Source organism: Ochotona princeps, chromosome X (assembly GCF_030435755.1).
Source record: "Ochotona princeps isolate mOchPri1 chromosome X, mOchPri1.hap1, whole genome shotgun sequence".
In the NCBI taxonomy this organism is placed as follows: Eukaryota; Metazoa; Chordata; class Mammalia; order Lagomorpha; family Ochotonidae; genus Ochotona; species Ochotona princeps.
The window spans coordinates 60,631,947-60,704,035 of record NC_080865.1 but is presented as its reverse complement, the minus strand read 5'-3'; the positions used below and the strand labels follow the sequence as shown (position 1 = coordinate 60,704,035).

General features: G+C 40.2%; 2 protein-coding genes across 2 annotated transcripts; one reads left to right on the top strand and one right to left on the bottom strand.

Annotated features, from left to right (window-relative positions):
• The first annotated feature begins 15,849 nt into the window (after positions 1–15,849).
• LOC101522753 (DDB1- and CUL4-associated factor 12-like protein 2) lies at positions 15,850–17,366 on the top strand. The gene is made up of 2 exons (XM_058659135.1): positions 15,850–17,163; positions 17,248–17,366. The coding sequence occupies exon 1, from the start codon at positions 15,850–15,852 to the stop codon at positions 17,140–17,142; it is 1,293 nt and encodes a 430-aa protein (XP_058515118.1). The 3' UTR covers positions 17,143–17,163; positions 17,248–17,366.
• Positions 17,367–47,027: 29,661 nt separating this feature from the next.
• LOC101517603 (endophilin-B1-like) lies at positions 47,028–48,460 on the bottom strand. Its single transcript, XM_036497849.2, has one exon. It carries the CDS (start codon positions 48,301–48,303, stop codon positions 47,200–47,202), a length of 1,104 nt encoding a protein of 367 aa, XP_036353742.2. The 5' UTR covers positions 48,304–48,460; the 3' UTR covers positions 47,028–47,199.
• Positions 48,461–72,089: the final 23,629 nt, after the last annotated feature.

Genomic DNA, 72,089 nt, shown 5'->3' with positions numbered 1-72,089 from the left:
CATGTTTGAACGTATATCCAGGGCTGTTTGACTACAATGAACAGTGTTCCACCTAACAGATGATCAGTGACTTAAAGATTGATGGCAACTTGTAATGCTTTGCTTGTTTTGTTTTGTGAATACTAAAAGCTATGTAATGGCTACCATGAAGCAGTGTTTTGTATTTTTATACAGTACTGATCAAGTTTCAGGCAGAAACGTGGTGTAGTTTTTTAGTCAGCTCTTGGGATGCCTGTGCTCCCCTGGGACTGAGTTCCAGGTCTGTTTCTGATCCAAATGCCTGCTCATGAACACATTGAGAGGAATCGGGTGTTGGAACAAGCACCTGGGTCCCTGTCACATTCATGAAGAATCAGATTAAGTTCTAAAATGTTGACATTTGCTTGTCCAAGAGACATAGGCTCAAGGCATTTCAGGAGTGAAGCAACAGATGAACAATTTATATACGTGTGTTCGTTAACATTTTAATTTTAGTTTACATTTTTGTTTTTCTTCATGCAGTTCCTTTGCCTCATGGATTTCTACTTCCACCATCCCCATCTCCCTCAGCCCACCTCAAAATGATTTCAGTGATGCAGTTACATAACAGTGTAATCACTGGGGATGCTCTATTTTAAAAGAGTAAAGTTGTCTATATTTAGGTTGGATATGCTTTTGCAACCCGTTTCAGTTATAGGGTATCCTACAGTTGGCCAGAAGGAAGCTCAATATTAATGATGCCTTCCTTACCTATAACTTCTCTGTTCTTTGTTTTTCATGCATTGGTGCTATATTTAATCTTTCTAATGCCATTAGTATGACTTTTTTTCATTCTAAGGCATTCATGATTCCTATTGATTCGGAATAACATCTGAATTGCCCTTTTATGACACAAACTTGTGGCAAACTTCAGTTTTCAGCCAGAGCATTCCCAACTTAGGTTTCCTCTAGGATGAAAGAGGAAGGAAAAAAGGAAAGAAGGAAAGTAGGAAGGAAGGTATGGAGAGAGAAAACATTGCAGGACACAAATTCAATGTACAAAATCAGTAATACATCTACACTAATTATATAGTATCTGGGAAAGCGATTTCAAAATTCTCTTCCATAAAAACTAAGAAATTTTGTTATAGGGAACGAGATAAAAAATTATACATAAACTCTCTGTGGCACTGGTAGAAGTTACAGAATGGATGGTTGTTTAATGCAGAGTTAAGGACCCAGCTGTGACAGCAAAATTTAAAAGCAGATTACTTGGAAAAATGGCCCAACTCCATTTCTCAATCCATGTTCCGCTAAAGTTCAGTCAGTGACAGATCAAGTTTTTTTTTTTAATATTTATTTAATTTTGTTCCAAAGTCACAGAGGAAGAGAGACAGAAAACCTTCTGTCCACTGATTACTCCCCAAGCAGCTGTAAAGGTTGATGCTGTGCCAATCCGAAGCCAGGAGCCCCGAGCCTCTTCTGTGTCTCCTGTGTGGGTGCAGAGTCCCAAGACTTTGGGCCGTCCTCGACTGCTTTCCCAGGCCACAAGCAAGGAACTAGATGGGAAGTGGGGCGGTCAGGATTAGAACAGGTGTCCTTATAGACAAAGATATTAGTCACTAGGCTACTGCACTGGTCCCAACAGATCAAATTTTCACGTTCCTGCTACCCACATGGGAGATACGAAGAGACTTCCTGTCTCCTGGATTTTACCGGAGGCACTACAGACAGATGATCTTTCTTTATTTCTCTCTTTTATGTCATTCTGCATTTCAAATAACATGAAAATAGGTAGCAAATAAAAAGTACTTGAAAATAAAGAATAAAAATCGTTTAAAGTTCCTTATTTAATTTTTAGACATAGAAAATGACTCCTTTAATTTGTATGGAATCACAAAATTATCAGTGTAACCAAGACAAGCTTGAGCCAAAGTGCTGAACTGAAATAACATTCCCTGTTACTATCTTGTATTGCATTGTGTAACTAGCATAATAAAAAGGTATGTTTATCACATAGACAATAGCCAATATCAAATGATCCTGTATAATACAATTGGGTGGAAAGCTCAAAAATAAATAAATTTGCTTTACTCTAAAGATTTTCAACACAAGTATTAGCAATGGGGAAAAAAACCAATATTCCCTATAAAAACTGGCCCTGAAAGAATTTTATGTTCAAATGCAAAAGAATGATTTATATTCTATCTCAATTGATACACAAGTTTCAACCAAAATGAAGACTTAAACTTGAAACATGTAACTGGGGCCCGGCGTGATAGCATAGCGGCTAAAGTCCTCGCCTTGCACGTACCAGGATCCCATATGGGCGTTGGTTCTAATCCCAGCAGTCCCACTTCCCAGTCCCAGTTCCCATCCAGATCCCTGCTTGTGGGCTGGCAAAGCAGTTGAGGATGGCAAAAGCCTTGGGACCTTGCACCCGCGTGGGAGACCCGGAAGAAGTTCCTGGCTCCTGTCTTTGGATTGGCTCAGCTCCAGCCGTTATGGCCGTTTGACCACTTGGGGAGTGAACAATCGGACTGAAGACTTTCCTCAATCTCTCCTCCTCTCTGTTTATCTGCCTTTCCAACTAAACAAAACAAAACAAATCCTGAAACTGTTAAATCACTGCAGGAAAAAAATGTGCAATATTCAATTATGTTTGTCTGGGCTATGACTTACTGAAAAAGAACCTTAATGCAAAAAAACACAAGAAAAAGATACAAACAAGTGCATGGAACTAAAACACTGATAATGAAACAATTAACGGTCTGAAGAAATTTGTTGGAGTGGAAGGAAATGTTCATCAGGAATGTTCCCAAAATAAGTTAATATTCAAGTCATATAAACAACACATAGAAATAAACAGGAAAGAAAAATTAAAAAAAACTGTCATAGCTTGAAAACATTTTTCTTAGAAGAAGAAGAAATACAAGAAAACAGGAGGCAGAAAAAAGGAAAAACATGGTGAGGGCCCAGTGCAGAAGCCTAGTCTCTAATGCTCATACCTTGCACGTACCGGGATCCCATATGGTCACCAGTCTGTGTCCCGGGGACACTGTTTCCCATCCAGCTCCCTGCTTGTGGCCTGGGAAAGCAGTTGAGGATGATCCAAAGCCTTGGGACCCTGTACCCACATGGGAGACCAGAAAAAGCTCCTGGCTTTGGATCAACTCCTCTCTGGCCATTGCGGCCACTTGGGGAAGTGAATCATCCAAAGGAAGCTATTCCTCTCTGTATCTGACTTTGCAACTAAAAAATGATCTTAAAAATGCTGAATATCCATAATTATTTAGAAATATTAATTGCAACTCCAGTGAGATATCTTAAAATGATTAACAATGATTATCAACAAAAAGATGAAGGTTCATGGTTGAGAGCATGTGGAGAACAGAGAATCCTATAAACTTTGATGATAATCATTGTGCTAATTGTCATTCTTATCAGAAATAATAGGAAGATTCTTCAAATAATTAGAAACAGAGCTAAATGTGATGCGTTATTTCACATCTCAATATTAAACAATAATAATTTAAATCAAGTGAGTTGAGGAGATAAATGCAATTTTATGATCTTTTCAGTACTATTCACTGCAGCCATGACAAGTAGGTACAATCAAAATAAGCATCTATCAACTGTAAATGGCTTAAAAAATGAATACACAGAATGAAAGTGAAACTGTCAAAAAAGAAATTTGTTGTTTGTGACAATTTACATAAACCTGGAAGACATTAAAAAGTGACATAAATCTGACACAGAATGAGAAATATGTCATAATCACATTTGGAGATGGAATATAAATTGAGCTCATGTTATTAGGAAGTGTTGATCAAAAAATACAAAGTTTTAGTTTGAGAGGAGGACTAGGTTTTCTTACATCCGTTGTACTTGAATGTGACAGCCATGATTTATAAGATATATTTCAACATGAATAGGTAAACAAATGATGGCATATATACAATGTAATACAGACATTAAGAAATTTTAAAAAAATCTGCCACATTCTGCAAAAGGATGAACCATGAAATACCATGCAAATTAATTAGTCATGTAGTATAATGAATCCACAAAAGGTAAATACTGTGTGAGTGCACTGATACAGAGAAAGAAAATAGAATGATGTTTGGAATGGAATAGGTGGGGAAGTAAATAATGGAAATTTTGTTAAGAATTGTGGAGTTACAATTTTGCAAGAGTAAAAAGTTTTGAAAACGGTACAATTGTGTGTATATATGTATATATAGTAGCATTAAATATATATATATATAATCTGTACAATTATATAGATTACTGAACAATATACTAGGGACTGGTGACACAGCTCAGCAATCTAATCCTCCATGCTGTGAACAGAATCCCACAAGGACACCACTTTATGTTCCAGCTACTCCACTTCCATTCCAGATCCATTCTAATAGCCTGGGAAATCAGCACAACCTGGCTCAAGTCCTTGGGACCTTGTGTCCACATGCATTATCTGGAAGAAGCTCCTGATTGCCAGCTCTGAATCAGCTCAGCTCTCGCCATTTCAGCTATTTGGGGAGCAAACTAGAAGATGGAAGACCTTCCCTATAATAAATATAAAAAATAAAGTTAATATAATTAAAATTGTACAGTTTATGTATTGTGTAATTACCACAAGTGGAAAATAAAGAAAAATGAGGAGGAGAAGAAAAGGAGGAGGAGGAAGAAAGGAAGAAGGAGGAGGAGGAGGAGGAAGGGGAAGAAGAAGAAAAAGGAGTAGGGAGAGGAGAAAGAAGAGAAACAAGGATAGGAAGAAGAGGAAGAAGGAGGAAGAGGAAGAGGGGAAGCAGAAGGAGTAGGAGCAGAAGAATGAGGAGGAGGAGGACAAAGAAGTAGCCCTGAGGTCTCTTTTGGCACAGCTGCTAAGTCACTGCTTGTGGTAACAACATCCCATATTTCAATGCCGGTTTTATTTCAGATTACTCTTATTTCTGACCAATGACATGGATGACCCGCATGGCGTTCCAGGCTCCTGGCTTGGACCTGGACCAGCCCTTTGATACTGCTGTCATTTGCATGTATACCAACAAAAAGACCTCCAGCACTCTCTCGCATCTCTCTCCTTGGAAATTCAATAAATGATTCCTTTTCATTACCATCATCCTTAAGGAAAATCTGCACTTTCTCATTTAAACCCACAGTTTATTTAATATGTTGAGGCATAATAAACCCTTCTTAAAATTATTTCAAATACTCCACAACTTTAAAGTTGATAATAGTAAGGAAAAACAACACACTCCCTAGAAATCCCTGGAAGTATCCATAAGCCAAATGACTTTGCATAGGACAATCTTCACAAGCACTTGAGAGGGTGGGAAATAAAAGCATTTTCTCCTGTGTTAAAATTTTTATTTTATTATTTTATGATATAGCTCCATAGGATTTTTCCATGTCAACCCACAAATCCTGTCCACACTCAATGAGTTCTCCTACATTACCATAATAGTGTAGTTCTTCATAAACGGTTTAAGTCCATCTTTCCACTGTTAAAGCGTATTCTCACATTCTTGGTATGGACAATGGCAAAGAGTTCAAAATCCTGTTGTCAAACCATATGTAACAGTTTCACTGGGAGTCCATCTTTAATTTGGAAGCAGAGATTCAAAGTGCACTGTATCTTCACATTTGGATATGCTAGTTGCTGTTACTATATTAATACTATTACACAGTTATATTCATCCCCTTAAATACAAAAAAAATGCAGCAAAATCAACAGCAGAAAAAAAGTAGATTTACAACATGAATTACCGAATTACCAAAGTGTTGCTGAAGAAATGAGTAAAAAATTTAAAAAATTTTCTTAAAGAAAATGATGCTCCCGAATGTCAATGAAGAAATTACTGAGAAAAGAATTTGGAGGAAATGAAAATAAAGACAAACATATCAATATGCATGAAATGTAGCAATAACACAGTATTGAAAGGGATTTTTAAAAAAGATTTATTTATTTTTATTGCAAAGTCAGATATATAGAGAGAAGGAGAGACAGAGAGGAAGATCTTCCATGTGATGGTTCACTGCCCCAATGGCCACGGTTGGAGCTGAGCCAATCCGAAGCCAGGAGCCTCCTCAGGGTCTCCCACACGGGTGCAGGGTCCCAAAGCCTTGGGCCATCCTTGACTGCATTCCCAGGCCATAGGCAAGCAGCTGGATGAGAAGCCAGGTCGCTGGGATTAGAACCGGCGCCCGTATGGGATCCCGATACGTTCAAGGCAAGGACCTTAACCACTATGCTATTGTGCCGGGCCCGAAAGGGATATTTTTAACATCATGTGCTTGTAAACTCAGGAATATCCAAAATAATGTTTTAATAATGCATCAAAAGGACATATTAAAAAGGAAAAATGAACAGGAAGAAATGATTTTTATGTATTTATTGATTTATTTTTTGGCTTCTACCTCATTTTTTATAACATTTTTACAAATGACTAAATTCACTACCATGAACAAATCAGTCTTTGTTCACTCTTAAAGTGTTTTGAAATGGTACAGAAAATCAAAATAAATTAATAATGCATTATTATACACTTATTTGACAAAATAGGCATTATTATATACTTATTTGACAAAACAGGGCTTATGCAAATTTTGGCAAATATGAAAAAAAAAATCCCCCCAGTTTATTAAACACGTTTTGCTGTCTCAATTGTTTGAATAGATGATGGAGTCACTCACACACAAGGGGGTGGTTTTTTTAAGGGCTTAACAAACTGCACTTGACACAAAGGTAACTTCCGTGAAGGATAGACACTATTAGCATCACCATCACAGTCACTAAGTGGTTGTCCTCACCAGGATTCATCTCATGCAAGGATAGACATTGCCATCAGCAGTGAGCAGCAGGTGTGGGGGAGCGGGGCCCACAGGGAAACGGGAGAAGGAAAGCAGGGAAGAGATGAAGACACAGAGACATGATTTCAATAAGCTTTCAATCAACAGGCAAACACTTCCCAGTTACGACACTGACAGACCTTCCTCACTGCTTCATGGGCTTCTGTGAGAAGATACACAGCACCCCAAGTTGACCAAGTATTCAGCCAGAGAAAAACACATATAGGAAACAACAACAACTAAAACTTCACAGGTTTTGGTAGTCTTATTTTTGTCAAGAAGTACTCAGATTCACTTAAAATTTAGTATCACTTCATTTCCAAAGATAAATTTTGTTTTAATTGTTCTCACATGAAAACCTAGACCTGAACTTAGCTAAACTGGGCTCCTCTGAAGAATGTGCTAGGGGCAGGTATTCTGTAAAAGAGAACTTGACAAGAAATGCACCAAAGGCCTGGTCACCTATTCAGCAGCCAGTTCCACCCCTGGAAGCCAGCGGCTCCCACAAGAGAGCAGAACAAGTAAGTTGAATTGAAACCAAAAAACTACAGATTGCATCAACAAACAGCCTTTTTAAACTAGAAATGTTTAGCCATACTAGCAACGAAAAGTAATAGTCTAGGGACTAAAAAGTAAATACTCTAGGGACTAAAATCTTCACCTTGTACTACTCAGGATCCCATATGGGCGCAGATTCTAATCCCTGCAAACCTGCTTCCCATCCAGCTCCCTGTTTGTGGCCTGGGAAACCAGCTGAGGATGGCCCAATGCATTGGGATCCTGCAACCACTTAGTAGACCTGGAGGAAGTTCCTGGCTCCTGACTTCGGATAGACTCAGCTCCAACCATTGAGGTCACTTGGGCAGTGAGTCATTGGACAGAAGATCTTCCTCTCTGTCTCTCCTCCTCTCTGTATACATGACTTTGTAATAAAATAAATAAATCTTTAAAAAAAAGAAAATACGAAAAGCACAAAAGAAAAGCCAAGTAAAACTAGAGCTGAAAAAGAAAAAAAATCCAAACTAACAAGTAAAGTTGTCTATTCCTGTGGAATGGATCCATTGATTCTTACATGGTGTCCTTATTTCCTGACGCAGAACTTTCAAATGACACAGAAGATTTTTGAATTCACTCTGGGTTGTAATAAAAAAAATACAAAAACCAAATCAAGCTACAAGATGTTCATTTTAATAAATCCTGTTTTCTGTTCAGAGGGAATAAACCTTAATTATCACATTCTGTAAATATTCTGTATGATTAGTTGAAATCAAGGATTCCAGCACATCAGTTAGCTCTTGCTTTGAAGACTGAAACACGTGCCTTCAAGTGCAGACAGTGACAGTATTTTATAAGCAGCTGTCAACTGGAAAACAAGCTCCTAAAAAAATAACATTTCTGAAATCATAATATAAATCAGTGGGGGAATATTTGACTCCATTAAATAAAAGTCCTTTATATGCTAACATCAAAGAATGCATGGACCATGTAAAATCAGGTGCAGGGACTCAACTTTATCTCTGGGTAAGCAAAGACGAGCCAGCAAACTCTGTCATTTGTGAATCTCTGGGGGATTCTGTTTGATACATTAACCAGCAGTCTAGAGGAAACCTAAGATGGGAATGTTCTGGCTGAAAACTGAAGTTCACCACAGGTTTGTGTCATAAAACGGCAAGTTAGATGTTAAACCGAATCAACAGGAATCATGAATGCCTTAGACTGAAAAAAAGTCACACTTATGGCATTAGAAAGATTAAATATAGCACCAATGCATGAAAAACAAAGAACAGAGAAGTTATAGGTAAGGAAGGCATCATTAATATTGAGCTTCCTTCTGGCCAACTGTAGGATACCCTATAACTGAAACGGGTTGCAAAAGCATATCCAACCTAAATATAGACAACTTTACTCTTTTAAAATAGAGCATCCCCAGTGATTACACTGTTATGTAACTGCATCACTGAAATCATTTTGAGGTGGGCTGAGGGAGATGGGGATGGTGGAAGTAGAAATCCATGAGGCAAAGGAACTGCATGAAGAAAAACAAAAATGTAAACTAAAATTAAAATGTTAACGAACACACGTATATAAATTGTTCATCTGTTGCTTCACTCCTGAAATGCCTTGAGCCTATGTCTCTTGGACAAGCAAATGTCAACATTTTAGAACTTAATCTGATTCTTCATGAATGTGACAGGGACCCAGGTGCTTGTTCCAACACCCGATTCCTCTCAATGTGTTCATGAGCAGGCATTTGGATCAGAAACAGACCTGGAACTCAGTCCCAGGGGAGCACAGGCATCCCAAGAGCTGACTAAAAAACTACACCACGTTTCTGCCTGAAACTTGATCAGTACTGTATAAAAATACAAAACACTGCTTCATGGTAGCCATTACATAGCTTTTAGTATTCACAAAACAAAACAAGCAAAGCATTACAAGTTGCCATCAATCTTTAAGTCACTGATCATCTGTTAGGTGGAACACTGTTCATTGTAGTCAAACAGCCCTGGATATACGTTCAAACATGGGTATTCTAGACACTGACAATCAGGTTGGTATTTATGTGTTTGTTTTAATAAGAAGAGTTGGGTGTGCCTTCTCCAACTCAACCGGTTTTACTTTACAAATCTAGCACAAGCACTGCCTTGCTTGGGATCCATCTCTAAGCTCTCCAAGCACAAGTGATCACCAGTCTCTTCATACTGTCATCCAACTTAGTATATGTCCTTCACACTATGTTCACATCTTTATTATAAATGAGTCAGCTATCTTGCTCCTCTGCTGCATCATAAATCCCCATGGTTAATTATTTTTGTTGACTTTGTTTCAAATGTGCTGTTTGAGAGCACTGAAATATAAAGGCGTGAGAAAATTCTAGTACCTAGGATCTGACTAGAGACTGGAGTATCTATCACTTTTGTGATACATGCAAGCAGCTCAGAGGTGATCGCAAGTTGAAAAATTAGCTCATGAGGCATACTACTTGCACATACAGTTCCATTATACAGGACATTACATTTTAAGAACTTCTGAGATTTATGTATTTATTTAATCTCACAACCAGTCAAGATCATTCTGGTGATTTCTGGTGATGAGAATCATTTCCTAATCGGGCATGCAGTTGTGAATTTTTAGATGCATTCTACACTGTAAGCACCCTAAGTGTTAGATAAGAAGAAATATGGAGTCACTCTTTTAAAAAGTAAGGTACATCTTAAATTAAGGCAAACATGTGGTATCTGATCTTTTGGGATTGGCTCATTTCCCTTAGCATTATGGTTTCCAGTTTGGCCCATTTGGCCACAAAGAACTGCATTTTGGTTTTTTTTAATAGCTGAGTAGTATTCCATGGAGTAGATGAACCATAGCTTTCTTATCCAATCCTCTGCTGATGGGCATTTTGGCTGCTTCCATGTTTTTGCAATTACTGATTGTGCTGCTATGAACATAGGAGTGCATGTTGGTTTCTCATAAAACAAGTGTTCTGGATATATTCCTAGAAGTGCTATTGCTGGAAGTTATAATAAGTATTTTCAAGGGCTGGCATTGTGACAAACTGCAGTAAGACTGCACTTGCAGTTCTGGCATCCCATATCAGAGAGGCTATTTCAATCCCAGCCACTCTGCTTCCAAAACAGCATCTTGCTAATACACCTCAGAAGGCAGTGGATAACGGCTAAGGAACTAGGGCCCCTGCCATCCACTAGAAGACCTGTTGGACTTCCTGGGTTCTGGCTATTAAACTAGCAGGTGCAAGACATCTACATTGCAGTCTTTGTGTCTCTTCCTCTATCTCTCTCTTCCTGTCAAATAAATAAACAACAAAATTTTAGAAAAGAATTTTAGATTCAGTAGCAATATCATGTATACTTACCTATTAAATATTGTTCATCTTTGGTTGGTGGATTTTCAGTCATTCCCATAAACACATATATTGCTCTAATAATTATCATATACCAAAATGCATATATTTCCTTAGAAAAGTGAGTTATCGAGGAGCAGAACTAATACTAATGAGTATGTATTGTAGAGTCTGATACAAAAAGTAATAACATGAAGCATCTTCAGAAATTCATAAAATGCAGGTCTGTGTTTGGCTCAGTGGTTAAGGCACCATTTCAGATGTCCACATTCCACATCAGAGTTCCCAGCTCAACTCCAGTTCCAATTCCTAATTCCAGGTTCTGAGTATTTCACATAGGTCTCTTTGGCTGCTCATACAATTAGGTAGCTAAATAGTTGAAATTCAAGTAACTAAAAACTTCAAAGTAAAATTAAAGTATATGTCATGAAAAACTACATTTTAGTTTTTTGGACCAAAATAACTTTAATTTCATCTTTCCACCACAACTTTGAAGATCAAGTTTACAGAAAATATGCAAAATATTCATGATTACTTAGTAAGCAAATAGTACAACTAGGATTTAAATATAGCTATTTATTTCACATTAATATTTATTTCACATTACCTCGGTTCTCCAGATCCAATATGAGCCCAGAGCAAAGAAATCATGAATATATCTTCTGGCCAGCCCACATTATTCAATATTGTAAATCACCATCACCATGGATACAATCACCTATTGAAGAGACCTGTGGAGTACAGCTGCGGCCACAGTTTCTCTCTAGCTTCCTATTCATGTGATCTCTCCCTGTATAACGATTTGCCACCTTGTAACCTCCAACACGTGGCATAGACAAGGGATCTGAATCTACAATTGACCCAATTCTAGAGTGGTTGTGGAGTGAGAGAGAAATCACACTGGACACAAGTGCAGGATGTCAGGAGGAGTATTTGCTGCCCAAACGTGGCAGACAGCAGCTCCTACTGCACTCCAGGAGCTACTGCACCCAGTGGCAGAATTAGGGGTTTTAAGCACTCAACCTCCAAGCAGATTGAAAGCCATACAGAACAAAGCTGCCACACATTCAAGTAACTAATTCCAATAGGCAAGAAGGGAGCTGCCAAAGCCCAAAGTTTCCCTGTACTGAATTAAACTAACCTAGCACAATAGGAAGCAGGAAGGCCAGGTGTGCAGAGCTTCTGCAGTCATTTCCTCTCTGGCAATTAACTTGAATGGCACCAGAGGTGGGAGGGACTGGGAGCACCTGAGAAGACTCCAGAACCAGTTTCTTGCAATCATTTAACTTGAATGGCATGAAAGGAGGAAGGAAGGGCAGGGTGGTACGGTCAATCAACCTGATAAGTGGGTGCAAGCCCTCATCACAGATTCTTGCCATTAGATCCACAATTGACAGTTAAATGAACTTATTTTCTTTATGAAATACCCTTCCTCAGGGATTTCCTTACCATAACAAGTGTGGTTTAAAACAGCATAGGAAGGGAACAACATTTGCTGTGCAAAATGTACCTAGCAGTGTTAAGAGGCTAACTTCCCAAGACTGGACTGAACATTCATGGGAAACACCTGCAAACACAGTGCCCTTGCACTGATACACAATTCAGTTGCACAGTATTTGTGAGTTCACAGCTGGAAGTTAGCAGAAAATATCTCGAGGCACCCATTCAGTAGGCATTAAAATAACATCCCTCAGGAGTGCTCAGCTTTCCTATTGACTTCCACTTTGCTAAAGTACCTTCACCAGACACTTTCCCCAGAATATTGACCTCATTTTATTTCGCTGAGTAGCCAAGATTAGTAAATTCTTTATCATTTAAAATATACAAGTCCATTACTTTATATAACACCTTTCTTTTTTTTTTTAGATTTATATTTTATTACAAAGTCAGATATACACAGAGGAGGAGAGACAGAGAGGAAGATCCTCCATTCGATGATTCACTCCCCAAGTGAGCCACAATGGCCGGTGCTGTGCCGATCCGAAGCCGGGAACCAGGAACCTCCTCGAGGTCTCCCATACGGGTGCAGGGTCCCAAGGCTTTGGGCCATCCTCGACTGCCTTCCCAGGCCACAAGCCGGGAGCTCGATGGGAAGTGGAGCTGCTGGGATTAGAACCAGCGCCCATTTGGGATCCCGGGGCGTTGAAGACGAGGACTTTAGCCACTAGGCCATGCCGCCGGGCCCATATAACACTTTTCATTCAGAAATACAATTGATGCAATGTACGTGAGAAAGAGCCCTAATCTTCTGCCCATGAAAATATAATCTCGCATAACCATTAAGGATCTCAGTTTGGGGAATCATCAGGAATCTAAAAATAATTCTACCATTTAACCCGTCTCTACAAAACTTAAAAGTGAGCAAATCAAAATTTAATGCAGTAAAATCACCCTTCTAACCTCACTAACTCAGTACGAAAACAACTTTTGTGTCAAATACTGAGGGAATATTAATTACGGAATGCTGGAATGCAGGTGGTGCACTCAGGGTGTAGGCAGAAACCATGGCTTGTGCGTGGAAACTGTGCCTTGAGATGAACCTCCCAAAACAAAAAGATTGGGATATTTTTACATGGCATCAGGAAAAGTAAAGGGGGCCAGAGACAGAGATGAGCAACTATAACGCAGAGGAGGCCTACTCAATGACACAGGAAACAAGTAAATTCACTCTCTCCCCCCTACCAACTCAGCCAATAAACATGCTTTTGTACTGTAAACTGGGGGAGTGTGTAGCATTGGTAGCAGCTGTCCATTCTCAGAAGTGGGGTGGAGTTTATGTGTATCTCTCTGTAACGAAATTCCTAGAGATTGACTGGGAGAGCATGCTGGATCCAGGCTGAACATGGAAGATGAACTTTAGACCACACCAGAGTCTAAGCCCATTCTCTATTCTCTGAAACTACATTCTCGCTTGTGTGCCTATATGCTTGTCTCCTTCTGGAAAGTCCCTTATGGCTTCTGTGGAAATATTTCTGCGGAGCAAGATTCTGTCTCCTGGCAGCCACACATCTGGGAAGGAAAGGCTGCTACCCATGCCTTGGAGGGAGGTACTCCCCACCCTGGATTGCTCTACTCCACTTCCCCTGGGCTCTGGGAGTCAAGGACAGGCACAGCAGTTAAGGAAACCCTGCTTTCTATCCTCCCACTTCTGTCCATCATTGCAGCCCACCAGGTTGTAACGGCTACAGCCAATTAAGGCATCCTGGTAAGCACTGTAGGCAGTACTTGTTACCAAGCTCTGCATGTGGAATCTAGCCTTCCACGGGTTATGGCACAGGAGCTCAGAGACTTCAACTATTGGTTGGAAGGTCCTTAAGATGCAGAGAGAGGCAAAGCCAGGGTCCAGGCATTGTGGAACAGCACGTTAAGGCTTGGCTTGTAACACCAGAAAACCTTATGGGCACTGCTCTACTTGCAGCTGTTCCAAAGCTTCCAAAATGCCACGGAAAATTTCAGTGGGAGAACCAGCTGGCTTTGCAGGATCCTGCCTCCCTAAGGCCTCCAGCCATTTGAGCAGTGAACATCCGTGTCTCTATCAAATACATAATTAAAGAAAAAAATTAAGGTAAAATTGTCTGTGGCATTGAGGAAGAGGACTGAGTGGGGAGGAGTCTGCCGTGTGCCTGGGACCCTCCATCAGGTGGCCTCCACACAACCCACTGTGAACATGAACTTCGTTGTGTCCAGAAGTCAGCTGCACTGAGGTGGCCCCACCCACAGGAGCGACCTTCGGAAGTACTACATGGGGGGACACTTGAAAGCCTGGGGAAGGGGAACTGTGTGTCAAAGTGTCCGAAAGAGTACAGTGCTTCTTTCCAGAGGCTAACACGGGAAAAATGGAGGCCTCAGACTACCACCGCTTTTCACTGTCAAATTAGTTCCTCAAAAAGAAAAAAAAAAAAAAAAGGCGCCGGTTCTAATCCCGGCAGCTCCACTTCCCATCCAGCTACGTGCTTCTGGCCTGGGAAAAGCAGTTGAGGACGTCCCAATGCATTGGGACACTGCACCCGCTTGGGAGACCCGGAAGAGGTTCCAGGTTCCCGGCTTTGGATCGGCGCGCACCGGCCCGTTGCGGCTCACTTGGGGAGTGAATCATCGGATGGAAGATCTTCCTCTCTGTCTCTCCTCCTCTCTGTATATCTGACTTTGTAATATAAATAAATCTTAAAAAATAAAATGCACAATGTGGGAGGGGTTTGGGGTGAAGGGGGGAGAATCCCAGTACCTATGAAATTGTGTCATGTAATATAATGTAATTAATGAATAAATGAATAGAAAAAAAATGCACAAATGCATCATTCCCAGGTCCCTAGGTTCCTGTTGTCTGGAAACCAACTCCTGAGGCTCCATTCCCCACCCTGCACTCCAGGTTGGCTTGTGCTACACTCCACCAAAAAGAAGCAGGCTCTACCAGCCCATCCACTGGCCCCACCCACTGGCCCCTCCCAATGGCCCCTCCCAACGGCCCCTCCCACAGCCCCCTCCCAACGGCCCCACCCACTGGCCCCTCCCAACGGCCCCACCCACTGGCCCCTCCGAACGGCCACTCCCACTGACCCCCCAACGGCCTCACCCACTGGCCCCTCCCAAACGGCCCCTCCCACTGGCCCCTCCCAACGGCCCCACCCACTGGCCCCTCCCAACGGCCCCTCCCAACTGCCCCACCCACTGGCCCCTCCCAAAGGCCCCTCCCAACGGCCCCTCCCAACTGCCCCACCCACTGGCCCCACCCATAGCACAAGGGGCCCTCCTCACCTCTCACCCTGTGGGGTCCTCCCTTCCGGCTCCACAGCCACTCTGCCATTGGCTGAGATTTCAGCCATTCTCCACTTGGGCCACGTCACGCCTCTTCAGCTTTGGCGCCTCCAGTAGAGCCTGAGGCACCGGGCCGAGCCGCTTCTCAGCGAGCGCCGCCGCCATCTTGGAATCTCAACCAACGGTCGCTAAAGGTCCTTCAGCTTCCACGCTCTGGAAAACCCGCACTCCAGGCTAAGGCAGAGCAGCCACACGGCCCAACTCTACCCTGGGCAGGCAGCGAAGCCATCTCCTTCGCCACACCACCCAGGGCAACGCCAACGCGGACTCCCACACCTATACTGCTTCTTATTCGGTGCTGACCAAGGTACTGTACCAAACAAGTAGCTGCCACTAGGTCCTCTTTAAAGGATTTGGCCATGGAGACCAAAAAGGGACTGCCAGGGACTGGGCTAGCTACACGTCGCTCCCTGGTGCACTACCTGCAGGACCGCCAGGTGGGTGCACAGGGACGGCTGGCAGAAAGGGGTTTTGAAAGTCAGCTGAACAGCCTCGCAGCACGGAGCCTGCCCCAAATGTTGAGGGAACACCAACTGGACCTGGGCACCCTGGACAAAGTGTTTGCTTCACAATGGCTGAATAGCAGGGAGGTGGTGTGTGGCACCAAGTGCAACAAGCTGTTCAGGCTGGACGTGCACTCGGGCCAGATCACACACTGCCCCCTCATGGTGGACAGAGAGCCTCCTCGAGCCGGGAGCCTGCCTGGCTGTGGCATCCACGCCATTGAGCTGAATCCCTCCAAGACACTTCTGGCCACAGGAGGCAAGAACCCCAATAGCCTGGCCGTGTACCAGCTGCCCACCATGGACCCTGTGTGCCTGGGTGACATCCAAGGCCACAAAGACTGGATCTTTGCCATCGCCTGGGTGAGTGACACCGTGGTGGTGAGCGGTTCCCGTGATGGCACCCTGGCCTTGTGGCAGTTGGACCGTGAACTTTTCCAGGATGGCAATGTTCGGCCCAGTAGCAGTGGCATCCCTGTGTATGGCCACATCCGTCCAATGGATATGGTAGATGTCTCTGCAAACAGCCCTCTTCCCAGTCACCACGATGTACGTGCCCTGGCCTTCAGCAGCAGAAACCAGGAACTGGGATCAGTTTCTCTGGATGGCTACTTCCACCTCTGGAAAGCTCAGAGCAACCTGTCCAGGCTGCTCTCCATCAGGATGCCCTACTTTGGAGGGAATGTGTGCATGACTTACTGCGATGAGCTCTCTCTGTATGCTGTGGGCTCTAGTACCTATGTCTCTTTCCTGGATCCACGCCAGCCACAGAACAACTTCTGGGCCCTGCCCTGTAGGGAATATGGCACCAGTGTGTGCTCAATGAGCTACAACCAGGACATTATCACCTTGGGAACTGTGCATGGCTCCCTGTTCTTCTATGACGTCCGTGCTAAGAAGTTTCTAGAGGACAGCCGTGAGATTGGCCACGATTCTTCTGCAGGGTCCGGGAGGAGAATGCTGAAGCTCACCTGTAGCAGGGGCTGGATCAACCAGGAAACCATCTGGGCAGACCAGACTGTAAGTTTGAACCAACTGCCAAGTTGCCTGTACACCCACTGCTACAACTGGCCAGATATGAAGCTCTTTGTGGCTGGGGGGCCTCTCTTTTCTGATCTCCATGGAAACTACGCTGGCCTGTGGAGCTGAGGATGACTGCTATTGCTCAAGGTACACACAGCCACTCTACTCTTTTCTATCTTCCATTGCTGTGTTGTGTTCATGCTTTTTAATTCCCTAAATTTTGCTTTTCAGGAGGAATTGGCCAAATGTTACCCTCCCTCCTCCGTGCGGAGAAATAGAAAGATCCTCTCATCATTCAAAGTTTTGAACACTTTTGTCCCTCAACAGAAACTGACTTTTCAGATGTAAAACCCCCTGAACCTGACTATACCTCAGTTTATTTCTGTCACTGAATGATTCACATGTTCTGTTTCATTGTGGGAATTCAGTCTTGTTCTTAAAGTTGATGTCACTTTTTTTTTGGCTCAAACCTGGCATTTCATTATACCCTGTCAGTATTTTTCATTCCAAATACAGTCTATAATCAGGATATCTTCAAAGCAAAGGTCAGTGCCATTCTCTGGAGATCCATACTGTGATTTTATCACATCAAACCTTTCCAAAATGCACTGGATGTTCCAGATTACTTAGAATTGAAAACATTTCATTTGAAATTTCATTTGTAATTTGTGAACCTTAGGCATGTTTTTTTAAAATAGATTAGGTTATTATCTTGCATCTATATCAATAATCCTGCTCATGAGATCACTTCATACCTGCCGGGCTGTAGTTACCTGAATTAACCTGAATTTCAGATTGAGCATTGTATTGCGTATTCCCAGCATTATGCCAAGCTTCAGTCACTTGCTGTTCTAGATTACTGCCTATAGTTTAACGTGTGTGTAAGAATCCTGCCCAGCACTGAGTGCCACCCCTCAAAGCAGCGTTCCTAAGTGTGAGTGTGAAAGATGTGGTCAACTTTGGGAATGTGTGCAGGAAATTCATTCAGTGTATTTGATATGACTATTCCTGATATTGGATGTAATATTAGGACATGCTTTTCAAAATCCTGTTGTACCTAAAATAAAGTTGCAAAGAAGAAAATTGAGCTGTTCCTACTTATTTGAAAAGGAAAAAAATCTTGCAATAGAAATATCCAACTAGCAATAGTTTCATTTCAGGAATTTCTGAGACTTTGTTATTTTTAAATAGTTGAGCGTAGTTTAAGGGAAAATACTTTGGGACTCTGTTAAACGCAAAATGTGAACCGACGTACAATGTGTCTGAGTGACTGTATGCTGAATGACTGAATGAAAGAAGAAAAATTGGTTCTGCATGAAGCTGGCATGACTGTTCTTGCAATTGGTATTGTATTGTGTCTGTTTTTCCTTAATGTTTGTAAAGATTTATTCATTCATTGGAAAGAAAGCATTGGTGGTGGGAAGAAGCTTGAGAAACCTTTGTTCACTGGGTTTACTCCCCAAATGAGCACAACAGGCAGGTGACGCCAGGGTCTGGGTCTTCAACTCCTATGTGGGGTAACCAGGGGCCCATGCACTTGGACCATGTTCTGTTCCTTCTCAGGGCACGGGCAGGGAGCTGGGTGGGAATTGGAGCAGCTCGGAAGTGATTCAGCTGCCTCTGGGATGCCTGTATTCTAGGCAGCCCCTAAACAAGCTGAGCCACCAAATTTCCCCCATTGGCACTAAGCACATTATCCTTTAATGCTTTGGCACTGAAATGGTGCTCTGGTGTGGCATATCAGAATCAGAAGTGGAATGAATGGTGCTGTCTGTGGGTTCAGAAACTTAGGTACAAGTAAAGACGTTAGGACCCACACACTGCATCTTTTTTTTTTTTTAATCAGTTAAGCTCATTGTGTGCATGTAAGCTTTACAGACTCTGCTGTTAATGTCTTGAGAACAGAAAATGTGACTTTCATGTCTCCAACTCTCATACCTCCATCAAGGTCTAGTAACTGAAAGGCAGCCCCTGAGTATGCACCAAATGAAAGTACTTGACTCTGGGGACTTAAGGTTCAAGGTTTCCCACAAATATGTCTTTATATTTCAGATTGAATCGGGTTTTGTCTCAATTTCCCTTCAAATAGCCAGTTTGATTTGTTGCTTTTTGTTCGTTTGTTTGTCCTTGTCCAACATGAAGGGAAAGCTCTTCCAACCATGGGTTGCCTCCCCAAATCCCTAGAGTGTCCAGGCAGGACGTGACGAGGCTGAAACTGGGAGCAAAACATAATCCAGGTATCTCAAGTAGGTGTCAGGGACTCAGCTCCATGAGCCATGAAAATACTGAATATATTTATTTGAATGTGTTCATTAAATCTCCTCATGTTCACTTATTTCAGTTCATGGAAATTTTTATTGCAATTTTTCCAACTGACCTCTTTTTTTAGCAACTTCCTTTACATCTTCTTATCATGTTATTCTTGCATTTTTCTACCATTCTATCACTAATCATGACAAGCTTACTACCACAACATGATCATCCCCTTTGCTTTTGAATATACTGTTTTGCTGTGTGTGTTTCCTTCATATCCCTGTGTATGCAAATCCTAGAGTGAGAGCCTATGATCATGATGTTTTGCTTTTCACTTGTGGATCATGTTCTGCAAAATTCTTTCCATTCATGGACATCAGGTACACGTTTTCTGAGATCCACACTTTAATCTTGCTTATTTATCTTTCAAAGGTTATAATAGGAGCTGATGTGTTCTTTTATAAGTTTTAGAGTGTGCCTCTTTTGATTATGAGTCATTGCCTTTTAAATTTTCTGCTAAGTTACAGAAGGACTTTTCCCCATTTTTGGCTATGGGCATTCAATTTCAGTAACATAACTTTTGGATACAGATTTTTTTTCCCCACCTACAGGCTCACCATATCCAAGAGGAGGGACCTCATCCTCCATCTCCTTTATGAGTGGCAGAATCTGATACACTTCAAGTGTTTGCATTTTCTCTCACAAAGTATAGTCAGGAGCCAGAGCTGAGATTCAAACGCAGAAACTTAGGAGGAGGTTGGAAGTGAGGATGGGAGGTGGTGAGTGGGAGGTCAAATAAAACTAAATCTGGCCAAATATTGTCTGAATCACTTGGCAAACTACCTTCCCCTTATATTTTTTTGAAATGAAGATCCATAGTTTTTATTTGATTTTGGATTGATTTCCAATTTTGCAAACTATAAATGAAAACCTGACACAATTCCTTTGGGATCATTATTATAAGCAAAATTGACTTTTTAGCCTTAATATCCAGCTAATTTTCTGTATTCATTTAAAATGTGATTGCAGAGCTTTCTAAAAATTTCTCCAAAAATGCTTGTGACTGTATTCCTGACCATGACATATTTTTCTGGGCAAAAACATAACCTCTGTTATACTGCATGCTGGGATTTCTGCTGTATATTTTGTTGTTTCTGTTTGCTTGTTTTTGTGTTGATTATGGTCACCTAGGGTTAGCACCAATAATCTACTTGTATACAAAACTCATAGGATATGTCATGGTCATTTTAATTTATTTTTCAAAAGTGAAGTAAACGATTTTTCTTGAATTCTTAAAATGAGCCAAGCAGGGCCCAGCGCAATAGCCTAGTTGCTAAAGTCCTCAATTGCAGACTTCCCATCTGGGTACTGGTTCAAGGTCCAGTTAGTTGCTCTACTTCCCATCCAGCTCCCTGTTAGTGGCCTGGGAAAGCAATAGAGCCCAAAGCCCAAAGCCTTGGGACCCTGCACCCGTGTGGGAAACCCAGAAGAAATTCCAGCCTCCTGGCTGGATCGGCTCAGCTCTGGCGCTCTGGAACTTGGGGAGCGAACCAGAAGGTGGACAATTTTTCTATTTGGCTGTCCTAAGTTTAGATCTGCCTATCCAATAAAAATAAAACAAAACTTACAAGAAAGTACCAAGCAACTTCAATGTTCAGAAACTTCTCAAAATTGTGTTTTTCCATGCTAATTTTATCTTTTTTTTTTTTTCTAATAGTATCATTGTGTAAGCCAATTTTTGACCTGTATGGTCACCTTGCTTCTCCATTTTCCTTTTCATCAGAGGTCATCAAAATTTTTAAAATGCTACAGATCTCTCCACCCAAATGTTTGGTACATATTTTCTTCCTTTTTAAAAGATTTATTTATTTTTATTGAAATGGCAAATTATAGAGAGAAGGAGATACAGAAAGAGCTACCATCCCCTGGTTCACTCCCCAAGTGGCCACAGCGGCCAAAGCTGAGCTGATCCAGAGCCTGGAGCCTCTTCTGGGTCTCCAATGCAGGTGCAGGTTCCCAAGGTTTTGGGAAATCCTCTCCTGCCTTCCCAGGCCACCGGCAGGTTGCTGGATGGCAAATGGTTCTTCTATAGGGTCCAAGGGGAGGATTTAGCCACTGAGCCATCGTTCTCATTCCCAAGGTACATATTTTCTAGCAGTTGTTGAAATGATAGAATTGTTATTTCCTTAAAGTCAAACGGAATTTTCACAATGCCCAAAATTTCATGGGACTCTAAATTCATAATTCCCATAGTAGGGTCTATAATAAATTGAGACAGTTGATGCTACTCACAAAATCTATGTTTAAGTCCCTGCAATTTTACATTGTTTTAAAAGCTTTAAATGTTGGAATAGTTTTCAAAGATAATTATACACATATTTTTACTATGTTTATGATCATCATAAACGCAGTTCAAAATGCCTAACCCTGAAGGGGGTTATTCGTCAATATCTCCATTTGTAGATTAAAACGAATTTCTAAAATACAGTTGTTAAATATCGTCAGAATGTATTTGTTAATGCATACACTTTATTTTAACACACTGTATAAGAAGATCTAAATCCAGAATTAAAATGATTACAATGGTGTAATAAGAGGAATTTAAATTATATTTCAATATATTTACTACAATTTTAAATTGCTTAAACCTGTATTTATATGGATGATGAAGTTATTCATAGAAGTACATTGCAGTTTATTGCATACTTTGTTTACTATAATTGACTTTTGAAGATGGTATTATTATTTTAGTTTTATAATTAAGCTGTTTGTGGTTCAGGGGTGGGTTTGTAGTACAATGAGGAAGACTTCCCCCTACAAGGCTGGCATCTGGTATCAGAACACTGGTTTGAGTCCAGCCGGCTCCACTTCTGATGTGCCTGTGAAGGCAACAGAAGATTTATTAAGTGTTTGTGCCACTGCTCATGCTGTGGGAGACCCTGATGGCATTCAGTGCTCCTGGCTTCAAGCTGGAGCAGATCTGACAGTGTGGGACATGTCAGGAGTAAACCAGCAGATGGAAAACTTTCTCTTTGTGTTTCGTTCTTTATTTCTCTTTTCTATTTTGAAAGCACATAAATACATCTTTAAAAATAAAAGGTGATCATTTTCAAAATTTCCAAAGACAATTTATATGGAGATATTCTATACATATCTTTGCATGCTGTTTTTTTCCCCTGAAATCAGTATTATTAATATAATCAAAAGCGGGAATTAAGGCAATGATCTTAAAGTAGGGAAAGAAGGCACATCATAGAATGCCTGCAGAATGGGTTTTATTATGATTTGAATAAAATAATCCATACACAATATATCCATGATAACCGTATCATTTCCATTCAGCTGAATTTAATCAGCATAAGTGTGGTTTTACTCTGCAGTTTCATGAGCAGCAATTAGTGGCATAGATTTAGCAAAATATTGTGGGTGCACGCATTTCTCTCCTAGCTTCAGAGAAGAAAAAACATTTACTTTATGGAACAACATAAAATTGATTTCTTATGTATGTATATTTAAAATTTTATGTACATTTAAATTTTCTGTTATGCTTTACTGAAGTTGTAAAACTAAGTCTTTAACTTTTTCACTGTACTAGACAGCAGATCTCTCCTACGTACCATCCAAAGTACAGGTTTCCACTGCCACGTGAGTTTTTAAAGTGTAACATGGAAGACCTAGCAACAGATGAGACCAGAAATGTCATTACAAGCAGCTCCAAAAAACTGAAATAAAATACAAATTTGAACAGTGCAAGGACATAGTCAGGTGCAGCATGCTACATTACAGGAGATTCATTATAATTTATTTTTAGGAACTATGGTTTCAGACCCCTTTCGTTTGCCACCATGGTTGTTTTCTTAGAATTAAATGTGCATAATTAAAATGGGGCATTATTCGGGTTCTATGACTGGTTTTCCGTTGGAAGGCTGCTTTATCATACAGATTTTGGTGCAAAGCAGGTAGCTATGTTAGTGGAAGGATTACTTGAAAGTAAGATGTGCAAAACGGGGAAGCTCTAAATACCGAAAGAAAATAGCTTTCTTCACATTTTTATTAATTGTTCTTCAATGACCTGGTTGAGAAAGATAAGGAATGTGCCATAGAATTCTGTCTTGCTATAATCAAATATCTTGTCGCATAAAATTGTGCCTACAGAGTGTAGAAAATAGTATTAAGATCATGACAATTTATTATAAACAGTTTTATTTATATAACCATTCTAAATATATTCAAATTTTATGATGTTCTCTGCTACACATCTATGAGCTATGAATTATAATTTGTGCAGAATGATCAAAATCGAAGTTTTTGCTCTTTTCCTCAATTTTTCATTTTTTTCAAAAATTTTAATATAAGGGAAAAATTTCTTGTATTTCGTGGATTAAAATCTAAGAACATAATCATGATTTTCTCCCCTTCCTCCCTCAATCCCCACTTCCTCCTTCCTTACTTTTCTTCTAAGAATTTTTAATCACTGCTATAATCACAGGCGTAATGTATTAGTAACAAAAATATTGAAAACATAAATTAATATTGGTGCACATGTTAAATATCATTTTACAGGTTTATTATGTCTGGAAAGGCAGATGTACAGAGGAAACGGGAGAAAGAGAGAATGATTTTCCAGTCATTGGTTCCCTCCTCAAGGAGCTGACATGCTGGAGCTGAGGCAATCTGAAGTAAGGAGCCCTGAGCTGCTTTTGAGTCTTCCACATGGGAGCAGAGTCCCAAGGCTTCGGGCCATCCCCTACTGTCCTACCTTGCCCTCCAAGGCCACAAGCAGGGAGCTGGATGGGAAGTGGAGCTTCCGGGATTAGAACCGGCACCCATATGGGATCCCGGGGTGTTGAAGGCGAGGACTTTAGCTGCTAGGCCATGTTGCCGAGCCCAGTCTAGAGGTTTGTTTTTTTTTTTTTTTTTAAGATTTATGTATTATTATTGGAAAGCCAGATATACAGAGAGGAGGAGAGACAGAGAGGAAGATCTTCCATCAGATGATTCACTCCCCAAGTGAGCGCATTGGCCGGTGCTGCGCCAATCCGAAGCCGGGAACCAGGAACCTCTTCTAGGTCTCCCACTTGGGTGCAGTGTCCCAAAGCTTTGGGCCATCCTCGACTACTTTCCCAGGCCACAAGCAGGGAGATGGATGGGAAGTGGAGCTGCCGGGATTAGAACCGGTGGCCATATGGGATCCTGGTACACTGAAGGTGAGAATTTTAGCCGCTAGGCCATGCCGCCGGGCCCCAAGTCTAGATGTTTTTAATGCAAAGTTATTTAGAACAAAGAAAACAAATGTCAGAAAAGTTGAGTGAAAGTTGGCTTTATAACTTTATCTTCAACTTAGAAATTATTCAAACTGGGCCTGGCGCGATAGCGTAGCAGTTAAGGTCCTAGCCTTGAACACACCAGGATCCAATATGGGCCCCAGTTCTAATCCCGGCAGGCTGCTTCCCATCCAGCTGCCTGCCTGGGAAAGCAGTCGTGGACGGCCCAAGACTTTGGGACCCTGCACCCACGTGGGAGACACGGATAGGCTCAGCTCCAGCAGTTGCTGCCGCTTGGGGAGTGAACCATTGGAAGGAAGATTTTCCTCTTTGTCTCTCCTCTCTGTATATATATCTGCCTTTCCATTAAAAAATAAACAAATCTTTAAAAAAAAGAAATTATGCAACTTGACATTATCAATTTTGTTCCAGATAAGTGTTTATTAAGTCTTTACCCATATCTAAAATTCTACTGAATGAATTGAAAAAGATGATTTTAACATGACAAATGTATCAGTATAAAACTGTACAAGTAACCCCTAGCAAAAACTGTGTAACTTGGAAAGTCCTATTTCCATATTCCCATTTGTTGAATTAATGCATAAATTAAGTATGTTGAATAAATGTAGTTGTGCAAAGTGATAATAGTTTTAAATGCTATAGAATGGAAAACATAAATATGTTCATGAATAGTAAATAAATATAAGCACTTTGTAAAAGAATAAAAAATCTACAGCATTTCCAGATAATTAATAACTCAAGATGTTATAATATTTTCCTCCAGTATAATTTCAGGATACAGGTTACTTTGATTGAAAAAGGATGTAAATATAAATGAACGCAAGTTACTCATACTTACATCTACCATCCTCTGCCCGGTTATAGGCCTTCGTGATGAGCAACTACAAGCCAAAGAAAAATTTTGGGGTGTGCTGAGGCTAACAGTGGGACACCGAATACTGCTGTGCTATGTAGGTCTAACTTTGAAACTTGTCTTATTTCTAAATGTAGTGCTGAAGTTCTAGGCAAACATTCTGGACCCTCCAATGAAGTTAAAAGTCAGGAAGCATAGGAACCACAGGAAATTATATCTCAGGGCAGGCTCCTTAAAGCAGGATGAATGTAATGTCTCACTTCCTAAAGTTGTTTGCAAAGGAAGTCCTAGCAGAGTAGGGAAGAGAGACCTGGGTGCAGCCCATCACTCTTGTTGCATGTTCAGTGAATAGGCCATAGTGTGATCTGTTAGCCAAGGGCACAGTGCACCATGTGCCCATGGCCTCCCACAAGGGCTAGGCAGTTGGAGATCCAGGGACAATCTCCAAAATCTTTGTTCTCTTACATTCTTGTCACCAAACATTCAAATACTTTCACATTTCTCTAATCCCTCTCCTTAGAGTCTCATTTGTCACTTAGAGAAATGACGATTTTGAATTCTGTATTAGAGTTTGCAGCATTTTAACCCCTTCTCAGGTTCACTTTTAATTGTTGGCAACTATAGTTTCTCCTTACATTTGCATTCAATAACTGGGCATCACTGCTGAGCCTCCGCCTCACTGCACATATTCCACTCATGATAGTGTGCATTCCACCTTACATCCATCATCCTGGGCATTTTGCCATTAGGGCTAAACTGTTGTTGTTTGATGTGATGTAGACTTAAAATTCAGCTTCCTGAAGTGACTTGCAAATGATTTATCATCTATCAATCTGCTCATCTGTGATTTCTTTCTGAAGGTATTTTAAAGCAACCTTTGAACTGAAGTGATTGCAAAGGATAGCTTAATTTCCAATGCTTCAAAAATTCTACATTTCCTTCATTTTACTGGACCATCTTCATGTTCTAGTGTCATATTTATGAATTTGGCAAGTACAATGGTCAACTTAGACCTCAATTAGGGCAAACTATTAGAAAGCATGGTGAGAGGACTGGGATAATTGGTCCCATCATTAAGACACCACTCGGGGCATCCATCTCATATTAGAGTGAGTGGTTTACATCTCATGTCTGCTTATTATTCCAGCTTCCTAATAGTGCATACTCTGAGGGGCTGCAAGTGTTGGCTTGTGGAATAGAGCCCTGTCACCTATATGGGAATCCTGAAATGGGCCAGGTTCCCAGCTTCTGAATGGGTGCTGTAGGCATTATTAGAGGGAAGCAATGCATGGGAGTTGTTTTTTTGTTTTGTTTTGTTTTTTTGTTTGTTTGTTCTTCCAAACTTAATAAAAGTTTAAAAAAGTTATTTTAATCACTATTTGAGGGATGTATGTGCTAGTTTCTCACCGCAGCTACTCCAGTTTTAACTCAGCACTGTGCTAATGCATCCAAAGAAGGAGCAGAAGATGGCTTGACTTCTCCTGAAAAGGCTTTTCCATGTTGATTAAATTCACACTTTCCCACCCTGTGTGAATTATTTGCTATTCTGCTTAGTCTGACTTCAAGCAAAGGCTTTTCCACATTTATTATAATCATGTGTCTTCCTTGGGTGAATTTTCTTGAGTTTGATGATGTCAGACATGACAAGAATTGGAAATCTCCTCTGTGTGAATTGTCAGTTATCTAGGGAGGTGTGATTTCATGAAAAGGTTTTTCCACACATCATATCTTCAAGGCTTCTTGATTGTGTGAATTCTCAGATACGTAGCTGATTGTAGCATCCATTAAAAATTAGCTTCCCCACATTCATTAGATTTGTAGTTTCTCCACTGCATGATTATTCACATGCCCACTGGTAAAAGGCTTTTCCATGTTTATTAGCAATCAGGTTTGTCTCTTGTAATTCTTTCTTGTCTAATTATATCTGACCTCAAGAAAAATACTTTCTATATTTCTTGTACTTATAGGGTCTCTTCTGTGTTTGAACTGTCAGATATTTAGTGGGGTGTGACCAATAACATTGTGCTTAATGGAATATGTCAGTCCTACCAGGACAAAAACCATATGATTTCCCTGATTTGAGGTATTTAATGTACAGAGAAGAAACAAATATAATGTTTAGTATTAAAATTATCATTATGAGATTTGATGATTGTTTATATCCCAATATTGAGATTTATAGCCCAATTTGAGATCTGATTATATTTTTTTGAATTAATGGTAGTTTTACTTAATTCTTGTTGAATTATTTTCTTATTAAAGTAGTAAGAAAAATAAGAGAAGAGGGAGTAGTGAAGTTGGGAGTTAAGGAATGTAGAGGGGCAACTATTATTGTGCTCTTAGAATTATAAATGAATATATATATATATATATATGTGTGTGTGTGTATGTATATATGTGAAACATGTGGAAAACTCCAATCTAAGAAGAGTTGTTTTGCAAAGCACTCTTTCTGAATAAGCCATTGTTTAGGAGGCCATGTTGTTCAATTGATATTGTCTTGAGAAAGCAGTTAGTATTGCTTAGTTTATTTGTATTCATTTTATTCTCTCATTACTTACCTCAGCACCCTTAGGTTTATTTTTGTCATGTTTTTATCCAAATTTTATTTTATACCCAATTTTAATGTACATAGTGTGAAATTCTCCCATGTAGATGGTGATATTTATGTTTTGTTATTCCAATTTGGGGCCAGTGTTGTACAATTCATTTATCTAATTGAGTGTCTCACCATCTTTGATATATTTTATATTCTTAACTACGTTAATAGAGATATGAGTGACAGTTTTGCCCAAGGCCCACCTTTGAATATCTTGTACTTTCAGGTAGTAATGATGAACCCAAATTTCAGGGGAATATTCTTTTTTTAGCTTAACTATATTAGACGTGATTTTTAGCCATTTTAATCATTTTGTGCGTTGTACTCAAAATTTGATGAATTTGCAGCAGCATGAAATATATATGAAAAACTGAAATGCTGGGATTTTAAGCAATGGCACAGGTCATAACTTTTTAAATCTTTTTTCCATACATTACCTCATTCTATACATTTAATTAGGCATCCGTATATCTACTTCAATTGTGATTGTGCATGAATCAGATAAAGTATTATATTCTTAAACTTCTTTAGTCGTTCTCCAGGTTAGATTGTTTAGTGTAAATTTCTTTTACATTTTGCTTTAAATTACGTTTTAACACTGTATTTTTTACTGCAAGTACAGCTTGTGATGGACATAACTTTGCTTCCAGCACATTCTTCTGTGCTGTTAGTTCAGACAATACATTTTCTTCTGTCAGTTGATTTGTTGTCCCTTTATACCTAGCATTCCATTCGCTTCTTGTAATATTTAGATTTCTTGTTATTTAGCCACCAGAAATTTTGCAATGTGTCTCACTGTAAATTTGTTTGGATTTATACCGATTTTGTTCACTTAGGTTCTTGAATGTTTGTTTTCATAGATTTCCTTTAGTAATAAGTACTATATCTTCCTCCTACATTGAGTTTTTGCTGCTGGGTGGTCATGGAATATCAGATAATTACTCATAGCAGGAATGTGGAAGTGAATATTGACTTGATCCCATTTTCAAGACTTTGTGAAATGTCATTGATGGCTACTGAGCGTGGAAGCTCAGCCTCTCATTGAGTCATACTGACAGAGGTAAAGTAGGGGGACAGTGATTCATGGTGGTGACTAGACATTCTTGAGACTTTCGTCTCAAGACATAGCTCACACTGGAACACAGTAGCACTTCTCCCACTGAAGTACTTGGTGTAAGCCCTGCTTCTGCAAAAATGTAATTTGAAGAAAAGCTCCCAGTTAGGCCTTGCTGAAACAGACTCAAAGTGAAGGAAGATAATATTGTGTTGATTTTTTTTTTTTTTTGGTTGAAATGTGGTAGGTAGTGCTAGGAATATTTCCCAGTTGTTAACCTCAATCTCCTTTTCCTGATCTTTCCTTGGGATGAAAAGGCTTTTCTTGAAGCTTTTACTGTGGGTCGTACTGAAAATACTCTACTGCAAGCTTGTTCAGGATTCTGTCCAGAATTTATATGACAAAAGTAGGAAAATCCAGAGAACAGATTATATGGCATATCCCATATTTTGAGGTCCTTAGTAAATGAAGCATTTCCCTCCTCCTCTTCCTCTTCATATCCTTCCTCTTCTGCCTCTTCTTCTTCTTCTTCCTCTTTTTCTCCTGTCTCTCTTCCACCTTCTCCTCCTCCTCCCTCTCTTCCTTCTCCCTCTGCTTCTTTCCAATCAGCTACTTTCTCATTTTTCAGTGACTTTTTTAATGTGGTGATTGTACTATATGTGGTATGTTGTTATTGTTGATTTAAATGAATTAAGCTTAAAGAAATGGGCAACCACATGGCCTACTGTTTCACTCCACTGAGGAGGGTGAGAGATGAATGCTTAAAGGATGGACCAAATATGGATCCTTCAATAGATGAGAAGCCTAAACAAAACAACAGGTCGGGTCATCCCACAGTCTTAGAGGAGAAGTCTTAGATTTGGAGAGAAGAAGGAGAATCATTGCCTAAGATGGTTTGTGGGGGTTGTTTGTGGGGGTGGGTTTCTATCTACAGTGAGCTATCCAAAGAAACTCCCATCCCATATACTGCCTAGTGACAGAATTGTTTGTTTGTCTCCGTGACTGACTTGGCATCCCTCCACAGGTTGATACATAACACAGATTACCAAATTGGGATTGGTGGTATAGAGTACAACCTCCAGCTTGGAGAAGTTGGTGCTTTAGAAAGATGGACTTAGTATTAAATCTTAGGATAAATCATTGTGTACTATGATGGGAAGACATCTGAGAAACCTTGACATCATGATTCCTGTTTTTATGGATGAACATATGTTTTTAGTTTCAGAGAAAAGATTTGGAACCTTGCATGCATTTAATGTATTATGTCACTGGACATAGTGGAAAGGAGGCAAGCTGAATTCCTTCCATTCATGTTTAAATATGAGTAGTTCCACTGACAATTTTAGATGAGATTTAAATGAAAAATTGAATGATTAGAAAAGATGTTGCTTATAAAAAATATCTGCAAAAATGGGCCCAACATGGCAGCCGAGGTAGCTGATGTCCTCACCTTGCATGCTTGAGGATCCCATATGGGTGCCTGTTTGTCTCCCTGTAGCCACACTTCCCACCAAGCTCCGTGCATATGGCCTGGGATAGCAATCTAGGATAACCCCAATTAGTGAGACACTGTGTCTGCATGGGAGACCCAGAAAACTCCTGACTCCTGGCTTGGGATCGGCTCAGCTCTGGCCGTTGCAGCCACTTGCGGAGTGAATCAGCACACAGAAGGTCTTCCTCTGTCTCTCCTCCTCCCTTCTTATCTGTGTTTCTAATAATGATAATAATAATAATAACAAAAGTATCTGCAACAATGCTTGTTAGTATAATTATATCATATATGTTAATAAAAAATTTTAAATACTCTATACTTAACAAGGAAGCTGCTGTTGCCTGGGCCAAATCTCTGATCTGCATTTCAACTGATCATAAACTCTATACTTGCTAAGGCTGGAAGAATGACGCTCCCTCCTTTAGCCCAATGTTGAACTGTTTTGACGGTGTTAATCTCATATCTGAAACACATCATGCTGCCATGAGTGTGACAAAGGCATGGACCAATATTTAAAGATTTAAAGAGTGGGTTTTTATTTGTTTGTGTGTGTGTTTCTGAAAGATATGTTTGTTTTTATTGGAAAGAAAGTTTTACCTAGAGAAGGCGAAACAGAGAGCTGGTTCTTTGAGAAAATCAATGCAATGCTTTCCCCACTAGCCCAACTAATCAGAACAGGTAGGGCAAAGATAAGGGTCAATTAAATCAAAGATGTATAAAGAAATGTAACCTATTGACGATGGAAAGGGAAGTAATCTATAAAGCCAACAGCAACTTTATAAAAAAGCCAGATAGAGACACAACAGAGAAAGTGAAATACAGACTGATATCCCTGATGAACACAGAACTGAATTGTGTTCAAGGCAACTTGTGGGGGTCTAGCTTCTTACCTCTGCAGGTGGATATTCACTTGTCACAGAAGCATTTGTTGAAGAGACCAATCTTTTCCCCTGTGTTATTTTCAGTTTTCTTGTTAAAGATGAGGTCCATACTCATGTCTTGGGAAAGAAACAGAGGATGGACCATGTCCTGGGTCCCCTAAACCCAAGTGAAACATGGTGGAGAAGCACCCGGTTATTGTCTTTGCACAGGCCTAGCTCTGGACATTGTGACCATTTGGGGAGTGAACCAGCAGATAGAAGATCTCCCTGTGTGTATGTGTTTATATCTCCCTATCTCTATAACTCTTGGAAACACATCTTAAAGATGGCTTACCTTCCCCTTCCCACCGATACAGGAAGAAGAAAAGGAAAATTTGGAAACAATGGTCTCACTGACTTTCTCCTGACCCTCAATACTTTCTGCCCTGAACAACTAAACATCATCAAACATTAAAAATAAAAAAGATGGCTTATCTCGCAGCCCTCTCTCATTTTAATGTGGAGGAGGGGATCAAAGGCTTGGAGAAACTGGCATGTTATGCTGGATTGGTCATAAAAACTCAGCCACACTGAGAACCAACGTTAGTATTACTTTTCACCAGTTTCATGAGAACACGGTTTAGCAGTAGAGTCCAAGATTCATTAAAGAACTATGTGATTATTTTTTTGCATCATAGTTCACACTATGAATACAAGTCACTCTATGAGAATGGATAAATGAGGTGAGGACATGTGAACCCCAGTGTGTTGGAGGCCAAGAAATAACATCCACAAAGGAATGGTGATGAATTACCATAATGAGAAGTAGACCCATAGCAACAATCACAACAAACTGATTCAGAGTAACAGATGTCGAATTAACCATAATGCTCTTGGAGTTAAATATATAGAAAATTCCTTTCACTGATGTATGTGAAGAGAATTTTCAGTTTCAAGAAATGTTTGACTTCAACAATGGAAACAAGGGCCCAGTGCAGTAGCCTAGCTGCTAAAATCCACAATTTATAACACTTGGGTTTCCATATGGGCGCTGGTTCTCATCCTTGCAACCCCACTTTCCATCCAGTTCCCTGCTTGTGGCCTGGGAAAGCAGTGGAGGACGGCCCAAAGCCTTGGGTTCCTGCACCTGCATGGGAGACCTGGAAGAGGCTGTGGGCTGCTGGTTTGGGACCATCTTGTCTCTGGCTCTTGCAGCCACTTAGCGAGTGAATCAACAGATGGAGGATCTTCCTCTCTGACTCTCCTCCTCTCTGCATATTTGACTTTGCAATAGATAAATAAATAAATTTTTCTACATATATACAGTTATATTAATGGAAACAAAATATCAGTTCCTTCTAGCTGTAAATTCTTTATTCTCTTGCAGTACATGCTCTGCATCCTTCAGCAGACACTGAGCTTGACATTCTTGTGCCAAAGGAAAACCCAGGTTGTGTGACCAGGCTGTCACAGGTGTGCCTGTTACTGGGTTCACTAAGGAGTCTTACTTGTGAGTAGTGGATGAGGTCGGGAAGATCCACTTTTCATATGGGTGCACAGCATCCAGTTGGTTGATGCATAAGGTGAAAAATAAAGTAGTGTGATTAGATTGAGTTCCACTTCTCTCATGTGGATCTGGGATTCTCTCCTATTGAGCTCTTACACACCAAAACACCAGGCATTTTAATACTGCTCTAAGTCTTTTGCATTACAGTAAGAGTTAGAACAACAGTTCTTTCTTTTTTTAAATTATTATGATTTGGAAAGTGAGACACACAGAGAGGATGAGAGACAGAGTAGAACTTCTGTCTGATGATGCATTGCCCAAGGAGCTAAATGGTTAGAACTGTGCCAATCTGAAACCAGGAGCCAGGGGCCTCTTCCTGGTCTCCCACACTGGTGCAGGGTCCAAAGGCTTTGGGCGGTCCTCTAATGCTTTCCTAGGCTACAGACAGGGAGCTGGATGGGAAGCAGGGCTGCAGGATTAGAACTTGTGCCCATATAGGGTCCAGGTGCTTGTAAAGCGAGGACATTAACCAGGCCCCCAACAGTTAGATCCTTAACCTTGGATTGAGACATAATATCAAGCTATAGTTCTTCAGCTTGCAAACAGCCTCTAATGGAACTGCTCAGCTTCTGTAGCCATTGAAGTCAATTCTCTGAAATTCTTCTATCCAGATTATGACATTTATAAATAAATGAAGTGGGGCCCGGCGGCTTGGCCTAGCGGCTAAAGTCCTCGCCTTGAAAGCCCCGGGATCCCATATAGGCGCCGGTTCTAATCCCGGCAGCTCCACTTTCCATCCAGCTCCCTGCTTGTGGCCTGGGAAAGCAGTGGAGGATGGCCCAAAGCTTTGGGACCCTGCACCCGCGTTGGAGACCCGGAAGAGGTTCATGGTCCTGGCATCGGATTGGAGCATATCGGCCCGTTGCGGCTCACTTGGGGAGTGAATCATCGGATGGAAGATCTTCCTCTCTGTCTCTCCTCCGCTCTGTATATCTGACTCTGTAATAAAATAAAAAAATCTTAAAAAAAAAAAAAAGAAAGAAAGAAATGAAGTGTGGCCGGTGCGTTGTTATGTCTTCCTTTTCTCTCTCTCTCTCTATATATATATTTGATTTTGCAATAAAAATAAATTAAAAAATAAGAAAACAAGGTATGACTCAAAAAGATTAAGCAAAACCTTTAACTTGGTAAAAATTGCTTGAAGTAATGTATTTTATGTGATATTCAAATGCTTAATTGCACCACTTGGGACTGTGTATACAAAATACATAGAATCTGTCCACAGTCCAATATTTTAATCTAAAAATTACATACACACACACACAAACACACACACACACACTCATAGAACAGGAGGAAAAGAAAAGACAAGCAAGAATTATGTAAAAAAATACCAAGACAAGAAAGACGTTCACCTCAACTCAAAGAAAATAAAATTGAAACTAGCAATGCAATTATTACTGGTAATATATACTTTTAATACTTTTATTTCACTGATTCAGACAGCTTGACAAAATATTATGCTTGCAACACAATGAATACACAATGATAATGACCTTTTTTATTTCAGTTCACATGGATAAGGGAAAACATACAGTATTTTTGTGTTTCTACCTTATTTTAATAAGCTTTATATCCTAAAGAGGATCCTATTCTGAAGAAAAGACAGAAATCCATTTTTGATAGGTGAATATTCCATGTACACACCGATACACACACAGTGCAATTATGCATTCATCAGATGGCGGTCACCTGGAATGATTTCATATTATGGAAATTGCAAAAGGTGCTGTTGTGAACATGGTAAAGCAGATATTTCTTTAACAGAATAAATTCACACCTTTCCAGTCCATACTCAGTAGTGGCATTAATTGGCCGTAGAGCAAGTCTATTTCTATTTCTAGCTTTGAAGAAATCTTCATTCTCTTTTCCACAGTTACTGCAGGAACTGACATTCCTACACATGGCATTAAGTTTCCTCTTTCTCCTCATCCTTGCCAGCATTTGTTGATCTCTATTGGATAACCGTTTTCTGAGAGGAGTGTGGTGGGTTTCATGTGTGTTTCTCTGATGGCCTAATGATACCGAGCAACTTTTCATACATTTTCGGGTCTCTTTGTTTTGTTGGTGTGTGTGTGTGTGCAAGCCACATGTGCAAAGCAAGATTTATTTAAGAAATAAAAAATTATCTCCCACCATAGAGAAAGGAAGGGGCTCCCCTGGAAAAAAGACCAGAGGAAATGAAGGGAATGGTGTCTTGTATTCACCATCTCGTGGGTGGGAGGGACAAAATGAGACCCTGAGCAGCTGAAATCTCAGGCACCATCTCCCTGACAGTAACTTAGTAACTCAGAGATGGGGGTTATTTTAGGAATTGGTCAGTTGTATCTTTTCCTTTGAACAGAAATCTGATCCTTCTGGTTGATTTTCTGTGGACCTACAACTGCTCTAAAAAGCAAAACATACTACTTTAAAAAATATGTACTTAAGAACAACTGTCCTATAATACGTGAACATCACTTTATGCTGATGAAATTAAAATTGCTTGGAAAATATATCAATCTATTACAAGACACTCAATGTTTATTTTTCTTTTTAATTGTTTTTTTTTTAATTGTTTTGGAATCTTAGGAAAAATGATTTCTTTTTTTTTTTTAAGATTTTATTATTATTATTGGAAAGCCGGATATACAGAGAGGAGGAGAGACAGACAGGAAGATCTTCCATCCGATGATTCACTCCCCAAGTGAGCCGCAACGGGCCGGTACGCACCGATCCGATGCCGGGAACCAGGAACCTCTTCCGGGTCTCCCACGCGCGTGCAGGGTCCCAAAGCTTTGGGCCATCCTCCACTGCTTTCCCAGGCCACAAGCAGGGAGCTGGATGGAAAGTGGAGCTGCCGGGATTAGAACCCGCGCCTGTATGGGATCCCGGGGCTTTCAAGGAGAGGACTTTAGCCGCTAGGCCAAGCCACCGGGCCCGTGGAAAAATGATTTCTTATAGCTTGAGCTTTTCACTTTTTGTGTTTCAACTTTTACATTTTTGTCTAACTTGTGAGATTCCTGCATACTAGTTAAGTAAACATATCTCTTTTTAACTTAAAAATGTACTGTGTTATTGAGATGAAAAATTCATTTCCATGAATCAGAGGTCTTCAGATGATTTTTAAATAAACATTTATGAAAGAAATGGGATAATTATTTGACATTATTGTTTAGTATGGGTCTAATAAATAGAAATGCTCTTAAGTCTAGTGACCTAAGAGTGACCTATTTTACAGCTTGCATATCTGAGTAATAAATAAATCCAAAGTACAAAAAATAAATGTCTTAATATTCTCATGGGCTCTTGGTGTATTGAATGCTAACAAGACATGAGAAATGGCTTAACTTCCCCCTTTACAACTATCAATCAAGTGTTTAGGCAGGAATAATCAGGCATTATCTGAATTCATGTGTCTGGCAGTTCATGGCTGCAGTTCATTAGAATCCCTGATCACAAAACCTACAATATTGCCCATGCAGTCCTTTAGAGCAAGCCTTTACTTATTAATTATTAATTGAATAATTAGTAAATTATTAATTGAATCCTTTCTATTTTCTAACATTCTGGACCATGAACTCTTCTCTAACCACTACTCTTTGAACCATGCAGTTAGCAACTGTTTTAACAGAATATAATCATAACAAATAGAATAGTTTAATAATTAACACACCTTTTGAATTCCAAACACATTGCTGTGATTTTCTGATAGTGTGCTCATACGCACTATCAGATGTCCAGATGTGACATGATATGCATCTCTACTTTCAGATCAAAGATGCACTCCCAATGAAACTGTTCAGTATATCTTTTTTTAAAAGATTTCTTTATTTTTATTACAAAGTCAGATATACAGAGAGGAGAGACAAAAAGGAAGATCTTCCGTCCAGTGATTCACTCTCCAAGTGAGCGCAAAGGCCGGTGCTGCGCCAATCCGAAGCCGGGAACCTGGAACCTCCTCCAGGTCTCCCACGCGGGTGCAGGGTCCCAAGGCTTTGGGCCATCTTTGACTGCTTTCCCAGGCCACAAGCAGGGAGCTGGATGGGAAGTGGAGCTGCCGGGATTAGAACTGGCGCCCATATGGGATCCCGATGCGTTCAAGGCGAGGACTTTAGCCGCTAGGCCACGCCGCCGGGCCCTGTTTAGTATATCTTGACAATAGGATGCTGAACTCTGTGCCATTGTTCATGCCCACAATGATGGACATATGACTGTGTATCAAGAACTCTACTATGGTAAGAGTATAGGGGAACATAATGAGCAGGACGGAATTGGGGGGGATAAGGGAAATCCCAAGACCTATAGTATCATAAATTGATGATAATAGTAATAATAATAAAAAGAAGTAAAGATAAAATTTTAAAAAGAAAGAAAGAAAGATAGAAAGAAAGAAGGAAAGAAAGAGAAAGAAAGAAAGAAAAGTAAGAGAAGAAAGGAAGGAAGAAAAATGGAAGGAAGAAATCCTTAGTGTATTGGTTTTGATACAAGTGCAATGTTTTATCAAATATTGTTTGGAATGATTGTCACATGGACAGGAAATATTTGCTACTGTATTTGCAAACATTTTAATGTATTTATAAGAATGAAATTGAACATGTTTTCTGTTGATAGTCCTTGCCTCGTTTTCTGCTGGATTGTAAGTCTTTTTTAGTTTTGGAACTCTTTATTTAGTGAAACAAATACCCGTTGACTACCATGCATATTCAATATATATCCCTCCCCCAAAATAAATACAATAGTAAACTGGAAAAGAATGTATTAATTCACATGTTAGCTATAATCAACCAGCCAAAGTCAGTTCTTATGAGAGATACTTCTAGCAAGAGAACATAGGAAAAGTTCCAGCCCTGATGATCCCAAAGCAAGAAACCAAGGCATGATGGGCCAAGGTTCACAGTTCTGCTATCAGCTTACCCTGCATTAAACCATGCTGAATTTAGTTGGTAATAGTAAACTCCAAGGGAAATACATCTTTTGAATGCCCTGTTTAGAACTGAGCAATAATGTATAGGCAAGCACAAATACCTGTAGCCTTTCTTCCAATTTCTAATGCCCTTGCTTTGATGCTTGCATCAGGCCTCTGTAGTTTTAGAGAAAAACATTTTGTCATTTCATTGAAAATAGCTTTCTCTTTTATTTATTGATGTACATACTGGGAAGAAATTCAATATATTTCATTTTTATTATTTTTAAAGGCATAATGATGCTTGCCACCCCATCATCCCTCTATTTGTTCCTTCCTTATGTTCTGAAGTATTTAGGTTTTTTTTTTTTTTTTTTTTTTTGTATTCTTTGGTTTTCCCCTCTTTTATTTAGGATAATTAAAATGTGTCTCAGGGTATAATTATTTGTAGGCTTAGACACATGACAGTAAGGCAAGCAAAAATAAATAAATAAAAGCTTTCATTTTTACATTTTTCACAGGAAAATACAATTTATGAAATACTGTCCAGTGAAAAAAATAAGATACAAAACACAGTGTAAACATGCTTTATTCTAATTAAAATGTGTATATATATAAATATATACATTTAAATTTAAATATAAACATACTGACATTTGAAAGAATTCACCACAATTTCAGCCACCTTGTCCCTGTATCCTTTTTAATTCCTGTGCAGAGGAAGTAAATTATTACCTCCCAAAACAACATAAGTTTTCATGTATCAACTATGAATAGATGGGTAAATATGTCAGGAGTATTATAGGTACAAAATGAACAATTAATATATATATGTGAACATGTAGGTATCGATAATATATGAAATATATCCATGTATCTATATATCTATATGCGCAATGTTAAATCTCTAAATGTTTACAAAAACACAGTCATACCTTCTATTTCCCAAAGGATAGTCTGCTCTAGCTGTAGGCTGCACTGCCTGGGCAGATTTCATGCTGTTCTGCATCAAAGTGTTCACTCTTGCTGCTTGCTCACTAACATAGTGTTTCTCTTTGTTGTTATGCATCTAAAGCTTACCCGTCTTTTGAAAGCCTCCTCAAAACTTAATACCTCCAGGAAGGCTATATTTACGTCCAGCGATAGTCTAGTTACGTTTATCTCTGTGCACAACTATATAAAATTCTTTTCAAGTTATTTTACAGATATGTGGCTTGTTTTCTCCACACCCTCTCCAGAACACAAAAGAAACAATCAAGAATAAAGAATGAGTTAGGTTCTTCAATGTGTATGTGTATCTGTATATCTTTTTCAGTACTTCCCCCTAAAGATTACTGTTACCTCAGTCACATTAGTGCTGCATAGGTGTGCAAAATCAACTCCTCACTTACGCCAGGGACAGAAAAATTAGAATACTCCTTGTGAGTGATGTTCACTATTTGCTAAATGGAACTGATGATGGCTCAACGTTCAGTTTCTCAGTGAGCCAAACTCACCCTGCCTAGCAGGTAGAGGTGATGCTAGTGGCGACTGGAGCGTTCTTGAGCACTCCCAATGAATCTTCTTGATTCCTGGGCATAGATGAGGTAAGCTCAGGCTGGAACACACTGAAAATACTCCCACTGAGAAACCTGGGTAAGTCCCCTGCTTCTGCCAAAACATTCTCAGAAGTTCCCCACCTCCCCCGCCCACCGTCAGGCATCACTGAAGCAGATTCAGTGTGAAGTGGGGGAAACTCTGTTGGTGTTTGGCTGGAGAAAGACAGGTGTTACCAGCAACCTCCCTTCCCATGCCCAGATCCTTCCCTAAGTGTGAACAATCTTGGAACATTTATTATAGGAGCCTGACACTTCTGTGTTGGAATATTCTGTAGTAGTATGTCCAGAATATCTGGGATACAATTAAGCAAATTCATGGAACTCACCCTGGATGTATCTTAATTTTTGAGATTCTTAATTTGTACAACATATTTCCATCTTTAAAACATTGCCCCCCCTTTTAAAAAAAGATTTGTTTATTTTTATTGCAGTGTCATATACAGAGAGGAGGAGAGACAGAGAGGAAGATCTTCCCTCCGACGATTTATTCCCCACGTGACCACAACTGCCTGTGCTGTTCCGATCCTATGGCAGGGGTCAGGAGCTCCTCTGGGTCTCCCAAGCATATGCAGCATCCCAAGGCTTGGGGCTGACCTGACTTCTTTCCCAGGCCACAAGCATGGAGCTGGATAGGAAGCAGGACTGCGGGGATTAGAACCTACACCCATATGGGATCCCGGCACCATCAACATGTGGACATTTAGCCGCCAGGCCAGTGCTTATTTTCATCTTTAAGACATACCATTTATATATTATTTAAAATCTATTTAAGAATAACTTTAGTTTTATGTGTTAACATTGAACTAGAAAAAATATGAGTGTCTCTTTTCCTTAACTGGAATCCATCCTCTTCAGATCCCTATGGAATTTGGGATAGTATATAATAAAATTCATCTAGCACTAGAGACATAAGGATACTGCATTATTGCTTAGTGAATAATCTTGTATATGTGTGGTACCTCATCCCCCGCAGTCTAAAAGTCCTCTCTTTGTTTTTGTGAACCTCAGGTGGTGATCTTTTTAGATTGTTTTATTATTATTGTTTGAAAGTTAGAGTTACAGAGACAAGGGAGAATGTGACAGAGCCAGAGAGTGAGCGTGACAGAGCCAGAGAGTGAGAGAGCAAGAGAGAACGAGCCAGAGAGTGAGCTCTTCCAACATCTTAGAAGACTGAATCAAACCGTTAATGGCCTTAATGACCTGAGCTGAGATGATCAGAAGACAGAAGCCCAGGACTACAATGTGGATGCAGGAGCCCAAGAAGTTGAGCTATCGTTTGCTTATTTGTCAGGTCATAAGCAGGAAGCTGAATTGAAATTGAAGCTGCAGTGTCTATATACAATGATGTCTCCACATGCACAGTCTTATCTTGATAAGGCATGGAGCCTTCCTGGGTAGTGCTTTACAAGAAAAAGAAATACTGTCAGGAAAAGTGAGAGGAAGCTGTATCACATTTTCTTATGTTGAAGCAAATTCGCATTTGAGCCCAAGTTGTTGAAAAATCTGCTATTAAAGATTTAAAAGATTCCTTTCCTTGTATGTGGAATTTCATTATGCTTCAAGCTTTGTGTTCCCAATAAAAAGTTGATGGGTGTAGTCCTTAGTTCTTGTTTGTTATGGCTGCCCCTGTTATTCATTCTACATCAGGATGGCAACATTTGGACCTCCACTGTTCCTTGTTGGTTTCCCCCATTGCTGTTCAAAGAACTGGTGTTTTCCCCCTTGCAGCAAGCCTTGCTAGTGATCACAAACTGCATTACAGAATGTCTTGCAGCTGCTGCTTATGGTGTTTCCACTGCTACCACACTTTCCACTGACCTCCACATCAGCAGAGCCTCTTCCATTGACAAGGCTTTCACAACGCTTGCCAAAATGACTTCAATTGTCAGAGTAATGCTGATATTACTTGTAGGTTTTCATCTACTTCTTGCAATATTTCTTACTCTGACCAACATGACAAAGGCCTAGGCAAGTGCTTCTCAAAAGGTTTTGCACAGATTATTTGCATTTAGCATTAGGGATTAATCCAGCAGCATACATAAATTTTAAGCTGCCTTTTGATTTTAACTGGCAGAATTTGTGCGTAGGTTCTCCACACATCCATGATCTCTAAAACATACCATCATCCAACCAATACAGTTAGAAAAAGAAAAGGTAGCCTCTACTATGCAGTTCATATATGACAATGCATTTCTTTTATTATTACATTTCATTTTATGACACAGTTTCATAGGCTCTGGTATTCCCCCAACCCGTCCCCGTACCCTCCCCTCAATGTGGATTTCTCCACCTAGTTGCAGTATTACAGTTCATATTCAGTCATGATTCCTTCATTGCGAGCATGTACCATGCATAGAGTCCAGTATCTTATTGTCCAGATAAATTCAACAGTTTCATTGGGAGACCAGCTCTGGTCTGAAAGCAGAGCTGGCAGAATATCATCCCGACCAATGAAAAGCCACAACATAACATCAACAACTGTTTACAACCTTATGGAGTTAAATGATCAATATGGACTTGACCTTATGGAGTTAAATGACCAATATGGAGTTGAGTGACCAGTATGTTAGAAAATGCAAGTTCTTAACCACATCCTGTGACTACTTCATTGAAATTTCAATTTTAGTTTATACACAACCTGCTGCTATACATCTTAAAATGGCTATAGGGTACTATTCAGCTGTGTCGTGTCTATTTTTATTTTTGTATTTAGTAGTTTATAGTGTTGAAGCATAATTTTTACTGAACTTGGCAGATTTTAGAATAGTCTAAACAGGCGTATAATGCTAACAAGCCATATGTCAACAGTTGAGGCACAGAACAGTTTTAGGAGGGGTGTGCAGAGAAATCTTCAATATCTTAGTGAGGAGTAACTAATCTTTGTGTTCTACCTAGTAATCTGTATATGAGTCCAGTCTAATCATTTCCTCTTTGGTACTAAGCTTTCCTTGTTCTCTGTTTATCTAATCTAATTGTTTGGGAGGTCGGGGAGGCTACAGATGGTCATTGCAAAAGAGGGTGGGGATCCAAAGATGGAACTAAGTAAGGACCAGAGAAAGTTCCTCTCCCGATTCCCGAAGGAAGTATACTGATCTTCTGTTTCTGCGGACCGCTCAGGGTTTTCTAACATTATCTTTCCCTACAAAGCCATGATACACTAAATAGCAGAATGCTGGGCTGTAACTACAGCTGAAGGAATATACTATTATAACAATATGGGGGGAAATATATGTACAGAAAGAATGGGCAGGGAGGAAATTAGTGTGGTGGTAATGACTCTAAAAAAATCCTGGTAAGTAATTAAAATGATTTAAACATACAAATACATAGATTGCATGACCTATTTCCTAAAATGTTGTTTGCTATCATAGAATATGAACAACCTTCTATTGCTGTGGGGAGAAAAATAATTGAAATAATAAGAATTATGGTACTAGCATACTTGAAAACACCAGATGAATCAAGTGGACTTGATGGGTAAAAAGAAACCAAGTGTCTTGCATGAAATATGTTTGTGGAGATGGCTTTGCAAAGACAAGTGAAAGGAGAATCAACAACAAAGGAAAAATAGCCAGTGGGTAGGAGAAATAGCCACAGAGTCATTCCTGTGGACTCCTCTGATTGTCCAGAACAAAAGAAAATTCATCCTCTTCCCCACACCAACTCAAAAACCCCTGTGGAGCAAAATTAGGGAGTGTGCAACGTTGGAGGTAGCTAGTGGCTTCTCCACAGCACAGTGTGTTGCTCTTTGGCTAAACTCTTGGTGTTGCTACACATGCCAGGAACAGGAAGTTCACTGAAAATTCGGGTATTAACCTCTCTATCACTACTGAGACTAAGTCCGTTCTTTACTGAATCTTCGCTATCTATGAAATTGTTGTCCTCTGGAAAGTTCCTTAAGTTCATGAAAATCCTGCCCAGTACCCAGGATGCTGACACTTGGCACCCTGAGCATTTGGGATTGCAATGGTGGTGTTATCTACTCCTGCAAGAGAGTAGCCTTCAAGCAACCCCTTGTTTCTCTCCTGCCTGCTCTGTCCAGCAGCACACCCTACCGGGTTCTCGGCGCTACTGCTAACTATAGGACCCAGGACAACAGCTGGACTAGAATGTGTGGTCTGCTTCTGCAATCAGAACACATCACATCTCCCAGGGATTCTGGAGTAGGAGTTCATAAATTTGCATATTTTGGTTTAACTACCTTAAGATATAATGGGAAGTAAAATTAGGAATCCTATGCTGTGAAGCAGGATAAGTTTCCACCTGCATTACTAGTATGCTACTTGACAACAAGCTGGAGCTCTAATAGCTCCAATGTGCATGTGAAGGCAAAAGAAATGAGCTGTACTTGGGCCCTACCATTCAAGTGGGACATCAAAACAAAATTGCAGGATCCTGGTTCCAGCAGGCCTCCTGCCATATGGTGAGGAAAAGAGTACCTCAGTCTCTATCATGTTTCCAAATACTATTTATTTATTCATTTATGAAAGGAATCTGCTGCAAAATAGTCCAAATGAAGAGGCCAGAGTCTTCCTCCCGGTGCCAAAAAACCCCAGTCCCTGCCAAATTCAATCTCAAGGGGCTTCTCCAAAATTACACCTAGGGCTCATTTGTTTCTGTCCCACAGATCATGATCAAACTTTTTTGTTTTGCTTTGCTTTTTTTTTTTTTTTAAGTTCTTGCTTAACAACAGGTTGATTTCAGATTTTATTCAAATGGGCATGTTAAAAAGGCTAATCGGCTGCTGTGGGAAGTACAGGGAAATTCTTCATATCCGACCCTGGCGTCTGCAGAATAGGTTGCTTTGGAACCCCGTGCCAAAGTCCATTGCGCAGCGATTAATTGCAGGCCTGGTTGTGATACTGAGACCTCACAACACTGGTCTCTGCAGAAGCGTCCCACGGGTCTCTCTGTACCATGAGCCTCCCTCCCCCACAGCAATAATACCCTAGAGTCATGTTAACATCACAGTGACTGCACCAGATGCTCTGTCAGCTCAACATCCAGTCTATCCTAGGCTCGTGCCATCACTACTCACCATCCTCACTGCCATACTCCACCTGCAGTCAGCCACCATCTGCCACATATCACCTCAAAGGGGCCCACCTCCTCTACCTCCAACTGCTGCCTGTGGGATGCAGTCAACTAGTCATCTCAGGATCATTTAACCTCCCAGCTACTGAGACCTCATCCTCCCTGCTGACACAGACAACATGCCATCCGGCCACCACCATGCATAACACAGGTACCATGCAACTTCACCACACACCCACAGCAAACTGTGATCTGGGGCAAACAGGAAGCAAGCAGAGGAATGCTCTCACAATTGAGGCACCTTAAGGGAGAACATCATCACAGAGACTGGCCAGGGCACACACAGGGAACAGTAGTACCCAAGAAGCAGAAGTGGTCATCCACATGTTGCTCACTGGTTAGCTACCTGGAAGATCACCAGGTAGGTGTGCCTGGAGGCACAGAGTTTAAGTGCCCCCCACACAGCTATGCAGTGCAGAGCTTAGCAGAGATGCTGACCTAGCACCAGATGGAGCCAGGCTCCATTGACAAGGTGTTCTGATCCCAGTGGCTCAATGCTCGGCAAATGGTGTGCAGCACCAAGTACAGCACACTCTTGTGTTGGATGTGCCCTCGGGTTGAATCATGAATCTCCCTCTGTTGCAGGACTGGGAGGCCGCACCAGTTGGAACATTCCAGGCTACGGCATCCATGCCATCTTGGTAAATCCCTCCAAAACACTTCTAGCCAATGGGGGCAATAACCCCAATAGCTTGGCCTTCTACTGGCTACCCACCATGAACCCCGTATTCCTGGGTGACATCTAAACTCATGCAGAATGGATCTTTGCTATCACCTGGCTGAATGACAATGTAATGGCAAATGGCTCTCATGATGGCACTATGGCAGTATGGTAGTTGAACCCTAACATTTTCAATGATCCCATTGCCTGGAGCAAAGTTATTGAGGTCCATTGTGCATAGCCACATCTACCCAAGGGAAGTGGAAGCCATACCCAAAGCTAGCATCCAGCTCTTTAACAACCAAGTGCATTCCCTGGCTTTTGACAGTAAGAACCAAGAACTAGGTTCAGTGTCCTTGGATGGCCACTTTCACTTGTGGAAAATTCAGAGTAATCTTTCCATGCTGCTGTCAACTAGGCTTTCATATCCGCGAAAGAACACATGTCTGAACTACTGTGATGAATTGTCTTTCTAAGCTGTGGACTCCTAGTTGCATTTGTTTCCTTGATCCTTGCCAAAGCCAGGGCAACATCCAGCTCCTGTGCTTCCGGGATGTTGGACCAGGCATGCAGTCCCTTATTTTTTATTGGAACATCATTATAGTAGGAACTGCTCATGCACTCTTGCTCTTTTATGATGTGTGCACTCAGAAGTCTCTAGAACTGAGAGGAGAGGACAATAGGACTCCTTTCTAGGGCCTATGAGGAAAAGGCTCAAGCTCGTTTATTGTGGAGGCTGCCTCAGCAAAACGTATTTAGGCAAACCACTTTGCTGGCCTGAGCCATGGCCAAATGCACTCCACACCCATTGCTAAAACCAGGCAGAAATGAAGCTCTTCATGGCTGGGTGTCACTTTCTTCTGCCCTCCGTGGGAACTACACAGGCCAGGGGAGTTAAGGTTGGTGGTTCTTTCTAAAATAACACACATTGACCCTCTAGTTCTTACTAAGATGCCTATGATATACAGTGTTTATATGATTTAAGTTATGATTTCTTTTTTTAAGGTGGAAATGGCTTGATGTAACCTTCCATGATGACAAAGAAATTGATCATCACTTGATCATTCAAAACTTGTTAAGCCTATTGCTTTTCACTAGCACTAACTTTTTGTATTTCCACACGCAAAATGTGGGGTATAGCTTAGCTTCTTTCTTTGAGTGAATCGCTGAACTAATACAAACCATACTGAATGTTCTAGATTTGGACATAGTTTAACCTTGCGATCTTAGTGCAAATTCCTTCTAGATTTGGGGTTATGACATTTTTGTTTTGTTATGCTGTGTTTTAACTTGGACACTTGTGCTTGTATTAAAACCACAAACAGAATATTTCAGAGTTGCAGGTGTCAAACTTAGCAAATCAGTCAGGAAAACAAATCAATGTGATTTCCTTTTAAGCCTTATTTTAATCTTTTATATCCTATTTTATCTAAATGCTTTAGGACTTTAACTTAGTAAAACTAGCTTAATGATTATTGTTTGAAGAAATTGCTTAGTGTTTAGTCCTTCTGGTCAAATCAGAAATGCTAAGCACAAACATTCTTTTTTTTTTTTTTTTTAGTTTAAAAGATTTTAATTTTATTCTTTGGCTATTAATTATACCTAACAAATGAGTCACTGAAATATCAATTCACACTAAATTTATTTTACATAAAAGAAAAAGCTTACTGTTAATTAGAAATTCAGTATAAAACAGTTCTGCTGTAAGTTGGGTCTCCAAAGTAGAAGTTGCTTAGTTAGTGAAAGTTCAGTAGAAAGAATTTTGTAAGAAAACATTGTTGGCATGAAAGCTCTAACATAAATTCTATAATGAAATATTTACCATGCAACTTTATTGGCAGAAATGCCAGTTTTTGACAGCTGGTATTTTCCTTTCAGTCTCTTAAGACATTAACATGGAAGATACTTAAACCTGTTTTACTTAGAGTGAACTGCCTGTAAATACGGTGTCACGATGGGTAACCTTTGCACAGTCCACCTATTTAATTGAGCAGTTCTAAGCAGGTAATTGGCACCTTGCCTTTCTGATTTCCCCTTTCTCCCATTAGCCAGTCAGAATCCATTCCAACGACACTGAACACAGTGATCACCTCATCTGCCAGAAGTGACAGCTCAGTACTGTTTGCAGCATCATAATCATAGAGAACTCTGGCCTTTCTGCTGCCGCTTGACTCCTTAAGGTCATTGAGGTTGGACGGAGAACTGATTACTAAGCCACTTGTTGAAGTGATGGCAGAAGAACCAACATTTGATAAAACAGATGGCACAGATGCCCCAGGTGTCGCAGATGTCTGATTGTTGTTACAAAGATAATTCGAGGGAAAACTTCCCAGCTGTTTCTGGAGGTCTAACATGTACTGGTAACACTGTGCATAGTAAGTCATCTGGGCTTCTACAAAGTCATTCAGACAGCGGAGGTGATGGGCATGTGTACTGCTGATTCCCTCTAGGAGAAGTCTGGTAATCTCTGCTTGACGATCAAATTCACTCTGAGTTATTCTTAGTTCCTGTTCAGATGAACTTCTAGTTTCCGCAGCTTTCTCCTTTTTCAGTCTGGTTTTTGCAGCATCCAAATCCAGTCTCTTATTTTGTAACAGCTTTCTTTCTTTAGCAATTTTTTTATAATCTCCTTCTATAAAATTTCTTAAAGGAGTAAGAAAATTTAACGCTGAAGTTTGAATCAGCTCTCTGTCAGCTGTTCCAATTCGTTTCTGAGTTTCTCCACATTTAATAAGGGCATTGCCATACGCTGTTCCTGGGCCAAACTCAGTCCCTGCATCAATCATATATTGTCCCAGAAGTTCTGGGTTGTTAATACGACTTGGAGCTTTTCTATCCAATTTTTCATAAACAAATTCCTCTATTCTGGCATTTGGATTTGGCTGCAGTAATACTTCTGTTTGTTTCATTATTTTTTCTGTCCATATTTTGGTACACTCAGCTTTGCTAAGGAGGTTCTCTAAGTGAGCATCCAGTTCTGTCTTCTCTGCCTGGCCCAGCTTTTCTTCTGTGAACTGAAAGGCACGGCTGAGGAAGGTGCCCGCGTAGGCCGCCAGCTTCTTCACGTTGAAGTCCGTGATGTTCATGTGGGAAGGCGGCCAGGCGGAGCGCCGGCTGAGCTAGCGGGGAGGCGCCATGGCGGGGCCGGGGCGCGGGGGGCAGACGTGGGAGGTGGAGGGAGGTGGCGCCGGCGCCGCCGCAACAGCTGTCCTTTCCGCCTAGGGGCAGGCGGAGGGTGGGGCGAGGAACGTGCTCGGGCGCTTCCCAACAGGCCGGAAGAAGGGCGGCCAACGTCCGCTCGGGTGGCGGGGGCCGGGCTGGAGAGCGACGGGCATCGCCGCCTGGCGGGGCCGCGTCCCCGTCGGAGGAAGCGAGCCCAGCGCCGGCCAAACATTCTTTTTTTTTTTTTTTTTGACTTTTTTTTTATTAATTATTATGCATTATGTGACAGTTTCATAGGCTCTGGGAATCCCCCCATACCTCCCCACGCCCCTCCCCCCTGGTGGATTCCTCCACCTTGATGCAGTATTACACTTCAAATTCAATCAAGATTCTTTCCTTGCAAACATATACCAAGCGTAGAGTCCAGCTACTTATTGTCCAGATGGGTTGAACAGTTTCTTGGGGAGACCATTTCTGGTCTGAAGTTAGAGCTGGTAGAATATCATCCCAGTCAATTAAGAGTCCCAATATAACATTAACAGCAATTTGTAACATTATGGAATTGACATGGTTTTGCGTAACCAGTATGTTAAAAAAAAAAACAAAAAACAAGTTCTTAACCACAACCTATGATTTGCTCATTGACATTTCAATTTTAGTTTGTATACAGGACCGGCTGCTATATACCTTAAAATGGCTATAAGGTACCAGTCAGCTGTCTCGTGTCTATTTCATTTTAGTATTTAGCCATTTGTTGTGTTGAAGTATAATTTTACTGATCTTGGCAGATTTTAGGATAATCTAGACTGGCTTGTAACTCTAACAAGACATTTGTCAACAATTAAGATGTAGAACATTTTGGGGGGGGGGGTGTGCAGGAAAGTCCCCAACACCACGGTGAAGAGTGACTAATCTTTGTGTCCCACCCAGCGAGGCATGAGCAAATCCATGCCAGCTCTTTCCTGTCAGATTCCAAGCTCTACTTTTTGTTGTTTGTCTATTTATTTTAGGTTTTTTTAGTTTGTATGATTGTTTGTTTGCTATGAGGGGTTTTCGGAGTGATCCTGATGGTCATTGCAAGGGAGGGTGGGGGTCCAGAGGTGGAGCCAGGCTCGGACCAGAGAAAGCTCTCCTCCCTGGTCCCGAAGGACGTTTATTGTTCTTCTGTTTCTGCGGACCGCTCAGGGCTGCTGGTTGTCTTTCCGATGACGTTGGTTTCTGCACGGTAGTGTTTGGACTTCTTCCATCCCCAGCGGAAGCTCCGGTTGGGGGTGGGTGACCTCAGAGTACTCGGCCTCCGAGGGCATCCAATTCCCCGAGGATGTGGGGAAAAGGGAACCCTTCTCCACTGCTGGTGGGACTGCAGACTGGTACAGCCTCTATGGGAATCACTTTGGCAAATACTCAAACAACTGAAAATCAACATGCCATATGATCCAGCAATAGCACTCCTAGGGATATATCCAAAACATCTCCTACACAAGAAACCAACATGCACACCTATGTTCATAGCAGCACAATCTACAATCGCAAAAACCTGGAAGCAACCAAAATGCCCATCAATAGAAGACTGGATAAGGAAGCTATGGTTCATCTATTCTATGGAATACTACTCAGCTATTAAAAAAAATGAAATGCAGTTCTTTGTGGACAAATGGGCCCGACTGGAACCCATCATGCTAAGAGAAATGAACCAATCCCAAAAGGTTAAATACCACATGTTTGCCTTAATTTGAGATGAAAAGATGACAACCTGAAAGATAGTACCTGTATATTGTAATATTATTGCAATCTCTAACAACCTGTATCCAATACAATAAGATAATGCGATATAATCTATAAACCAACAATTAATGTCAGAATACTTAAGATCTACATCGAAAAACTGTAAAACCTACTATACCCTCAATACGCTATGTTAATCCGTAATGGGGGGGGGGGAGTGCAGGGAAGCCTTTCAGGACCATAAAAAGAGTGAGGAAAAAGTACAATATAGCCTATCAAGATCAAATCTGGTAATTCATAGACAACAGATTCAAAGCGGCACTAAACAATAGTAAAACTACTATACCAATGCATGAGGGGGGAATCGGGTGTGATCCTGACAACCTCTTAACAGGAGGTCATGTGCGTGGAGCAGGGGAGCACTCCAGAGTGGAGCAGGTGGTAAGGAGGAAGCTTGGATCCCAACCATGAAGACTCCCAGACCTTCACCACAAACTATTAATACGAACAACAAGGACTATATCCCAACTGCCAAGGAGGCCACACGGCCAAACATTCTTTAATAGCTGGATCTGAAGTAGAGTTTCCATGACTTGAACTAGTACCTTTATGGGTTGCCAGTGTTGAACACATCAGCTTAACACACTACCGAAAATATTCTCTCTCTCTCTCTCTCTTTCTCTGCATTTTTGTTCCTCAAATGATGCCTTGGAGTGTGGACATTGCATACTGTTTTGTGGTGTATCAGAGCGAGCAGTTTAATAACTAATACTAAATGTGGATTCAGAAATACATAGGACCCTGTGCGATAACATAGTGGTTAAAGCCTTCGCCTTGAATATGCTGGGATCCTATATGAGCGCTAGCTCTAATCCTGGAAGCCCTGCTTCCGATCCTGCTCCCTGCCAGTGGCCTAGGAAAGCAGTGGAGGACAGCCCAAAGCCTTGGGACCCTGCACCTGCATGGGAGACCTAGAGGAAGCTCCTGGCTCCTGGCTTTGGATTCGCTCAGCTCCAGCCCTGCGGCCGGTTGCAGAGTAAACCATTGGATGGAGGATCTTCTCCTCTGTCTCTCCTCACTGTATATCTGCTTTCCAATAAAAAATTAGTTACTGAAAGAATATATAATAAGTTTACAGTGTTGTATACATCATAATGTTTACATGTATGTTTCTGAAACAGGGTTTTAGTATCTTCAAAGCATAGAGAATAAGCATTTATTTTCTTATCCCTCACTTCTTCATAAAGGCCTAGCACATGTTAGGTCATCAGTAATGCTTACAGAATGAATGCACTTGCTAAGTGAAAGGTAAAGCCTAGCACCTTTAACAAATAAAATTTTACTGTTATAATAGAATCCTGTACCCTCTTATATTTACATACTTGAACAAAATAGTTCATAAGAAAGCTCATCCATTGACTGGTTCCCTCAAAAAAATTTTTGCCTAGAGTTGGCTGGACTAGTATATTCTAAAGCTGGAAGCCATCCATGATTTATTATCTCATGAGCAAAGGCTCAAATCCATGAGCCATCACCTGCTGCCTCGCAAAGTATGCACTGTCAGGAACGTGTGATTCTAAGCAGAGATGGGATTCAATGCTGGGTATTCTGGTACAGTACACGGCTGTCTCAAGTGATGTCTCAACAGCTGTGATAAATACCTGCCTAATTCTGACATTCTTCTTTTTTTCCTGAAACTTTTCCCTAATTATTTTCAAACACAAACAATGTTGCATTCCAAGCATGCCAGCATCAAGACAGACTGAATTAGCTTCCTGTAAGAACCATAGGAAAGATGGACCCACACCCAGGCACTTAGATCCAGGGTCTTACAAGGGCCTTTTCTTCCTAAGCAAGGCCTCACCCCAAGCCAGGACATGGAACTTGTCTGTGTGTCTGGCGAGAAGGGGAGTGTTGATAAGGGGCAACTGGATTGCAAGTATGTATCCACAAGGCTCAGGAGTGTGATCATTTGCCTTCCAATCCAGGCCCTCCTAGCATCCTCATATGTGCAGTCTTCTTAGATTTGCATATATTCTTCTTCCCAAGGAAACAGAGATGCATGTTGTCTTCAATACTTATTTCAAGGGCTACAGGGAAGTGCGTAAGACTATTATTTCCATATTGTTTCCTTCATGTATCTGAGGTAAAGGGGGTTATTGAGGGAGAGGCCCCACCCAGTTTCCCACCCACCCCAAGTCCCGGATGTGAGGCATGCTGTGAGATACTTGCTTAAGTGGTTTTGATAGTTCACCAGTCATGAATCGCTGCCAGTCTCGCCATGCCAAGCACGATGAGGTCGTTGAGGAATCTACTGGTTGACACAGTCCAGCATAGAGACTCCATTTGCCCAGTATTTCGCTGCCAAAATATAGCTGAGGTGGTTGATCCACTTGTTCTTTCTTCTTTCTTTTCTTGGCTAGGGTTCTGAGTTCGCCATGTCAATTGGGGGGATCCCCAAAGAAACTTTGAGTTATTCCCAGACCAGATTCTTGTTTGTTCTAGCAAGCACAGGGCCCGGCACAGTCCATCACCACAATCAGCTGGTGGTTTCTGCAATATATTTATAATGGAAAAGCACTGATAATGTAGCATGTTAAGCAGTTACGTGTATAATTCATAGAGTAATAAAAAGAATCTTCTCAATCTGATATACTCAAAATCACTATAAGCATATAAGATGATTTTTTTAAATTATTAAAATAGACCATGAGAAAGTTAGAAATGATCAACTCTGTGGTAAGAAAAAGAAGAAACATCAGAAAATAAAACCAAAGTACAAGACTTATGCCGAAATATTTAAAAAGATTCAACTTTATAAATTCCTTAAATAAGCATTGTACACATGTACTTATTTAAGATTCACACACAAAAAAGGTCAAAAGTGAAGGAAAAGAAAAAGTATATGATGCAAATATTAGTCACAAACAAGCAGGGAATCTGTATTGATGTCAGATAGAATACACCTTCCAGAGAAGAAATTATTCCAAAAGAGCGATAATGTTAGAAATATTACCCAAGGAGTCACAGCAATGAGTTACAAGCATATTTGAACTGGAAATCAATCCTTCTTTGCTGGAAATTAAACTAAATGAGTTCACATTTGCTTACTAATGTGCCATTTTCGTATGTTTTATTAGGTGAAATGTATAGAAGCTGGGGAGGAAAAACAGAAATGGGAAAGAAGCAATACCCAAATTGTTTGTCAAGCCTGGTTCAGACAACTTAGAGAGATCTAGACTGCATGGTACTGTCGTACTTGCTCTGGCATACATAACTCTCTGCTCTGGCATACATAACTCTCAGGCATACACATCTACTGTTGTCCTTTCCTTCCATGTCTTGTGAGGAGGGCCTGACCTTTAATCATTTTCAAGTAGATGACCTCCTTAACCCAATGCAATCCTCAGAAGGAGGCAATTATCAGCTACAGAAATAATAACAGCAAGTTCACTCCCAACTAGGGACTGACTGACTCTCCTAATAAGGCGGGTTTATAAAGGAGACCATGAGTATCTGCTATAGGTAGACTCTGAAAGCATACCAACATAAACAAAGGTTTCTTTACTTACCTACAAATTATTTGCCTTTCCTGAATCAAAGTTCTGCTGAAAAGTACAGGTAACTTTTCATTTGGGAATGCCCCTGTGAAGAACTGTTTTTTAGCTTTCTTTTTATCCGAAGCCACTGTTCACAGTATATGTGTGTATGTGTATATGTATATATATATATATATACTAATATATACACATACTGAAAATTTATTACACATGGTAGTACCATAAATAACTCTTCAATATATATATACATACATAAACTTATATTTACATATCTATATATTATGCATAGATATAGGTATAGATAGATAGATATACTGAAAAATATACTGCGGGCAATAGTTAATACCCATAACATAAATGATAAGTTTTGGAAAAATTGTAACGCACAGGTCAAGCAAGGATTCATAGCTACAGAAAGTAAATTTCTCTACAGGCTAACACGAGAAGGACCAAAAAGCTAGCAAAGTGAGGATGTGAATAGTATGCCCAAATATGTGAAAGGATGTTTAAATTCACTGACAGACAGCTTCAAAGTGAATCATACTAAGATAATATTTCATTACCAAAGCTAAAAATTTTAAGGAACATTAGTCTTGGCCTTTGATGGAAATAATGAGTATCATTATTTGGTGGGTGTATGAGGTGGGTATGGTGGGTATGTGAAGGGTTATCATCTTTTTGGAACAATCTGGTCCATGACCTGAAGTTATAAAAACGTATCACCTTTAATCCAGAATTATCTCTTCTATGAATCTATCCAATAAAATAGAAAATTCACACACAGAAACAAAATTCCTCAAGGATCTGATTAGAGAAATGATTGCACACATTAGAGTGTATTCATAAGAAAGAGCATCACACAGCCATTAAAAATGTATTTGATAATGGTTATGGACCCGGATTGAGTTCCACTCAAAATAACTCAGAGAAAAATGAATTTTTGAAGTAATATAATATCAGCTATTGAGACAAACTGGACAAACTCACATTAAATTCAGGGCTGTTTTTTAAACAAATGTTATCAAAGACAGTGAAAAAGAGTGTTGTTGGGGCCCAGCGGCGTGGCCTAGCGGCTAAAGTCCTCGCCTTGAAAGCCCCAGGATCCCATATGGGAGCCAGTTCTAATCCCGGCAGCTCCACTTCCCATCTAGCTCCCTGCTTGTGGCCTGGCAAAGCAGTCGAGGATGGCCCAAAGCTTTGGGACCCTGCACCTGCGTGGGAGACCTGGAGGAGGTTCCTGGTTCCTGGCTTCGGATTGGCGCGCAGCGGCCCGTTGCGGCTCACTTGGGGAATGAAACATCGGATGGAAGATCTTCCTCTCTTTCTCTCCTCCTCTCTGTATATCCGGCTTTCCAATAATAATAAAATCTTTTTTAAAAAAAAAAAAGAGTGTTGTGTGTTTCATTCCCCAAATGGGTAGAACTCCATATTGGTGTATCACCTGTATGATGGGGCCACAGTAGTTGGAACGTATTCTGCTGGATTCCTAAGTGTGTTGGTACAAGTGGACTATTAAACTTACTCTCATGTGAGATTCATGTGTTGCACATGTTGGCTTACCCCACGGCACCAGTGTCACCCCATCATTGCTTCTGCATTTATCTAAACAATTGAAACCAACTAATGGAACTCTCTTGAGCTCCTGCATCAGAATTCAGGGGTGATGTGTTGGAAATGTAGATCCTGATCACAAGTGCTGCCTGCCTGTGCTGTTGACCTAGATCCTTTAGGTGACAGTAACCCTGAGAACCCTGTGAGCTGCTATGATACTCAGAGGAGGGAGGAAACAAAGGAGTGATATTTTGAAGGCGTTCACCTTGCTTGACCTCAGATCCCTAGGAAGGTGACAGGAGGAATTCAGGGTAGGGTACCACCCTTCCAGGAATAGGTAACATCTGTATTTCAGTCCCACATGCTCAGGTGCCAGTGGACAGAATTCTGTGAGCTGGGTAAGATTTTCATAGAGGGGGTAATTGAAAAGACACAATGATGAAAATGATGTGGTGAGAATGCTGTGGTGAGAATATTGTGGTTGAGAGGATGTCTTCCTCCAGGAATGATAGGTTCATATTCTTCTTGGGCCTGTGCCCTGCATGTTCCCCACACAGTGAGTTTAGTGACAGCATGAGGAACTGAGCTGCCTCTCTGCAGCCAGCAGATACCAATGCCACACAATTCACAGTTCTTGTCCAACTCAGTGTTTGCTGATTTAGTGTGGAAGAGGATGAATAACTCATCTATTCAGTAGGTGAGGTCACTGGGCCTTGTTTGTGGCTGCCTCCCTCTCCTATGGCCCTCTGTCCTTTTTGCTGATTCTCCTCTACCCCTCTTACTGCTGTGTTTTTTCTGAACTTCATCTCAATGAAAAAAGTTCTGACACAAGAAATACTTGTTTTTTTTCCTACCAGTAGAGTTCACTTTCTGTATAGTAATTTTCCCCAGCACCATTAGTCTATAATTCTAATTCTGCCCTTTTATCTTTCTTCCCACAGCAACAGAAGAGGCTGTATATGCTGTGAGAGTGAACATGGTTTAGGAAAAGCATCTTGTTGGAGGCTGCATTTTGTTTCTCTATGTAAAGTGGGATGAATACGCATTTCAGAAATTAACAAGGCCATGTGAATAGGCATGGATGCATAGGTCACTAAGTCACAGATTCACTGTCTGTTAAAAATCACAGGGCAGCCTAAAATGCATCTGCCCCTGGATGGGTCCCTAATAGGCTTAATACAGTTGATCGGTGGAAAATTATTAACAATCTCAGGTTCAGAAGTGTCAAATTAGTGGGAGTAAGGTGTGGCACGGGTATTAGATTAACATTTTCAGTGTGCTTCAGCACTCACCTGCAAAACTTATATAAGCACAAAATTTTCAATTTCAACAAACTCAGTCTTATGAAAACTGTTGTATAAGCCTTGGGAAAACAGGGAGGCTCTTTGCACATGGAGGCCGAAGCAGAAACTGGGCTGGCCAGAGAAATTCTGCCTGTTATGCACATAAAATGTAAATTTTACTGTGATTGTACAGTGTAGCGGATTATTATGCAAGTATTCATCATTGCAAATTATTATACAAACACTGTTTCATTGATTTCATCTTATTAAATTTTTATCATAGGTTTCTGTACCAGTATTTTTATAGCTTTGTATTTTGAATATGTATATTATCTGTATATTTTATAAACTATTCTTTCAGTTCTGTTTACTGATTACTTTCAATTATAAATTATTAACATTCATATAAGTATTCAAACACAAATATAATTATTTAAACAGCTTATCATGATATCACTCTCTCTAACACAGTCTGTACATGCTGGATTTCAAAATATTTGTATGTGCAGCCATTTTTTTAAAGATTTTCTTATTTTTATTGGAATGTCAGATATACAGAGAGGACAAAAGACACAGAGGGAGATCAACCATTCAGTGATTCACTCCCCTGTGCTCATCCGAAGCCAGTACCCAGGAGCCTCATACGGGCCTGTCATGCGGGAACAGGGTATTAAGACTTTGGGCCATCCTCAACGGCTTTCCCAGGCCACAAGCAGGGAGCTGGGTGGTAGCTGGGTCTGCCGGGTTAGAACCAGTACTCCTATGGGATCCTGGTACATGTAAGGCGAGGACTTCTAGGACCATGTTCAGCCCTTTTTTGTATGTGAATACAGACATCATGATGTCTGTTGTTATCAGACACCCTCCGTAACAGTACATGGTGATTCCTCATTAGAGAATGTCCTTCGTCGTGTGTGATGTTTTACTGATTATTTAAATAATTAAATGATTTACTATATTTGCTGTTCGCTTATGCACAGATTATGGATAATGCCTGATGCTTCATTTTTCATTGCAGGGCTTTAGTCTGAACTTTTTCATTTATCTGACAGTTGTGCTAACACAACTGTACTTACTTACTATTTGTTTATTTAAGACCAAGTAGTTAATTAACTTACGGGGAGAGTGACATGGAGAAAAATAAGCATGTGCGCGTACACACACACAGAGAAACGGAGAGAGACATCTTCCATCTGCTGGTTCACTCCCTAAATGGTTTTAGCAGGCGGGCCTGTTCCATGCTGAAAGCAGGAGACTAGAACTGCATTCTGGTCTCACGGGTAGCAGAAGCCCAGGCACATGTATCATGTAAGTATCACTAATTACATAGGCACACTAACAGGGAAAAGGGAAATAGAGTGTGACATTCTAGAATCAATGTACACTCGGACCAGGGATTCCATTGCTGCTAGTGTGAATCAACCCACTGTGTCACCATGTTGGCCTCTCCACTTAGTGTGTAATTATGTTTTCCATGTAGTTTTTCTATTTTCATATTGTCATTAGATACTTGTTTCTAAGTGAATTTACATTGACTAAAACAACGTGTTAGTCTTTTACTTGCTATGCTAAAATTTAGAAGTAAAAAAAAAGTCTGTGTTTACATGAACACTGGCTTATACATGAACAAATGAGTAGTAAGCTAACACGTTAAAATACTATTTTTGGATATTGGCTGCAGTATTTTTCCTCTATTATTGGTATATTAAGTAATGCTTAATCATTAGTATTAAATTAAGCAATCTGATAATTAGATAAGCAATATTAGATTAAGTAATGCTTAATCTACTATAATATTTTATTAGCAAGTTAAGTAAAACTAGTAGTAGATAACTAATATTAGTAGATTAAGTAAATTAAGTAACAATATGTCAACAAACTTCAACGATTTGGCAATATAAAAATTTTTGTTTCTGTGAAATCAAATGCTTATTAGGTAATCCTCAAGAGATGTGTTCCTTTATATGTGGCTTCTTAAAAACGTGGTTTGAAGGCTTTGCCCCACATAGGCATGCTGAAACTCATTTTGCAGTGCGATAAAGATACAAGACTTGTAATGAGATGATTATGTCTTGAGAGCTCTGCCATAGTGGATGGTATTTGTACTGTTATAAAAGTGCTTGATGGATTCTGCTGGGACCTTTTTTGCTCATACCAACTGGGGGCACCGTGTTTGAGTCTTCCTTCAAGGTACCATCTAGAAAGCAAAAGGACTGTTCCTAGACACTAAATCTGCAGGGGCACTGATCTTGCAATACCAAGCTCCAAATCTATGAGCAAATACATTCTTATTGTTTATGAATTAATCAATGCATTTGGAGATAGTAACCTCCGTGGACTAATAAACTCTGTCTTGGTAACAATACACAATTTTATGATTACTACACAGTAATGCAAGTAAAAGTGAAAAAATGTTTTGTATAATATGTAATTGCATCCATAAGTAAGTGATAAAAATGAGTTAATATTTTTCAAGAATTATGTGTGTGGTCTCAGTTTGCATAAGGTGAGACTGACCAATGTACAGGGGCATTTGAAATAGTGGGAGAAAGACAACTCTACATATGTTATATTCTCTCAATTCACCGCTCTCCCCCAAATCATATGCTCTGGTCTTCCTGCAAATGTTGCTCCCAAAATAAAGACATATCTTAAATTAACAAAAATCATTTTAGTGAATTTCTGAAATTTAAGACCTTAGGCTTCAGTGAAACAGAACAGCTATGACAAAGAACTTTATTTAAATTATTGAAAATTATATTATAGCCAATAAAATAGGAGATATCACTAGAAATTGTAAACAGAGATGCTGGGTCTCAGAGGTGAGCCACCGGCTCTGATTTTCCTGCAATGTTCCCTAAAATGTAAACACTGCAGAATGTTTGTGGATCCATGAGGAGATTTGAACCTTCTGCCTCAGAGATGTCTCTGCTTCAGGGCATCCAATAGTACAGACTAGATATGCCCCTGCTCTGGCACTGAAATAGATGTGATGGCCTCAGGACCAAGGAAACTTAGGAGACAGTGTTGTAAATAAAGCAAAGACAGAGGTATTTAAATGATGCATTTAAAAAAGGCACAAAACTGTATTTGTCGACAGAAAATACAACTTAAACTGAAAAAAATTGTTTTTAAGATCTATTTACTTTAACTGGAAAATCAGATGTACAGAAAGCGAGGGAGAAAGATCCTCTGTCCACTGACTTATTCAGAGCCAAGCTGATCCAAAGCGAGGAACCATTGCCTCCTCCCAGGTCTCCAATGGGGGTTCAGAGTCCCAAGACATTGGGCCATTCACAATTGCTTTCCAAGGCCACAAAGTAGGAACTGAATGGAAAGTAGGGCAACCACAGCATGAACTGGTACCCAAATGGGATCCTGGAGGATGCAAGGTGAGGACTTGAGCCACTAGGGTACTGCACCAGACCCCAAAATATATAATTTTAAAACTATATGGAAGGATGTTGGTGTGAGAAAATAATATTACTCAGAAGTAATTACATTAATTTCAGATAGCAGACATTCATGAAAAGTCTATGTTCATAAATAGAGTATCACAAATTATAAAATGGCTCAGTTTTCTCAGTAATCAAAATATGTGTTTTGGGGTCTGGTGTGATGGCTCCATGGTTAAATCCTCATCTTGCAAGTGCATGGACCACAGATGGGGCTGGCTCATATCCTGGATGCATCACTTCCCATGCCGTCCCATGCTTGTGTTCTATAAAAAGCAACAGAGGGTGAATCAAAACTTTGGAACCCTGTAACTATGCGGGACACCCAGAAGAGGCCCTGGTTTCAGATGGGCTCTCCTCCAGCGCTTGTCATTTGGGGAGTGAACCATCATAAGAAAGATCTTTATCTTTGTCTCTGCATAAATCTGACCTGCCTTTCCAATAAAAATAAGTAAATATATTAAATTAGTATCAGGCATGGTGAAATGGCTGTTGTTTAAATCCAGGTTTGCACATGTCAGGATTCTATGTGGCCTTGGTTTGTGTCCCAACTGCTCTGCTTCCCATCTAGGTCCCTGTTTGTGGACTGGGAGTGGCACCAAAAAATGGCCCAAAAACTTGCCCCCAGGTGGGAGACCTGGATGAAACTCCTGGCTCCTGGCATAGAATCAGTTCAGTTCCAGACACTGTGGCCACTTGGGGAGTGAATAAGCAGGGACATCTTTCTCTGTGTCAGGTTTGCTAAGTGGATCAACCTTTCCAATAAAATAAATCATTAAATAAATATCTTCAAAACTTCCTACTATTTAGGTGCTTCTATGGGATCAAAATGTATCACCCATGAACTAGTAGAATTTCAAGAATAGATCTATTGTTATTATATTTAAAAACTTCAGCATTGTGGCCACAAATAGAAATAGCAGTTACAAGATAGGTGTTATTGTCCATAATTCAGCATAAACGTTGGAATACCCACATCCCATATCAGAATGACAGTCATTTTTAAGGGTTTTTAAAATTATTTTTCATTATACAGGGAGTGAGAGTGAGAGCAAGAGAGAGAAGGCTCTTGTTTCGACTGTTTTACTCCTCAAATTCTCACAATGGCTGGCCTGGGCAAAACCAGAAGTTTGGAGTTTCTTTTGGGTCTCTCGCAAGGATGCCAGGGCACAAATGCTTGTAGTATTTTTTAGAATTTTCCAAGAATACTAACAGCGAACTTCATCAGATGTGAAACAGTTGTTACATGCAGGTGCTTTTGTTATCTGCTGAGCAGTAATCCTTGCCCCAAAATGTTAGATTTAAGTTGCCTTATGAACCAGATTCCTGATTCCTGCTAATGGATTCTAAGAGGTAGACGTTGTTTCAAGTATTTCAGCCCCTTACTATTTGGTAGACTCTTGCAGTTCCAGTTTTCTGAATTTGCATTGGCTCAGAATTCAGTGTTGGAATCATTTGAAGAGTAATCTCTCTCTCTCTCTCTCTTTCTCCTCCCTTTGGAAGAGAAAAACCAAATCAATAGTAAAAGAGGAATAGAAGCCATAATGCTCAAAAAATATATTAAATTTAATATTCTGAACAATAAACTGAATCCAATGGACAGCTGTGCAGTACTTTAATTCAACAACAGAGCAATATTCACTATTCTCAAGTAAATTTCTGTCACCAAGAGAGTAAACTTTCTTGCCTATATAATATAATTGATCAAATTGGAATAACATGGAGGATCCAATGTATGTTTGCAATTATAAAATTGAATTAAATAACATATCTTACATAACTGGGAATTCACTTAACTAAATACATGGAAGATGTCCTAATGGAATTTATTAAAAACTTGAAAAAAAGAAATAGAAGTCATTAAAAGATGGACAAACCTCACATGATCTTGGATTGACAGGATCAACATCATTAAAATGTACATATTCCTGAAAGCAATGCACAGAGTCAATGTAATCTCAACCAAACTCCCACCAATATTTTCAAAAATAGAAGTGATGATACCAAAGTTTGTCTAAAAACACAAGAGACCATGAATATCCAAAGCTATTCAGAAAAATAAGTCAAGATGCATGAATCACTATTTCAGACCTCAACACACACTGCAGGCAGTGGTCCTCAAAAAAGTCTGGTACCATGTACAGAAACCTCAGAAGAAAATCAATTAAAAAAATACAAACCCTAGGAGGGAACTCGCATGTGTACAACAAGCTGTTCTTTGACAGGAAAATTGAAAAAAAAAATCCACAGAATAAGTCTAGTCTCTTAAGAAAAAGTGCTGCTGGGACAGCCTGCAGAGGTAAGAGGACAGACCCTTCTCGGGGTTTAGGCCTGCCAGCAGGCCACGAGGTCAGCGACTGTGAGGCAGATGGTAGGCTTCAGCCCAAACAACCACCAGAGACAAGCTAATGAGGAATGTTCGATTTATTAAGCACAGGTAACGGATTTTGAAGGCGAAGTAAAAGGAAGGCAGAAGGGAGCCATCTGGCAAACTCCACGGCCACCAAAGACGCTGTAATTGGCTGTATGACAAGTCTATGACCCTAGATCTCTCAGTCATGTCAGAGGTCATGTTCAGGTGTCCTTCCCTTGACACTTCTAGCCATGTTGGAGGTCACACTCCTCCTGTAGGAACTGAAAGCTGTGCCTCAGGCCATGGGGAAGATCAGGCTGAAAGCCACACCCTCCAGACAACAGGGTGGGGCCTGAGTGCTCACCCACAGACCCCCACCCTTCACCTCATACAAAAATCAGCTCTAAATGGATCAGTGCCCTAATTCTACACCCAGACACCATCAAGCCATTATAGGAAAACATGAAACACTTTGCAAGACAAAGGCATTAGCAAAAACACAGAAGTGTCAGGCTCCTATAATAAATGTTCCAAGATTGTTCACACTTAGGGAAGGATCTGGGCATGGGAAGGGAGGTTGCTGGTAACACCTGTCTTTCTCCAGCCAAACACCAACAGAGTTTCCCCCACTTCACACTGAATCTGCTTCAGTGATGCCTGACGGTGGGCGGGGGAGGTGGGGAACTTCTGAGAATGTTTTGGCAGAAGCAGGGGACTTACCCAGGTTTCTCAGTGGGAGTATTTTCAGTGTGTTCCAGCCTGAGCTTACCTCATCTATGCCCAGGAATCAAGAAGATTCATTGGGAGTGCTCAAGAACGCTCCAGTCGCCACTAGCATCACCTCTACCTGCTAGGCAGGGTGAGTTTGGCTCACTGAGAAACTGAACGTTGAGCCATCATCAGTTCCATTTAGCAAATAGTGAACATCACTCACAAGGAGTATTCTAATTTTTCTGTCCCTGGCGTAAGTGAGGAGTTGATTTTGCACACCTATGCAGCACTAATGTGACTGAGGTAACAGTAATCTTTAGGGGGAAGTACTGAAAAAGATATACAGATACACATACACATTGAAGAACCTAACTCATTCTTTATTCTTGATTGTTTCTTTTGTGTTCTGGAGAGGGTGTGGAGAAAACAAGCCACATATCTGTAAAATAACTTGAAAAGAATTTTATATAGTTGTGCACAGAGATAAACGTAACTAGACTATCGCTGGACGTAAATATAGCCTTCCTGGAGGTATTAAGTTTTGAGGAGGCTTTCAAAAGACGGGTAAGCTTTAGATGCATAACAACAAAGAGAAACACTATGTTAGTGAGCAAGCAGCAAGAGTGAACACTTTGATGCAGAACAGCATGAAATCTGCCCAGGCAGTGCAGCCTACAGCTAGAGCAGACTATCCTTTGGGAAATAGAAGGTATGACTGTGTTTTTGTAAACATTTAGAGATTTAACATTGCGCATATAGATATATAGATACATGGATATATTTCATATATTATCGATACCTACATGTTCACATATATATATTAATTGTTCATTTTGTACCTATAATACTCCTGACATATTTACCCATCTATTCATAGTTGATACATGAAAACTTATGTTGTTTTGGGAGGTAATAATTTACTTCCTCTGCACAGGAATTAAAAAGGATACAGGGACAAGGTGGCTGAAATTGTGGTGAATTCTTTCAAATGTCAGTATGTTTATATTTAAATTTAAATGTATATATTTATATATATACACATTTTAATTAGAATAAAGCATGTTTACACTGTGTTTTGTATCTTATTTTTTTCACTGGACAGTATTTCATAAATTGTATTTTCCTGTGAAAAATGTAAAAATGAAAGCTTTTATTTATTTATTTTTGCTTGCCTTACTGTCATGTGTCTAAGCCTACAAATAATTATACCCTGAGACACATTTTAATTATCCTAAATAAAAGAGGGGAAAACCAAAGAATACAAAAAAAAAAAAAAAAAAAAAAAAACCTAAATACTTCAGAACATAAGGAAGGAACAAATAGAGGGATGATGGGGTGGCAAGCATCATTATGCCTTTAAAAATAATAAAAATGAAATATATTGAATTTCTTCCCAGTATGTACATCAATAAATAAAAGAGAAAGCTATTTTCAATGAAATGACAAAATGTTTTTCTCTAAAACTACAGAGGCCTGATGCAAGCATCAAAGCAAGGGCATTAGAAATTGGAAGAAAGGCTACAGGTATTTGTGCTTGCCTATACATTATTGCTCAGTTCTAAACAGGGCATTCAAAAGATGTATTTCCCTTGGAGTTTACTATTACCAACTAAATTCAGCATGGTTTAATGCAGGGTAAGCTGATAGCAGAACTGTGAACCTTGGCCCATCATGCCTTGGTTTCTTGCTTTGGGATCATCAGGGCTGGAACTTTTCCTATGTTCTCTTGCTAGAAGTATCTCTCATAAGAACTGACTTTGGCTGGTTGATTATAGCTAACATGTGAATTAATACATTCTTTTCCAGTTTACTATTGTATTTATTTTGGGGGAGGGATATATATTGAATATGCATGGTAGTCAACGGGTATTTGTTTCACTAAATAAAGAGTTCCAAAACTAAAAAAGACTTACAATCCAGCAGAAAACGAGGCAAGGACTATCAACAGAAAACATGTTCAATTTCATTCTTATAAATACATTAAAATGTTTGCAAATACAGTAGCAAATATTTCCTGTCCATGTGACAATCATTCCAAACAATATTTGATAAAACATTGCACTTGTATCAAAACCAATACACTAAGGATTTCTTCCTTCCATTTTTCTTCCTTCCTTTCTTCTCTTACTTTTCTTTCTTTCTTTCTCTTTCTTTCCTTCTTTCTTTCTATCTTTCTTTCTTTCTTTTTAAAATTTTATCTTTACTTCTTTTTATTATTATTACTATTATCATCAATTTATGATACTATAGGTCTTGGGATTTCCCTTATCCCCCCCAATTCCGTCCTGCTCATTATGTTCCCCTATACTCTTACCATAGTAGAGTTCTTGATACACAGTCATATGTCCATCATTGTGGGCATGAACAATGGCACAGAGTTCAGCATCCTATTGTCAAGATATACTAAACAGGGCCCGGCGGCGTGGCCTAGCGGCTAAAGTCCTCGCCTTGAACGCATCGGGATCCCATATGGGCGCCAGTTCTAATCCCGGCAGCTCCACTTCCCATCCAGCTCCCTGCTTGTGGCCTGGGAAAGCAGTCAAAGATGGCCCAAAGCCTTGGGACCCTGCACCCGCGTGGGAGACCTGGAGGAGGTTCCAGGTTCCCGGCTTCGGATTGGCGCAGCACCGGCCTTTGCGCTCACTTGGAGAGTGAATCACTGGACGGAAGATCTTCCTTTTTGTCTCTCCTCTCTGTATATCTGACTTTGTAATAAAAATAAAGAAATCTTTTAAAAAAAGATATACTGAACAGTTTCATTGGGAGTGCATCTTTGATCTGAAAGTAGAGATGCATATCATGTCACATCTGGACATCTGATAGTGCGTATGAGCACACTATCAGAAAATCACAGCAATGTGTTTGGAATTCAAAAGGTGTGTTAATTATTAAACTATTCTATTTGTTATGATTATATTCTGTTAAAACAGTTGCTAACTGCATGGTTCAAAGAGTAGTGGTTAGAGAAGAGTTCATGGTCCAGAATGTTAGAAAATAGAAAGGATTCAATTAATAATTTACTAATTATTCAATTAATAATTAATAAGTAAAGGCTTGCTCTAAAGGACTGCATGGGCAATATTGTAGGTTTTGTGATCAGGGATTCTAATGAACTGCAGCCATGAACTGCCAGACACATGAATTCAGATAATGCCTGATTATTCCTGCCTAAACACTTGATTGATAGTTGTAAAGGGGGAAGTTAAGCCATTTCTCATGTCTTGTTAGCATTCAATACACCAAGAGCCCATGAGAATATTAAGACATTTATTTTTTGTACTTTGGATTTATTTATTACTCAGATATGCAAGCTGTAAAATAGGTCACTCTTAGGTCACTAGACTTAAGAGCATTTCTATTTATTAGACCCATACTAAACAATAATGTCAAATAATTATCCCATTTCTTTCATAAATGTTTATTTAAAAATCATCTGAAGACCTCTGATTCATGGAAATGAATTTTTCATCTCAATAACACAGTACATTTTTAAGTTAAAAAGAGATATGTTTACTTAACTAGTATGCAGGAATCTCACAAGTTAGACAAAAATGTAAAAGTTGAAACACAAAAAGTGAAAAGCTCAAGCTATAAGAAATCATTTTTCCACGGGCCCGGTGGCTTGGCCTAGCGGCTAAAGTCCTCTCCTTGAAAGCCCCGGGATCCCATACAGGCGCGGGTTCTAATCCCGGCAGCTCCACTTTCCATCCAGCTCCCTGCTTGTGGCCTGGGAAAGCAGTGGAGGATGGCCCAAAGCTTTGGGACCCTGCACGCGCGTGGGAGACCCGGAAGAGGTTCCTGGTTCCCGGCATCGGATCGGTGCGTACCGGCCCGTTGCGGCTCACTTGGGGAGTGAATCATCGGATGGAAGATCTTCCTGTCTGTCTCTCCTCCTCTCTGTATATCCGGCTTTCCAATAATAATAATAAAATCTTAAAAAAAAAAAAGAAATCATTTTTCCTAAGATTCCAAAACAATTAAAAAAAAAACAATTAAAAAGAAAAATAAACATTGAGTGTCTTGTAATAGATTGATATATTTTCCAAGCAATTTTAATTTCATCAGCATAAAGTGATGTTCACGTATTATAGGACAGTTGTTCTTAAGTACATATTTTTTAAAGTAGTATGTTTTGCTTTTTAGAGCAGTTGTAGGTCCACAGAAAATCAACCAGAAGGATCAGATTTCTGTTCAAAGGAAAAGATACAACTGACCAATTCCTAAAATAACCCCCATCTCTGAGTTACTAAGTTACTGTCAGGGAGATGGTGCCTGAGATTTCAGCTGCTCAGGGTCTCATTTTGTCCCTCCCACCCACGAGATGGTGAATACAAGACACCATTCCCTTCATTTCCTCTGGTCTTTTTTCCAGGGGAGCCCCTTCCTTTCTCTATGGTGGGAGATAATTTTTTATTTCTTAAATAAATCTTGCTTTGCACATGTGGCTTGCACACACACACACACCAACAAAACAAAGAGACCCGAAAATGTATGAAAAGTTGCTCGGTATCATTAGGCCATCAGAGAAACACACATGAAACCCACCACACTCCTCTCAGAAAACGGTTATCCAATAGAGATCAACAAATGCTGGCAAGGATGAGGAGAAAGAGGAAACTTAATGCCATGTGTAGGAATGTCAGTTCCTGCAGTAACTGTGGAAAAGAGAATGAAGATTTCTTCAAAGCTAGAAATAGAAATAGACTTGCTCTACGGCCAATTAATGCCACTACTGAGTATGGACTGGAAAGGTGTGAATTTATTCTGTTAAAGAAATATCTGCTTTACCATGTTCACAACAGCACCTTTTGCAATTTCCATAATATGAAATCATTCCAGGTGACCGCCATCTGATGAATGCATAATTGCACTGTGTGTGTATCGGTGTGTACATGGAATATTCACCTATCAAAAATGGATTTCTGTCTTTTCTTCAGAATAGGATCCTCTTTAGGATATAAAGCTTATTAAAATAAGGTAGAAACACAAAAATACTGTATGTTTTCCCTTATCCATGTGAACTGAAATAAAAAAGGTCATTATCATTGTGTATTCATTGTGTTGCAAGCATAATATTTTGTCAAGCTGTCTGAATCAGTGAAATAAAAGTATTAAAAGTATATATTACCAGTAATAATTGCATTGCTAGTTTCAATTTTATTTTCTTTGAGTTGAGGTGAACGTCTTTCTTGTCTTGGTATTTTTTTACATAATTCTTGCTTGTCTTTTCTTTTCCTCCTGTTCTATGAGTGTGTGTGTGTGTGTTTGTGTGTGTGTGTATGTAATTTTTAGATTAAAATATTGGACTGTGGACAGATTCTATGTATTTTGTATACACAGTCCCAAGTGGTGCAATTAAGCATTTGAATATCACATAAAATACATTACTTCAAGCAATTTTTACCAAGTTAAAGGTTTTGCTTAATCTTTTTGAGTCATACCTTGTTTTCTTATTTTTTAATTTATTTTTATTGCAAAATCAAATATATATATAGAGAGAGAGAGAGAAAAGGAAGACATAACAACGCACCGGCCACACTTCATTTCTTTCTTTCTTTTTTTTTTTTTTAAGATTTTTTTATTTTATTACAGAGTCAGATATACAGAGCGGAGGAGAGACAGAGAGGAAGATCTTCCATCCGATGATTCACTCCCCAAGTGAGCCGCAACGGGCCGATATGCTCCAATCCGATGCCAGGACCATGAACCTCTTCCGGGTCTCCAACGCGGGTGCAGGGTCCCAAAGCTTTGGGCCATCCTCCACTGCTTTCCCAGGCCACAAGCAGGGAGCTGGATGGAAAGTGGAGCTGCCGGGATTAGAACCGGCGCCTATATGGGATCCCGGGGCTTTCAAGGCGAGGACTTTAGCCGCTAGGCCAAGCCGCCGGGCCCCACTTCATTTATTTATAAATGTCATAATCTGGATAGAAGAATTTCAGAGAATTGACTTCAATGGCTACAGAAGCTGAGCAGTTCCATTAGAGGCTGTTTGCAAGCTGAAGAACTATAGCTTGATATTATGTCTCAATCCAAGGTTAAGGATCTAACTGTTGGGGGCCTGGTTAATGTCCTCGCTTTACAAGCACCTGGACCCTATATGGGCACAAGTTCTAATCCTGCAGCCCTGCTTCCCATCCAGCTCCCTGTCTGTAGCCTAGGAAAGCATTAGAGGACCGCCCAAAGCCTTTGGACCCTGCACCAGTGTGGGAGACCAGGAAGAGGCCCCTGGCTCCTGGTTTCAGATTGGCACAGTTCTAACCATTTAGCTCCTTGGGCAATGCATCATCAGACAGAAGTTCTACTCTGTCTCTCATCCTCTCTGTGTGTCTCACTTTCCAAATCATAATAATTTAAAAAAAGAAAGAACTGTTGTTCTAACTCTTACTGTAATGCAAAAGACTTAGAGCAGTATTAAAATGCCTGGTGTTTTGGTGTGTAAGAGCTCAATAGGAGAGAATCCCAGATCCACATGAGAGAAGTGGAACTCAATCTAATCACACTACTTTATTTTTCACCTTATGCATCAACCAACTGGATGCTGTGCACCCATATGAAAAGTGGATCTTCCCGACCTCATCCACTACTCACAAGTAAGACTCCTTAGTGAACCCAGTAACAGGCACACCTGTGACAGCCTGGTCACACAACCTGGGTTTTCCTTTGGCACAAGAATGTCAAGCTCAGTGTCTGCTGAAGGATGCAGAGCATGTACTGCAAGAGAATAAAGAATTTACAGCTAGAAGGAACTGATATTTTGTTTCCATTAATATAACTGTATATATGTAGAAAAATTTATTTATTTATCTATTGCAAAGTCAAATATGCAGAGAGGAGGAGAGTCAGAGAGGAAGATCCTCCATCTGTTGATTCACTCGCTAAGTGGCTGCAAGAGCCAGAGACAAGATGGTCCCAAACCAGCAGCCCACAGCCTCTTCCAGGTCTCCCATGCAGGTGCAGGAACCCAAGGCTTTGGGCCGTCCTCCACTGCTTTCCCAGGCCACAAGCAGGGAACTGGATGGAAAGTGGGGTTGCAAGGATGAGAACCAGCGCCCATATGGAAACCCAAGTGTTATAAATTGTGGATTTTAGCAGCTAGGCTACTGCACTGGGCCCTTGTTTCCATTGTTGAAGTCAAACATTTCTTGAAACTGAAAATTCTCTTCACATACATCAGTGAAAGGAATTTTCTATATATTTAACTCCAAGAGCATTATGGTTAATTCGACATCTGTTACTCTGAATCAGTTTGTTGTGATTGTTGCTATGGGTCTACTTCTCATTATGGTAATTCATCACCATTCCTTTGTGGATGTTATTTCTTGGCCTCCAACACACTGGGGTTCACATGTCCTCACCTCATTTATCCATTCTCATAGAGTGACTTGTATTCATAGTGTGAACTATGATGCAAAAAAATAATCACATAGTTCTTTAATGAATCTTGGACTCTACTGCTAAACCGTGTTCTCATGAAACTGGTGAAAAGTAATACTAACGTTGGTTCTCAGTGTGGCTGAGTTTTTATGACCAATCCAGCATAACATGCCAGTTTCTCCAAGCCTTTGATCCCCTCCTCCACATTAAAATGAGAGAGGGCTGCGAGATAAGCCATCTTTTTTATTTTTAATGTTTGATGATGTTTAGTTGTTCAGGGCAGAAAGTATTGAGGGTCAGGAGAAAGTCAGTGAGACCATTGTTTCCAAATTTTCCTTTTCTTCTTCCTGTATCGGTGGGAAGGGGAAGGTAAGCCATCTTTAAGATGTGTTTCCAAGAGTTATAGAGATAGGGAGATATAAACACATACACACAGGGAGATCTTCTATCTGCTGGTTCACTCCCCAAATGGTCACAATGTCCAGAGCTAGGCCTGTGCAAAGACAATAACCGGGTGCTTCTCCACCATGTTTCACTTGGGTTTAGGGGACCCAGGACATGGTCCATCCTCTGTTTCTTTCCCAAGACATGAGTATGGACCTCATCTTTAACAAGAAAACTGAAAATAACACAGGGGAAAAGATTGGTCTCTTCAACAAATGCTTCTGTGACAAGTGAATATCCACCTGCAGAGGTAAGAAGCTAGACCCCCACAAGTTGCCTTGAACACAATTCAGTTCTGTGTTCATCAGGGATATCAGTCTGTATTTCACTTTCTCTGTTGTGTCTCTATCTGGCTTTTTTATAAAGTTGCTGTTGGCTTTATAGATTACTTCCCTTTCCATCGTCAATAGGTTACATTTCTTTATACATCTTTGATTTAATTGACCCTTATCTTTGCCCTACCTGTTCTGATTAGTTGGGCTAGTGGGGAAAGCATTGCATTGATTTTCTCAAAGAACCAGCTCTCTGTTTCGCCTTCTCTAGGTAAAACTTTCTTTCCAATAAAAACAAACATATCTTTCAGAAACACACACACAAACAAATAAAAACCCACTCTTTAAATCTTTAAATATTGGTCCATGCCTTTGTCACACTCATGGCAGCATGATGTGTTTCAGATATGAGATTAACACCGTCAAAACAGTTCAACATTGGGCTAAAGGAGGGAGCGTCATTCTTCCAGCCTTAGCAAGTATAGAGTTTATGATCAGTTGAAATGCAGATCAGAGATTTGGCCCAGGCAACAGCAGCTTCCTTGTTAAGTATAGAGTATTTAAAATTTTTTATTAACATATATGATATAATTATACTAACAAGCATTGTTGCAGATACTTTTGTTATTATTATTATTATCATTATTAGAAACACAGATAAGAAGGGAGGAGGAGAGACAGAGGAAGACCTTCTGTGTGCTGATTCACTCCGCAAGTGGCTGCAACGGCCAGAGCTGAGCCGATCCCAAGCCAGGAGTCAGGAGTTTTCTGGGTCTCCCATGCAGACACAGTGTCTCACTAATTGGGGTTATCCTAGATTGCTATCCCAGGCCATATGCACGGAGCTTGGTGGGAAGTGTGGCTACAGGGAGACAAACAGGCACCCATATGGGATCCTCAAGCATGCAAGGTGAGGACATCAGCTACCTCGGCTGCCATGTTGGGCCCATTTTTGCAGATATTTTTTATAAGCAACATCTTT

Bases quoted from the DNA above. Each gene is read 5' to 3' on its own strand.
- LOC101522753 (XM_058659135.1), top strand. From the start codon at position 15,850: ATGGAGACCAAAAAGGGACTGCCAGGGACTGGGCTAGCTACACGTCGC.
- LOC101517603 (XM_036497849.2), bottom strand. From the start codon at position 48,303: ATGAACATCACGGACTTCAACGTGAAGAAGCTGGCGGCCTACGCGGGC.